The following is a 70,304-nucleotide window of genomic DNA, read 5'->3' as shown; positions in this document are numbered from 1 at the left end:
GTGACTGTTTGCTCTGAAAGATCCTGAGACACCTCCTTTGCCACCCCTTCCCCTCCCTCTTTGCTCACACTGTGGTTGGTGACAATTGAATGGCTGCCATCAGCTTGTCCTAGGCAGACATGGCACCAAAGCCACCAAACTGACAAATATGTATTGGATGCTTTTGTTCAGCACTGTGATTAGCCCAGGGAAATAATAAAGATGCTATTTTTAAAAGTAAACCAGCATTGAGTTTGGTTTTGTTTTTCTGCAAATGTGAATCAGAATCACTGGTTAAGAGGAATAAACAGGCTAAGAACAGGAAGACATGAAATGGAGGGAAACTGGGGGAGAGGGAAGGGGGCTACCACAGTCACTCTACTCCACATGGCAGCACAGTTACGGAACATCGGAACTACGAATATTGTATAAGTCAAATGCCAATGCACATGCTCTAGGAAAATTCACTATTCAGATGGATGCCATTAAGCACAGTATTCTGTAGTGCATATTTATGATAAATCAAGCTTTCTTAATAACAGTTGCTCACATTTTTGAGCACGCTAGGCTGAATGCTTTTTAGGCATTGTCCATTCAATCCTGCAATGCAATAGTCCAGCATAGGTACTATTAATATCCTCACCGGACAGAAAAGAACCCCAGGGCTCAGAAGGGTTAGGCAACTCAGCCAAGATCAACAGCAAGTTAAATGGTACAACTGAGTTTCAAAACTAGACTTTTATTTAACTACAGAGTATACTCTTAGCAACTCTTATTTCCCCAAACATGATCCACTTATACTCAAATCATAAGCAACGATTGTCTAAACCATTCACATCAGAATCTCTAGGTTTGGACCTGGGAATCTATATTTTTACCACACTTATCAGGTGTTCCACAGCATGTCAATGACCGAGAACCTCTGAATTAGTCAGTGGATTCACCATTCTTTTCCAAATGTGGTACATATCTGTCTAAGGTAACAGGTATATTGTACACTATTTCTCTAGAATCTATGCTCCACAAAATAACTGGCTAATGTTAGAGAAGGAAAAGACAGCTAGCCTCTATGTGGAGCAGGAGACTGTTTATATTATAGTTTTACTGTGAAGGGTCAGTTATTTAATAGATGGATTTCTTAAGCTGTAAGTACAAGAAATGTACACTGAGCTAGGGTCATTATGCAGGAAAAAAAAATTCCAAAGACTTGTATGAAAACCAGATATGTATCAATTTTTATGAACCATGACGATTTTATTGTTTAAAATGACCTAATTTTTGTATTCAAAATTGTATAGAATTGTGGAGATCAAAGTCTTTAAAGTGTAATTAAACAACACTGTTCAGCAAATATAAAAATGCACATGCCATTTGATCTACATACAAATGGACCTGACCCATTTCTAGGAATCTATTTTACAGAAACACTACCAAAGGATAGGAACATGTAGACACAAGGATATTCTTTGCATGGTTGGTAAAAAAGCAAACAAATGGAAATAGTCATCAGTCAGGGAGTAAATTAGTAGAGAATTAAGATGCCCATCAATTGAATATTCTGCACTCAGTAAAAAAGGATAACACAGCTATATCTATGGAAAGTGTCCATAACGTTACATGCAAAAGGTATGTCTATTTACATTTAGTACATGCATGTATGCTCTACATATATGCCACAGAAGCATCTGTATAGAATATTTTTATATTTATTTTAAGAAGCTATTTATATATATTTACGTAGGCGGGTATTCAGAAAGATACAAAGCAAATAGCTAACTGTAGTTTCTTAGCAGAAATGAGATTTTATTTTTTTAGGAATAGACATTTTTCCTTTTTATTTTCTGCACTTTAAAAAATTTGATTTACTTTTCAGTGAACTTACATTGCTTACCTCTCTGGTCTCATCTTGCCCTTCCCTTTGGTGGGTGATATTCCATCTGTTGGAACCACTTTCTGGTTGGGATTCTGAATTGACACAGCGGAGACATAGCTCAGCCTGGCTTGCAGAGTTGTGATGCCACGATGGCTTTTGGAGCATGAGGGCAAAGCAACGAACAAGTCCTCTTGACCAAAACACACACACACACACACCCCTACCCCTTTTCCCATGCAACATTTTACAATCCCCTTCCATTACAAAGGGCCCCATTCCCCCACCATTACCACCCACACCCCTGATAAGTATGAAGGTACTACCAGGAAAGAGGGAGTAGCAGCCTTTGTCCCCAGAGAAGCAGTGAAGGTGTTATCATTTCTAATTTATTGGCTTTCAGAAAAAAATCTCGGGACATACAAAATTTGCCTGCAGGCACTGAACTGTTCCTCAAAGTCCAGAAACCCAAAGCTAAGTAAGAAGCTGAACCATGCCCAACATTCCCTAAATCCAAGTGTGAACAGAGTAAATTGAACAAAGACCCCTGTTAGGGAACAGGCAGAATGGAGACTGAATCGCTGGCCAGTTCCTAGGGCCTTTCAGGGTCTGAGACTCGACTGAGACCCTCGCTCAGCCTCTCTGGCAGTTGTCAGCTCTTCTCCTCCCTGGGGGAGCGTCCTCCATGGACACATCTGAGATGGGCAGTGGGGAGGATCTGCGGTGTGGGCTGCTGTCTTCCTGTCTGTGTCAATTAGCCTGGGGTTGCTTTAGGTATTGGGCAATCGATGGCTGTGTGGGGCCAGTCTTGTGGTTTCCTTGGCAATGTAACTCCCCTCTCATGCTTGCAGGCTTCTTTCTGTTTGCTTCTGATCAATTCCCTGGGCTAGGTAACCAGAGGCAGAGAGGTTTTCTAGTCATATATTTTGCATTTTTACTGTGGTTGGGAATGCACATATCCTAACACAGGCCTCCAGCTGTAGTCACCCTTACACATCCCAGACCCCTGTGAGAGGACCCTGCCTCCATCTTGGCCCCTGTGGAGGTGATGAATATTTGACCTTTGGTCCAAAGACACAACCTCCCTGCACCTTCATAAAGAGCTGATTGTCTGCTTTAAGGAAGATAATATTTCATAGAGTGAAGGGGTGAGGGGGGAGCAACATTTGGATCCCAAGTTTATCTCCTGTTAGGTCTCTCACCTCCCCATCTCTGCTCACACTAACTTTATCTTAGAGTCATAAATCCTGCATTTACAGCCCTTTGAGAGTCCAGGTTACTGAGTTCTCCAACCGCAGGCTGGAAAGGCCTTTTTCAGCAAAGCTGAATTTTTTCCTTTTCTGATTTCAGATGGGCCCATTTCAAAGTAGCCTAAACTGTTTCTTAAAGGACCTTACTAAGAAGTAACTACTCAATTCCAACATTCCAAATCTTCCCCATCAAATTCCTTAATGCTGTAGCCTTAGTATTTGGCACAGGGCCTGAGCACCAAACACGACAGATCACAGCTGACCAGCAGCTGCATCTTGCAATGGTGGTTCTCCGACAGTCAGTGCTCACGCCGCACTGTGAACATCTCTTAGGAACATGCTAGAAATGCAACTTCTAAGCTCCTTTCCCCAGCTTTAGGCAGTGGGGCCCAGAAATCTGCACCGAACCTCTGAATAACTCTGATACACACCCAAGTTTAAAAACCACGTCCATGTAACGAGGGCCTCGCCAAATGGCTTCCTGTTTTCAGTTCAGCCAATTCCCCAGGTCAGTCTGGGGCTGTGACAGACCCTGCATCTCGGCACAGACACAGATCTCTGCACATCTCAGGGTGCTGGCAGTTTCGAGAAGGAAAACAAACTAGCTAACCAAACACAAAAAGGCTTAAATAAATGCACCAGGTGGCTCCAAACTGTAGGGTGCTGCGGGGGGCTCTGGCTCCAGGCCAGGCTGGATGCAGCCCCCGTGTGGTATCCCCCCGGGCCCTGTTTGCTTCTCTTTCTGACCTGCTTACCATCCGAGAGGCCCAGGGAGGCTGCCGGCACCTGCTAGTGTTACGTGGATCCTTATTCATTTCCTGCAGAGAAGAGTGAGTCTTGTCCCCAGTGGGGGAAAAAAAGTCACTAGGTTCTTTCGGATTTGACGGACTTAGGAACCCAATTCTTAACCAATCACTGTGGTTATAAGAATGAGTTTCACTGATCTGCACAAGTTAATCAAGGCACACCTTTGAATCTGAGGGTTGGATAAATTGTACATAAAGTCTGAGAACTGTGGGGAAGGGTGGCTTCCCCAAAGGAAATGTGGGTTTCTGGCATTAGGAAGGATGGGGAATAGATGCTAGTCAGGAAAAACGTTCGCACTATAATGTGTTTGCTTTTTTCTGTTGATTTTTTTCGTGATGCATAAAAAGCACTAATACTTCGCACGCGATGAACGTTTCTTCTCGTTTGCTGTCTAGATTAGAAACTGTTCATCTTCCACCTTCCTGAATTACTTAATTTTTTAAGAAAAGTTGCTAACTTGTGTTATTTCCTCTTGCCCTGTAAATGACTATTGCCGAAATCCGAGGCTAAAAAAACATTAAGCTCTTCATGATGTCAAGGTAACCACCAAAAAATGGGGCTACACAGCACTCTAGAGCATGCCAAGAGGGTAGAACTGGCCCTGCCACAAGCCGCCCACCCTCTTTCATATAAGCCGAAGCCCAGGAGCCAGAGGAGGTGGAGGATGAGAGAACTGCTAGAATAATGAGTCATCAATAGGGATTGTCCATATTAGGAAGAAAGGGGAGTCCTTTAATATTGGATAGACAAAGGGGTGGACAAGAGGGGACACCTCATACTTGCAGCTTCTATTTCCTTTCTTTCCTGGAAACAGCACCCACAAAAAAATTTTTTTGACGACATGCCCAGACACTGGATGGGTCCTGATTAAAATGAGCCAATTTGCAACTTGGGTTTTTCAAACTTATCATTATAACATGAGCATTTCTCATGTCACTGCATTTTTTGTGAACACTCCCTAATGACCAATCAAGTGAAGATACCATAGTTTTCTTAGCCATTTCCATATAATGGGTCACTTAAATTTTCAATTGCTGGAAATACGCTGGGGACCAATTGTCCTTATGCTTAGACCTGTTTTCCATATTTGAATTGATTTATATAGGGAATAGATTCCTAGACATGGACTTTCTTGGTCAAAGGCTAAGCACATTTTAAGGTTCTTTATGCTTATCAGCACCCATATCAAACACATCTTTACGTCCTCTGCTTAGTGCACATTGGAGGCTTAACGAGCAGGCATCTGAAATCTGGCTGGGCTCTCACTGCCTGTAGCCCAGGCTTCACCAACACGGCTCTGTCCACCCAGGTATGGTTTAAGTTGGGCCGTGCTGCTCAGGACTCCTGGTATCATTGCATAGGTCACGTCCATGCTGTTAAAACAGCGGTAGAATGACACAGAAGTTTCTGCTCTGCCAGGGGAAACTATGACTGCGGAGTTTCAGTGAGAAGGAACCAAGTGTGGTCCTGGGGTCACACCAAGCTCTCACCTCCTCTGGCTGTAGAAACCACTTCCCTGTAAACAGCCCCAAGTCAAGTGAGCACTTAAAACTATTCTTGCAAATATCACGAGCCCTGTGGTTTCCCAAGACCCCCTTGAGTATGCAAGTCAACAAGATACCATCGTGCTTAAAAACTTCCTCTCTCATCACCCCCAGTTTCCATCTCCCCAGGGCCCAGGGCTTACCTGTTCAGAGAAGGAGACACAGCTTGGACCCCAGAAGGAGGCTGGCGACAGTGAGCACCCAAGGCCTGTCTCTTCTGCCCACACTCTTGGGCTCCCACTGACCTCACTCACAATGGCTCCCTGTTCCTGGGCCTCCGCCCATGAGTCTGTCCTCCGACCTTTTGCTGTTGTTCCCGCACTCTCAGACTAGGGTCAGACCCCGTCACCAAGGTCTTCCAGACAGTGGTAGCCAAGTGAAACAGAGAACTTCCCAAGGGATTTTCAAAATGCCTTTTCAGGGGCCTTTTCTTTCCAAAATAGTTTTAGCTTTCTACCCTATACAGCTCTCAAATTCTATCTTGAAGGCAGGGTGGGGTCTTGTCCTATTTGGGGAATGAGGAAATTGAATAGGTTTTCAACAAGGGGCAGAATCCAGCTACCATTGTTTCTCTGTGGTCAGCGGAGTAATAAAATCATCTCAGTTCCTCCTCATAGATGACTTACAGAGATGGTCTCTAGCTGGAAAAATCTCTTCTTAGACCGTATTAAGTTCTCCCAATAGAGCAGGAACAAGACGTAGATTGTCCAATTAGCGCATTCCCTGCAGTGGGAGATAGAGACCAAACCTAAGAAAAAGAAAAAGAGGGGAAAGAGTGAAACAAAAAATCCCCACCTTCCTTCCAGTTCTCATCCCAAATCCTCACCCCCCCAAACAGGGTTGTCTCCATCTACTTTCTTCTGACTTCAGCCCTGGGCAGAAGGAGCTGCTCCCTTGTCCCCATGAAAAATGACTCAGGCTCGTGCTGCCCCTTCCCTCAGAGTGGCCCAGGCCCTCAAGCATCTGCTGCATTTTCTATGACCCCCAGCAGACCCCTGGCAAAATGGTAGATGACTATGATGAGACCGACAGCCTGTGCCAGGTATAGAAGAGAGGCTGGACGTGTAGGAACAGAGTTCGTGGGACTAGGAGTAGGGAGCAGCCTGCAGGGCACCAGCCAGTGGACGAGGCCTGCCCTGGGGAGCCAAAACCCTTAAGGTCCTAGCGTGGCAGGACACAGGCAAAGGCCACAGAGGTATTTCCTGGCCCAGCCTGGGGCCTGCAGGGAGCCTAGGAATTCCTCTGCTGATTCCTCAATTTTTATAACTCTGCCCCTTTTTGCAGCTTCCAAATGAAGAGGCTGACAGGTCTGTGCCAACCCCACTGGGTTCTGGTGCCAAGTGCATCACTGACCTTGGAGCTGAATCCCTGAGTGCCCTGGAAGCAACAAGAGACCAGTTACATCTGTGGAGAGATTAGGAAGCGGGGCCCTTAGACCCAGGGACTTCCTTCAGCTCCAAACCTACCTCGGCTATGGGCTGGTTGCCAAGCAACCACACTCTGGGACTCTTAACAAATTCTAATCTATTTCAACTATTTAATTTTCGTGACATATTTCCATGTGTTCTTGACTGCTTGCTGGAAGAGATCCCACAACACTCTCTGCACCACTTCCTTAGCCCTCCAATCACACAGTGTTTGACACATATTCAGTGTGTAGGTCATGTTTAGCCTTTTCTAGAGGAAGTTGTTCCAAAACCATAAACCAACAAATATTTATAGAACGTTATTTACCGTTTCTGTGTTCAACTGTGTGAAATAATGAATTTGTTTTGAGTAAATCAGTCTTAAAGTTTTGGTGACTCTATTGGCTTTGTTTTGTGACAAAGTGGCAGAGTGGGAAGAGCAGGGAAATCTGAAAAGGGAAAATTTAAGTTTACTGTTCTCATAAGTCAAGCTTTCTTAAAAATCATTCATTGTCTTCTTTTTTGTTTGTTTTGTTTTTTTTTTTTTTTTTTTTTTTGAGACAGAGTCTCACTTTGTTGCCCAGGCTAGAGTGAGTGCCGTGGCGTAAGCCTAGCTCACAGCAACCTCAGACTCCTGGGCTTAAGCAATCCTACTGCCTCAGCCTCCCGAGTAGCTGGGACTACAGGCATGCGCCACCATGCCCGGCTAATTTTTTCTCTCTATATATATTTAGTTGGCCAGATAATTTTTATTTCTATTTTTAGTAGAGACGGGGTCTCGCTCAGGCTGGTCTCGAACTCCTGACCTCCAGTGATCCACCCACCTCTGCCTCCCAGAGGGCTAGGATTACAGGCGTGAGCCACCGCGCCTGGCCTAAAAATCATTCATTGTCCTTTAAATTCTGACAGTTCACCCAGGGCTAAGCGCTATTAATGTCCCCATTTGATAGGAAAGGAAATGTTGGCTCAGAGAGTTAAACCAAGTTGCCCACGGTCACGCAGCTAATAAACACTAGGCAGTGTTGCTCAAGCATCCCAGAATCACCTGGGATGGTTGTTTAAAGTGTTCACAATAGAATTTCTTGCATTTGGATCTGGGAATCCAGATTTTTAACAAACCCCCAAGTGATTTACATGTAGACTAAACACCAAAAATTACTGAATCAGTCAATAAGAATTTAACCATCTTTTGAATAAGGTACATATGGTAATACACACTTTACCTGGGTATTATTTCCCTAGAAGCCATGCTTTGCAAAATCAGTGGCTAACATTAGAGAAGGAAAAGATAGTTAGGCAATATACGCAGTGAGACTTCCGTTGTGAATGTCAAATTATTTATGAGACTGATTACCTAGATTGAGGTTAAGCAAACCATGGTCCTCAGAGCAAATCCACCACGCTGCCTCTGTTTTTTGTAGTTTTGTGGAAACACAGCCACATCCATTCTTCTGCATACCGTCAAAGGCTGCTTTCCCTTTACAATGGTGGAGTCACATTGTTGCAACAGATACCATAAGGTCAAAGAAGACAAAAATATTTGCTATCTGGCCTTTTATAGAAAAAGTTTGCTGACCCCTGCTCTCCATTATGTTTTCAAATATAAGAAGCTTAGACTGAGCCCAGGGTTTCTGCTATAAAATGCAAGAGGGAGAAATTCCACCTACTTGTGAGAAATGCAAAATGTATTAACTTTTTGGTAAGCAAAACAATCTATTTTTTAGTATCAAGAAGTGAAATTTTGGTAGTCAGGGTTCTTGAAGGGCAATGACACAGTTTCTAGAAAGTTAAAAAATTTGCATGCTCTTCAATTTATCTTATTTCTAGGAATCTGTTTCAAGAAACACTATCTAAAGACACAAAGGTATAGGCACATGGATGTTCTTTGCAGATGTCTTTGTAAAAACAACCAAATAGAAATAAATTCTTCAAAAGATAAATAGTTTAAAACATCCTGGTATAGCCACGTAATCAACAAGAAATCACTGCAAAGAATGAAGTACATGTACATACTAAAATGAAAGGTATTTATGATATCAATATAAAACTATATATATTCATTCCATATGTATTTCTCTACACAAATATCTATATTACCACATATCTATTAAAGAACTACATATAATATTTTGCTTTGGTAAAACCTGTATATATTTACATAAACATAAGAAGAACATTTGATGTGCTATATCCTAACCTGTTAAGTATGATTTCCTCTGGAAAATATGATTTTTAAGAAATGGAGAGCTCCACTTTTCATTTTCCATTCTTTTTTCATTGGTTTTCATAAATATAAGTATGTGATTTTTCTTGTCATTTTTAACTCAAAAGATACAATTTTAAAAATTGGGGGCTTTCCCTAAAAACTGGTTTCTTCTTGGTTCTCTTTGTTTTCACCTCATCCCCCTACAACTGACTCCCAACTATGATGCGTGATGTTGCAGATATTTTGAGCCACTTGCTCTGCATCCATCCCCCATTGAGGGCATGAGCCTTTTAGATTTCAGTCTGGCTCAGAGAACATCAGGAATGTTTACTGAAGTCATGTTGCCCACTGTATCAAGGGATCAGGGCAACAAACATATCCTGTAGAGCTCCAAAGGGTAGACGTTCGACTCAGGATTCTTTCTCTTTCACCACACCCACCCACACACATCTGCACACAGGGCTTCCCCCAAGCAACATTTTATAATCCCTTTCCATTTTGAGACATTCCCCCTCCTGCCCAGCACCATAGCACACCTGCCAGGACAAGTGTGGGGCATTATCAGGAGTCAGACAGCAGCAGCAACCTCTGCCTTGATGAAGCCAAAGAGTCTCATCCTTTCTTCTTCTAAGGGGTCCTCAACATCTGATGACTTATGCCATTGACCCATGAGCTTCAAAATGTTTCCAATAGCTCTAGGGTTCAGTTCACATCTTAACAGCATGAATATTGCATGAATCCTTCATATGTAAGATGAATACTAAACTGGCAGCCTATAATCAGGTGGAAAGGAAAAGCAAAAGATTCCAGTAGACTGCTAGTTCACATTGGGTGGGACTCTTTCATTGGTTAACTTCTTTTTTAAGAGTAAGTTAGCAGAGAAGTTAGTGGTCCCTAAATGGTCCACATGTTCCCCTTCACTGCAGTTGCATTGGGCTCATGTGGCCAATTCTGGCCAATAAACTGTAAGATTAAGTGAAGTGTGTCACTTCTGGACCACGACAGTTAAGAGCAGTATGCCTTTTCTGTCTTCTCATTCCAGATTCTATAGCTACAAGATGGAAGCAGCCTGAATTCCTGAGTCACCACTTGGAGGAGCGCTGCTCTGGGGTTAGTACTACTGAAAGTATAGTTCATGAGCCAGTAACATCATCATTACCAGAGAACTTGTTAGAAAAGTAGAACCTCTACTCATACCCTAGACCTGTAGAATCAGAGTCTATTAGGCGGGGCCCAGGAATCTATGTTTAAGCAAGCCCACCAGGGGATTCTGATATAACTAAATTTTGTGAACCAATAACTTAACCCACATCAGAATTTGTGTGAATGGAAAACATTTATTTTGGTAATCTACTGGGGGCTTGTTACCTAGGTATGACCTGTCCTATCCTGTCCTATTATAGAGTATAAACATAAAATGCTTTTCTCTCATCATCAGCTCCACCTTAATGTCTTGGGCAGATCCCATCACTTTCTGGTCACTTCCAGTCATGAGAATTCTTTCAGTTCAAAACTCCAATCTCAGGCCCTGGTTGTGGTAGTTCATGTCTGTAATCCTAGCACTCTGGGAAGCCAAGGGGGGAGGACCACTTGAGCTCAGGAGTTCAAGACCAGCCTGAGCAAGAGTGAGACCCCTGTCTCTAAAAAAAAAAAAAAAAAAAAAATAGAGAAATTAGCCAGGTATGGTGATACGTGCCTATAGTCCCAGCTACTCGAGGAAGCTGAGGCAGGAAGATCTCTTGAGCCCAGGAGTTTGAGGTTGCTGTGAGCTATGACGACATCACGGCACTCTAACCCAGGCAACAGAGTGAGACTCTGTCTCAAAAAAAAAAAAAAGAAAAGGAAAAGAAAAGAAAAGAATAAAAGAAAAAGAAAAAAACAGTCCAGATTGAACCCCCAAATTTGGGGAAGAAAATGTATGGTGTGATAAAAGTCATAGGCAAGTGGTTAGAGGTCTCCACATACATAGACAAAATGAATGTAAGAAAGTTAGATGCACTTGGTAGATACTTGTTTGGTCCTCGTGTATTTCTTTCTTTCTTTTTTGTCCTTAACTGATCCTTTGGAAAAAACATCCCCTCTTGTAGTTCATGTGGTTCTGACTCCATCAACATTGCCTTTTATAGACACTGATCAATTCAAACAAATCAGTAAATCCATTGCCCTAGCCACAAAGATTGGTTAAGAGAGAGGTTGGCAAATTTGCTCCATAAAGGGCCAAATAGTAACTGTTTTAGGTTTTGTGGGCCATATAGTCTCTGTCACAACTACTCAACTCTGCTGTTGTAGTGTGAAAATAGCCTTAGATCACACATAAACAAATGAGCCTGGCTGTGTTCCAATAAAACTTTTTTATGGACACCAAAATTTGAATTCCATACAATTTCATGGGTCTCAAAATATTTTGTTTTCAAGACCAATATCTCTTATGAATATAGATACAAAAATTCTCAACAAAATCCTAGCAAACCGCATCCAGGTGTTTATCAAGAAAATAATCCATCATGACAAAGTGGACCTCATCCCAGAGATGCAGGGATGGTTCAACATATGCAAATCTATAAATGTAATTAACCACATAAATAGAAGCAAAACCAAAGACCATATGATCCTATCAATAGATGCAGAAAAAGTATTTGACAAAATTCAACACCATTTTATGATAAGAACGCTTAACAAAATAAGCATAGATGGGGCTTACCTAAAAATGATATAAGCCATATATGACAAACCCACAGCCAACATCATACTGAATGGGGAAAAACTGAAAGCATTCTCACTTAGAACTGGAACCAGACAAGGTTGCCGACTATCTCTACTTCTAATTAAACATAGTGCTGGGAGTCCTTGCGAGAGCAATTAGACATGAGGGCAGAATTAAGGGTGTCCAAATGGGGCAGAAGAGATCAAATTCTCACCGTTTGCTGATGATATGATATCATATCTAAAAGACCCCAAGGATTCAACCAAGAGACTCTTGGAATTGGTAAACAAATTCAGCAAAGTCTCAGGTTACAAAATCAATGTACACAAATCAGTAGCATTCATATACACCAACAACAGTCAAACTGAGAACCAAATTAAAGACTCAATATCCTTTCACAATAGCAACAAAGAAAATAAAATACCTAGGAATATATTTAACTAAGGAGGTAAAAGACCTCTACAGGGAGAACTATGAAACACTGAGGAAGGAAATAGCAAAGGATGTAAACAGGTGGAAAACCATACCATGCTTGTGGGTTGGCAGGATCAACATTGTTAAAATGTCTGTAGTACCCAAAGTGATCTACAAATACAATGCAATCCCTGTTAAAATACCAACGTCATTTTTCACAGATGTAGAAAAAATAATTTTACGCTTTGTATGGAACCAGAGAAGACTCTGTTTAGCAAAAGTAATCCTAGGCAATAAGAACAAAATGGGAGGTATCAATTTACTAGACTTCAAACTATACTACAAGGCTATAGTAATTAAAACAGCATGGTACTGGCACAAGAACAGGGACATTGACCAGTGGAACAGAACTGAGAACCCATATATAAAACCATCCTCATATAGCCATCTAATCTTTAACAAAGCAGACAAAAATGTACACTGGGGAAAAGAATCCTTATTTAATAAATGGTGCTGGGAAAATTGGATAGCCACATGTAGAAGACTGAAACAGGATCCGCACCTCTCACAAAAATCAACTCACGGTGGGTAACAGACTTAAACCTAAGGTGTGAAACTATTATAATTCTAGAAGAAAATGTTGGAAAAACTCTTACAGACATTGTCCTAGGCAAAGAATTTATGAAGATCCCCAAAGGCAATCACAGCAACAACAAAAATAAATGGGACTTGATCAAATTAAAAAGCTTCTGCACAGCCAAAGAAGCTGTCATGAGAGCAAACAGACAACCTCCAGAATGGGAGAAAATTTTCGCATGCTACGCATCTGATAAAGGGCTGATAACTGGAAGCTATTTAAAACTCAGGAAAATCAGCAAGAAAAAAATCAAACAACCCTATCAAAAAGTGGGCAAAGGACATGAACAGAAACTTTTCAAAAGAAGACAGAACAATGGCCAACAAACATATGAAAAAGTGCTCAACATCTCTAATCATCAGGGAAATACAAATCAAAACCACAATGAGATATCACTTATCTTCCAGTGAGAATGGCCTTTATCAAAAGGTCTCAAAACAATAAATGTTGGCGTGGATGTGGAGACATAGGAACACTCATACACTGCTGGTGGGACTGCAAACTAGTGCAACCTCTGTGGAAAGCAATATGGAGATACCTCAAAGAGCTACAAGTAGATCTACCATTTGATCCAGCAATCCCACTACTGGGCATCTACCCAAAGGAAAAAAAGACATTCTATAAAAAAGACATCTGCACTCGAATGTTTATAGCAGCACAATTCACAATTGCAAAGATGTGGAAACAACCCAAGTGCCCATCAATACATGAGTGGATTAATAAAAATGTGGTATATGTATACCATGGAGCACTACTCAGCTATAAGAAACAATGGTGATATATCACCTTTTGTATTTTCTTGGATAGAGCTGGAACTCATTCTACTAAATGAAGTATCCCAAGAATGGAAAAATAAGCACCACACGTACTCACCATCAAATTGGTTTCACTAATCAAACACCGAAGTGCACATATAGGAATAACATTAATTGGGTGTCAGGCAGACAGGAGGGGGGAAGAGGGGATGGGTATATATATACATAATGAGTGCAAAGTGCACTGTCTGGGGGATGGACACACTTGAAGCTCTGACTGGGGTGGGGGAAGGGGGGCAAGGGCAATATGTGTAACCTAAACATTTGTAGCCCCATAATATACTGAAATAAAAAAATATTTTGTTTTCCATCACTTAAACATGTAAAACTTCTTAGCTTACATACAAAAACAGGCATAGGTCACATTTAGGCCATAGGCCATCGTTTGCTGATGCCTGGGTTAAGAGACGGGCTCCCAACCTAAGTCAGACCAGTAAAAATGGACCTCACCCTGTTGGCTCAAGATAAAAGGATACAGACGTTCTCTTGTCAGCTCCACATTGCTTCTGGAAGTTTCTGTCAGCTAGCTTGCCAATAGAGTAACTAGTCCCAGGATGAAGCTCTTAAATCAGTGGGAGATCAGAAATTCAAGAAGAAACAGGGTCTATGGTGACACTTAAGGACCACTAGATTGAGTTTTGCCCGAAGCTAACTCTACTTCTTGAATCTTCAGTTATGTGAGCTAACAAGTTCCCTTTATCATTTAAGCCAGATTCAATTTTCTGATAGGATGACTTAAAACATCCCTAACTGATACAGATTGCAATATTGTAACAAACCGCAAAGTAGAACTGGCTGAGGGCAGCAGCTAAGGTCAATGAAGACATCTCTAGTTAGCAAAACAACTGGTTACACCCATGGCCTGTTTTATGTTCTAAAGCCTTCTGCCTACCAAGGTTTCATCAAAAACGAAAATTCAATATACTGGAGACTGACTACTTCCGGCATCAGGCCCATTAAGAGATTAACTTACTTTGAAACTGACTCATCTGATAGGAGATTAGGGGAAAAAAAAGTTTTCTTGAGAGGCCCTTTCTGCTTGCTGCCTGCAACCCCAGCTGAGTGAAAACCTAGTGATCTGGAGCTCACAGGACTAGATGAGCAGAGTTCTCCACTCCCAGCTGATGTTAGTACCAGCAGAAACGAGAAGGCAGGAGGCTAGGCAGGACATGAAAGTTGGGTCTAGAAGCAGCCTGAACCACCTCCTTCTTCTCAGATCCCGCCTTTTAAATATTTATCTTGTTGATAAAATGAATGTATTAGTCAGGGTTCTCCAGAGAAACAGACCGATAGGCTCTCTGTATAGATATGAACATTGATGTAGATACAGATACAGAGATAGAGATATTATCCGAAATTGGCTCACAGTTACAGAAACCAGGAAGCCCTGCCACCTGCAAGCCAGAGAACGAGGAAAGTTGGTGGCATGATTCAATCCAAAGTCAAGTCCAAATGCCTGAGAACCAGGACAGCTATTCTTGTAAGTCCTAGTCCAAGTCCAAAGGCCTGAGAAGAGGGGAGGAGAAGTGATGCTGCAAGTCTGAAGGCCTGAGAACCAGGAGCATCGACATCCAAAGGCAGGAGAAGATGGATGTTGCAGCTCAGAGAGAGTGGACTTGCCCTTCCTCCAGCTTTTGTTCTGTTTGGGCCCTCAGTAAATTGGATGATGCCCACCTGCATTGGTGGAGGCAGATCTTTGCTTAGCCTTCTGATTCAAATGCTAATCCCTTCCAGAAACACCTCACAGACACACTCAGAACTGATGTTTTGCCAGCCATCTGGGCATCCCTTAGCATAGTCAAGTTGACACATAATATTAACCATCAAAATGAGCAACAATGCCGTTCTTTATGAAGGTGCAGCTGGATGTGTGGGAGGCAGGGAGCTAATTACGGTGGCCTCCACGCCTGCGACACGGTTTCACCAGCAGAGGGCAATGCAGGGACAGAAGTCAATGATCGGGGTGGGGGTGTGATGGTAGAAGGTTGTGCTGGGACAGATGTTCCAAAACCCAATTCTAGCAGTAACATTGTATTTGATAGATTTTCTGCTGATTAACTGTTGCAGCTGCTTTTTCACTCCTGAGCTGTGTAGGGAAGGCATGAATAATTACTAGAAACACATATTTAGATGGGGAGAGGCCAAAGTCTGAAGGAGAAAATGGCCTCCTCAGCTAAGTTCCTCCCCTATGTATTTCCAAGGACACGTGCAAATTTCTTTAGAACTCTGGGAGCGAGTAGGGAAGTTTAAGATGAATTTTGGGCAGGGGTTCCTGTGCCCCTTTCTGTGTTAACTACATGGAGCCTGGTATGAACAGCGCTAATTCCCTTACACGGTTCTACAGGTTTTAATTCGTTGGAACCCTCTCTGCCGGCGCAGCCTGCTGATTTCTTTAACAACTTCCATACAGGTCAGCTGTTTTCAGCCGACCTTTGCACACAGCAAGCAGGCAGCTTCGGGCAGGCGTTTTCACCTGACCCTTCATTCACCTTGCTCACGCTCTTTCCATCCATCCATCCTTTCTTCTAGGCCCAACCCCCACACATCCCCCTTTTTGTATATTTAAAATTAGAGACAGTGTTTGAGTAGGAGAAAGATGTAAGCTTCAGCCAGTGTCTTTTCATAATGGCGTTGGGAGGTCATCACTTGGCAGATCCATCCTGGAAAGTAAAAGTCACAAGACCAAGCACAACTGGCTGATAATGCATTTTTGGATGGTCATGGGAATGCACCATGTTGTCTCATGTAATTTGGTAAAACCTGCAGGAGGATTGTAGAAATGATAAATTGACTGATATTAAGCCAGTCTGTTCCATTTCTCTACCAGGAATGTGGAGGCAATGGTATTCCCCCAGCCAATGTGGAGTCGTTGGTAGACAGAGAGATCTCCAAGTCCCACCATGTTAGGGGCTTAAACACAGGCGGGTTTAAGATGTGAGCCCAGTAAACTGTGGCTGTACTGTCTGGGAGAAATAGAAGAAAAAGGTTGCAAAGCAGCCCTTGGGGTACCTGACTACTATTACAGGCAATAGCCAAATACACCAGAAGAGTGTTCCCTGGGGCAGGAGGAGCCCCCAGTTGTGTTATCATAGCTGAGGCCTGTGTCTCTAGTTGTCTCCATTGGCCCCACATGATGCTGGGTGCTGTCATGGTGTTATGTATCTGTTGCAGCGGGATTCCCATCAGCAGGGGCTGGAGGGACAGATTTCATTTGTGAAATCCAGCTCATGATGTAGGTGAACCTGTCTGGAAGGGAACCACTCAGGACCTGTAGAAGTTTGAACACAAACATATTCTCTTCCCCACGTTAACACACCAAAAGGGCCGTCCTGCGTTCCCAAGGAGTCCCATCACGGCACCCACATTGTGTTGGGGCTTAGGCTGGGATCCGGAAAGGGAGGAGGTGTAATGAAGGACCGCGGTGGAGGGCAGCTGGAAACTGGACAAAAATCAAGAAATTAGGAGTGTATGGTGCTTTTGCTACTCTTTGTTTTGGAGGGGAAGAGTACTCCCCCTTTTGTTTTTCCAAGTAATTTTTTAAGGTTCAGTTGGTCCGCTCAACAACTGCCTGTCCAGTAGGGTTATGTGGAGTGCCAGTGATGTGGAGAATGTTCCGGTCCTGTAAAGTAGTCTGAAAGGCAAGTGCATGTAACAGGGTCCATCATCAGCCTTTACAACATAAGGAAGCCCTAGATAAACAATGGAGTTTAACAAACAAGTGATGAATGGGAGACACGCTCACCCAATAATGGAGTGGGGTGGATCATTCCCAAGCATCAACAGTTACATGTAGATAGAGAAGGTGCCCGAAGGCAAGGAAATGAGTAACGTCCACTTGCCAGAGTGAGTTAGGAGTTAAGCCGCAAGGTTTAACCCCAGGTGATAAAGGCACACCCTGTACACACTGACAAGCTGAGCAGGCAGGTATTACGTGAGGAGCTTGTTTCTGGGTAGTGGGAAACTGTTTAGTGAGCGTTTGAGTGTTTTGGTGAAAGAACTGGTGGGATGTTATGGTATTTTTAGAGGCATTAGTGCAATATACATGGTAGGAAATGAAATGATCTACGGCATTACTTCCTTCTGTCAGAGGTTCAGGCAAAGGGGTATAAGCATGAATATGAGAAAATAAAGAGGGAGTATTGCCAGATATCTAATAAGCACTGTAGAACAAGGAGTTGAAGTTTGATTAGGTGTATCCTTAATGATAGCATTTTCAATATGGAGAATAGAAATACATAATGGGAGTCAGTGATGTTTAAGGGTTCTAACCATGGAAATGTTTTTAAAGCTAATATAAGTGTTCCTAATTCTTCTCATTGAGTGGAGGGAAAACCAGAGATGGATATTTCCAATCACTGTCTTTCCATGCAATTCCTGCTTTAGATGATCGTCCTGAGCCATCTATGAACACTATCCGGGTGGTGGGATAGAGTGGAGAGAAGCTTGTCGGAGGGGTAATGGAAGGAAAGAGAACCTGCATAACTTGCAAGGGCCAATTGCCAAAGTAAGGCATTATGTAAAGTTGCCTCGAAGCAGTTTTTAGGAATAGGGAGATATATGTGGCATGTGGATCTAATCCAAGTAATTGTTGTGTAGGACAGCATCGCTTAATAATCAAAGGGGCAAAGAGATCTAGAAGGGGAGAAAAAGTCTTGGGGTCAGTGCCAGATGAAAGTAACCATTCCAAAGGAATGATGCAAGGTGTTAATTGGCCTATAAGAGCAGTTGGAGATAGGAGGTCATTTAACATTCCTTGCAGAAGGACTTTCCAGTGATACCTGTGGACCAGATGGGATAATAAGTGGGAACGAAAAATGCAAATCTTTCCCGGTCTTGTTTCACTAGAGGAATTGTGAAAAAACAATCTTTTAAAGCAATTACAATCAAAGGCCAATCTCTTGGAATTAACGACAGCTGGGGAAGACCGGGTTGTAGAGGTCCCATCGGGACTATAATAGCATTAAGAGCTCTTTGTCCTGTAGTAAACGCTACTTGTTCTTTTTAGGTATGATGAATACAAGAGTGTTCCATAGTTTCAGGGAAGGTTCTATATGTCCTGCTTTAAGTTGGTCCTGGACAAGAGATTTTAAATGTTTTAATTTATCCTGCTTAACGGGCCACTGCTCCATCCAGATGAGTGAATTAGTCCACTGTAAAGGTGTGGGCTGTATTGGATGCACCTGAGCAGTGGCCCCTAATGAAAAGGCTGGGTAGTTAGAAGATTCCATTGTTCTAGCAAATCTCATCCCCATGGAGATTGACCCTCCCATAGGCAATGTTGTAAAGCGGATGGTTTACCAGGGGAGTAAGAGAGATCTCCTTTGAGAGGCGGAGAAGAAAGAAGCTGCTCCTCCTGTCGAGTCACAGAAGGCGATGGTGGAGAGCATGGCTCTGGATTCAGGAATTTTATGGCAGGGGCCAGAGAAGGAGGTTCCAATGGATTAGAACCCGTAGGAACATCTAAGGGAATCAGTGCTGTTCACACCAGGCTCCGTGTAGTTGACATGGCAAGGAGCACAAGAATTCCCTGCCCAAAATTCTTAGAAAACTTCCCTACTCTCTCCCAGAGTTCTAAGTCTAACATGCCCTCATTTGGGAACCTGGGGCAATGTTACCTTATTGCACGTAAGAGCTGCTGTAAGGCTTTTGGTTCAACAGAACACTGAGCAGCTTTTAAGGGCTGTTGCAAAGTGCGCAGATAGGTCCGCTAATCTTTCATCAGCTCTTGCCCCATGTTAGAAGTGCCCTTCTGAAACTACAGGCGTCCGTCCCTTTCCCAAAGCAGTGGGCAGGACTGTCCCTTACCGGGTTGATTCCCCTCTTAGTCCGGTCAGGCAACAAAAATGCTCACCGCTCACGGGAGGCGCGGATTCCTGAATCACATCGGGTCACCACTTGTTTCTCTTGCTTATTGCTCCTGAGCTTGGTAACGATGGAATGAATAACTACTCGAAACGCAGAGTGTTTAGAGAGAAGAGCAGAGGCTAAAGTCTGATGGAGAAAATGGCCTCCTCAGCCAAGTTCCTCCTGTATTTATTTCCAAGGACACGTGCAAAGGGTCAGGGCCACTTGCTAATTTCCTTAACTTCCTTAACAACTTCCATACAGGTCAGCTGTTTTCAGCTGACCTTTGCACTCAGCAAACAAGCAGCTTTGGGCAGGTGTTTTCACCTGACCCTTCATTCACCTTGCTCACGTTCTTTCCATCCATCCATCCATCCTTCCTTCCTTTCTTCTAGGCCCAGTCCCCGCAATTAACCATCCAATGGAATTAACCAAAAACAACTAGATCAAAAGCCTTCAAAAATCAGAAGGGAGTTGCATTGCCTCTGAAACCACATGGCTAGCCCAGAACAGCCCGTGATTGCACCCCAATAGTGGTTCTCAAACCTAGCTGTGCATTAACATCACCTGGGGAGTTTTAAAATTACCGATGCCAGGCCCCACCTATATCCAATTAAATTCGTACCTTTGGTGGTAAGGCCCTTTGAAAGCTCCCGCAAATGATTCTAATGTGAATTCAAGGTTGACAAACACTGCTCCACACTTAAGCCAATCCTTAGGCTCCCAACTCCAATAGGAAGTAGACACCTCTATAAGAGGTATTCATTCCTAGCAGGGTGGCCAGATACAATACAGGATGCCCAGTTGTGTTTCAGAGCAACAAATCATTTTCTTTGTATAAGTATGTCCCAAATATTGCATAGAATATACTTATCCTACAAATGTTATTCATTCAGTATTTGTATTTGCCAACTCTGGCCACCCTAGCCCCCAGGCCTCCCCTCAGAGATAGCCACGGAGAACATTTTCCCCAAATGCAGAGCAGAGAACAACAGAGAATCTGACCAAGGCTTTTAGCCAACTGCCAGGTGAGGAGTCCGTGCTAGACTGTGGGCAGGGTTTGCTAGACTGTGGGCAGGGTTTGCTAGACTGTGGGCAGGGTTTGCTAGACTGTCACTAATACGAGCACTTAGCACAGAGCCTGGCACTTGGTAAACCCTCTCGGCAAACATTAGTCATCATGCTGAGGAAAGCTTCATTTAGGAAAATGAACTTACGTGCATAAATAGGCACCACAATAGGCATCACCTTGGTATTCATTTAAGCAGAAAATCTTTCTGTACCACATCAACCATGATCTGCTTTATAAAATAATGATGTCAGTTTCAACTTTCCAGGAAAGTATCTCCAGGAAAACATCTGGTGTGACTGTAGAACTGTCCTGTCCCTTTCTTGTGGTTTCTGCCCCTTTTCATGTTTCTCCCAGTATCCTTGTCAGTCTGGGATTCTGATTAGTTGGGAAAACAAAACCAGTAGAGTCAGTCATCACAAGGAAAATGCTGGTTTACCTTTTATGTAAGAACCATCAATATTTTCAAATGCAGTGCTGGGCAAAAACATTTAATAAGCATTTGTCACTTGACATATATGGTACAGTTTCTGCTGAGAGAGCTAATCACACTCATCGATCCACGTGTTGAAGGGAAAGGGGAGGAAAGGTTAAGAGATTATCCTAAGATGTCCGAGAAAATACTCAGTACATAACACAATGCAACAATAGAGATCAATTACAAAAATTAAATACAATACACAAACTGAAACTAAAGTTAAGGAGTGCCCCAGCATGTGGCTGGGTGTGGCAGGTGGGGACCCGCAGGAGAGGTGGCTGCCAGGGTTGTAAGATCATGGCCGGCCTCAGGCCCCTGCTCCCCACCGGGCCCACCGAGGTCACTGGGTTCCTGGCTGCTCCCAGGCCGCTCAGGCATTCAGCTCGAGGTTGGTGACATATTCCTGGACCCAGGCCTCACTGGGGTCAGCACAGACCTGCCGGCCTCTCTTGGTGAGGAAGCTGTGGAGAAGGGTGAGAAGATTAAGCACCGAGGAGCCCAGCCAGGAAATCCTGTGTCTCCTCCATCCTTCTCTGCCCCAGACATCTCAGGGTCTGTTCACGTGCTCATAAAATCTCCCCTTGACCTTGGGGTTCACAGACCTTCCCCAAGTGCCTCACATGGCAGTTTTCCCAGGGCAGGTCTTTCATGACTCTGAAGGATCCCCCAGACAGATCAGAAAATACTTTGGGGGCCTCCCCTGGAGTCCTGCACCCTAAGAAAGGGGAGCAATCTGAGGGGGCCTCACCCCAGACCTCCCAGCCTGCCTCCCCGGGAGCGAGCAGGAAGACTGGCCCTTACATGACAGCTGGCTTGGAGCATTGGCTGCTGGTCTCAGAATAGTCGTCCACAAATTTGAGTGGAAGCTGCCGGGAGATATAGGAGAAACAGCAGGCGGTCGGGGTGCCGGCTCCAACTGTAAGAGACAGAACAGAAAGATCTTAAGTCACTGCTCAGAAGAAAGGGCAAGATTTTCTTCTCTCTTTTGGTGTTTTGCATTCTCTGTCTTGGTTCTGAATCTCTATGTCTCCCTATAGGAAAGTTATTTTTCTGAACAAACTATTTCTTGTCCTCCCTCTCCTTGGGGAGTTCCATCTGGAATTCACAAGGAGAGGCCACATCACTGGGAACCAGTTGGACCCAGATTCTATCTCTTGCCAAAATCCCAGGTGGCCTCTATTTTCTCACCCATAGAATGGGACTCACTCTCCCTCTGTCTCCCAGAGCGAGAGAAGAGAATTACTGGAACCCCTTAGGAAGAAAAATTCTTCCCAAAATTCTTCTCTACTTGTCAGGCACAGACTTTGGCACCGTGGTCCAAGCATGGCCAGAGAGTAGGCGCATAAGGGCAGAAGACAGACTCACATGAGGCAGAGCAGGTGTGGGGGGAGAGGGCCTCCGTGAAGAACAGGATGGCAAGGGCGGCCACGGGCACCTGCATGGTGCTGGGCAGAGTGTGAGCCCAACGGGGGCCTCATAGAGTCGAACTCGAGGACTTGCAGCTGCTGCCTCCTCTGGGGTCTCAACTCTCTCTCCTCTTTATAGGGAGCCTTGGCGCATTAGAAGATGTAAACTGGGGGAGCCTGAGGGGGAAATTTTTAATCACTGTGTTGGTGTCATGCTGTGTGTTGCACAAACCCGGAGAACTTTACGTCACCACGAAGGTTCAGGCTATTTGCAAGAATGGTTCAGTTGCTTACTTGATGGGGAAATGGTTTCCACGGTGAGAGGAGGTGAGATGCTGGTGTCACCCCAAGACCGGGTTAGCTGGTGCCTCCGCACAAGAGCAGATCTGTAGATAAAACATTTCTCACACAGAGTTGAACCTTCTGATATCTTCCCCAGCTGTTCCAACGGCGTAGATGTATCATTGATGATAAAGCCAGAGAGTCGTGAGAAGTGCAACCCAAGATAAAACCATACCCTGGATGGAGACAGAAGTTTGGGGGAGCCTCAGCTACAGGAGGGCCAGGGTTGAGGTGGGCCTTTCAGACACTGGCTCATTCATCAAACATTCACTGAACCTCTACGATACGCCAGTCCCCCGGTTAGCTGGGTTAGCTGAGAGCTAACATGAATGATGAGCCTTAAAGTGTTATTACCCTTTGATCAGCAAAATACTCTGCCAGGGATCTAGGCTGTGGCTATAAACACAAAGGTGAAGAAAGTGTTTGTCCCAGCTTATTTGTAACAAAAGGTGACCTACAATTGAATAAACTATGGTATATTCACCTCTTATAATAATAATTAGCACTTAAAACTGAGAAGGTAATAAGAAATTTAAAAAGGAAGTTTTCATTTCTCAAAATTCCTGGAACATCTCCTGTTTCCTTATTGTAAAGTCAAGATGACCATTCCCAGAGTTTGTCTGGCAGCTCAGTGATGTTATCCAGAACTCAGGCTTCTTAAAACATCTCCTTTTTCCCCATTATTTGGCTGGCTTTTCTTCTTTGGGCTTGCCACCTCATGGTCACAAGACGGCTGCTGCTTCTCAGTCATCGCATCTTCAAAACATTGCATAGGAGGGGGTCTTACAGACATACAGAAAGAACAATGTTACTAGTGTTTATTATTCAAATTACTTTTACATGACTTAAAATGCGAAATATAGATTACACCCAAAAGTAGCAAAAGCTAATTTTAAAATATGAAATACAGAAAAGAATAAAAACTAATTTTTATATATAAGACTATACAAAAAACTAACGTTATATATAAAAGGTGGGTAGGCAGCAGGGCAAACGGAGGTAAGGATGTGGGGGTTTTCCTCTACATACTTACTTTCCTATTGGGGCATACATGAGTTCTGAGGCATAATCTGAGTAAAAATTTTTTTCCTTGAAGGTAGGAAAAATTCTATTACCCAAAACTTACTACTATTAATAGTTTAGTTTATTTAAGTGTAGTTTTTTTCTAGGCTTATGATAGTTCTGTTTGCTTACTTGCTTTTTTCCTTCTTTTTACTGTGTGTCAGCGGGGGGACTGTTGTTATGATGATGTAGAGGTAATTTTGTATTTCTCTTATTTATACAGTTGTGTGTTGCTTAACATCTGGGATATATCTGAGAAATGGGTCATTAGACAATTTTGTCTCTCATTGTTGTGCAAATATCATGGAGTGCACTTAGGCAAACCCAGATAGTTTAGCCTACTACACACCTAGGGTGTACCACGTAGCTTATTGCTCCTAGGCTACAAACCTGTACAGCATGTCACTGTACTGAATACTTTTGGCAACTGCAACGTAATGGGAAGTGTTTGTGTATCTAAGCATATCCAAATATAGAAAAGGTACAGTAACAATATGGTATTATAATCTTATGGGACCACTGTCACATATGCAGTGTCATTGACCGAAACATCACTATGCAGCACACGATAGTACAAATGTTAGAAGACTTTTCCAAATTATTTCAGTATTTTTAAGAACTGCCTAATTTGCTCACCCCTCAGCTTAGTGAATTCATGCAGTACTGTAGTACATTTGGACTGGTTCCAATTTTTGATTGTTATAAACTGTACCAAACATCTTTTATGCCTAAAACTTTCTCCATGAGGTTATTTCTATAGGATATTTTCCTAGCTGTAGGCTTCCTGGGTCAAAAAAAATAAAGACATTTAAGGATCCTGGTGTATACAGACACACTTATCTAATGCATATTCCGGTCTGTTACCCAGTGTCAATCCCAAATGTGGCATATTGTAGGGACCTGTGAATGTTTGATGAATCAAAGAGTGATTAAAATGATTCTTATCATTCCTGAAGCCCAGACCTTCCCTATTCCGTTCTGTTCATTTGGGTCTGGATCAAACACAGCTTGGGTTACTTAAGATTCTGCAGCAGCATCATATACGTCCCATCTGTGCAGCCAAAACACCCGTGAAGAACACTGGACGTGTCTGCTCCATGGGAGGAATGAGAATGGTGCTATTCATGGCTGGATCTGTTCCTGGTAGAAGGCGCCAGCTAAGCTGAGCCTCTTGGTGACACCAGATCTTGACTTCACCCTCACTGGTTAACCATTTCTTAAGAACACTCCAGTCAACATGATGTCATGGTCCTTTTCACCCAAAGTGTGGTTTGACTGTGACTTGCTGCCCAGGATGCTGTGGCATCCCAATATATGTCACCCCATGTGGTCAGAAGAGCTGTAGCACAGCATCAGAGATGTGTTCTGTGGCGGAGTCAGATCTGTAGGTCTCTCCATGTACTTATGGTTCTAACAGTAACATCTCACCTCCTCTCACTGTCAAAAACATTTCCACACAGTCAGCCCCAAAAAGGAGCAATTGAGCTCTTCCTGTACATCCTGAACCCTTGTGGGACCCCAGCATGAGCAACTCAGAGCCTGACACCATGCAATGCACATCTTCCCCTCTGGTCATCCCCAGCCTCCAGCTCCTCATGGTCTAGAGTTGCCTAGAAAGGGCCAGGGACGTGGCTTGGGCCCCAGAAGGATATAGCAGCAGTGAGTACCCAGTCCTGTCTTGGCTTTGTCCACACTCCTCCGCCTGCCCAGCACTGAACAGGTCCCCATGACTGCCCTTGTCAACCATCTCCTCACCACAGCCCTCGCCTGACAAGTCTTATCCATCCCACGAGATCCTCTCAACCCTTGTCCTTTCTTCATTTTAGAGTTTTTTCCCAATGCTCTTGACAGACATCTAAACCATATCTCTTAATTCCTGTGGCTGAAGACTCTTTAAGTCAAAGCAAAGAACTTCACAAAAGGTTTCAAAATGTTCTGAGCTATTTTCCATGGACTTTTGTCTAATCTGGTTTCTGGATCTGAAAGGCAAGGGAGGGCTGGGACCCACTTTTAGTCGGGAAAACTAAGGCTTAACTCAGCCATTAACAAGATGCAAACTCCGGATCTCGTTGGTCCCTAGGGTGAGCAAATGGCAGATAACCCTCAGTTTCACTCTTAGGGTGATTTACAGAAGTTGGTCTCTTGCTGGGAAATGTCTCCATAGACTGGATGAAGTTCCCCAAAAAGAAATGGAACAAAGGACAGCTGTTCCAATAGCTATGTTCCCTGAAGAGAGCGCTAAGAACTGAGAGTAAGACAAAGGCCGAGATTTAAAATAAAAACTCAAGGTAGAGAAGAAATGCCTGGCTTCGTTGGTTCCTTCTGTGCCCTACTCCACAACCCTGAGCAGTGACGTCTCTGTCAACTTCTTGCTGGCCCCTTCAGAGGGTGGAAGACGTTGACTTGGCTTTTCTCAGGCTCTGAATTCCCAGTCCCTCACTGCTAGGGCAGACACCCCACTGCCTGCTGCCTTTCTTATATTTCTCCAGATCTATTGCAAATTTGTTGATGATCATTGTGACTCCAGCAGCCAGTGCTCTACCATGGTGTCACATTGGGACCATTCCTTCTGTCTGTGGATAGGCAGGGCGCATGGAGGAGACAACCCATGGGACAGGGGCAGAGAGCAGGTAGGCAGAGGTGGGAAGGTGGGAGCTAATATAGACTTCGTTACCCAGTGAAAATGTCCTTCAAAAGTAAGGTAAGATGAAGACACTTCTAGGAAAACAAAAACGGGAGACTTTATCATCAGAAGACCCACAATAAAGAAAATAATAAAGAGATTCCTCAGGCAGAAGAAAAATGATTCCAGATGAAGCTCAGAGAGACAGAAGGATTAAGAGACTAGGAAGAGCAAAGATGTAGTGAAAACTAAATGAACGCTAACTGCATAAAGTAATTAGAATATGTTATAGCACAGTGGTCCCCAAACTTTTTAACACCAGGGACCATTTTCATGGAAGACAATTTTTCCACAGACTGGAGTTGTGGGTGGGGATGCTTTCAGAATGATTCAAGCACATTACATTTATTGTGCAATCCAACCTGTCTGCTAACAATAATCTGTATTTGCAGCTGCTCCCCAGTGCTAGCATCACCACCTCAGATCCACCTCAGATCATCAGGCATTAGATTCTCATAAGGAGCTGGAACCTAGATCCCTCGCATGCGCAGTTTAGGATAGGGCACGTGCTCCTATGAGAATCTAATGCTGCCGCTGATCTGACTGGAGGTGGAGCTTATGCAATGACACAGGTGATGAGGAGCAGCTGTAAATACAGATGAAGTTTCACTCACTCACCCACCGCTCACCTCCTGCTGTGTGGCCCAGTTCCTAACAGGCCACTGACCAGTATCAATCCACAGCCCAGGAGCTAGGGACCACAGGACTACACTGTCAGCTCTTCTGGGTCTCTCCCTTGCCAATTCACCCTGCAGATTTTGGGACTTGTCAGCTTTCATAATCATGCGAACCAATTCCCCCAACTTCCTTTTTCTTTTCTTTTTTCTTTTTTTTTTTTTTGAGACAGGGTCTCACTCTGTGGCCTGGGCTAGAGTGCAGTGGTATCATCATAGTTCACTGCAACCTCAAACTTCTGGGCTCAAGCAATCCTCCTGCCTCAGCCTCCTGAGTAGCTGGGACTACAGGCATACATCACCACGCTCAGCTAATTTTTCTATTTTTTTGTAAAAACAGGGTCTTGCTCTTGCTCAGGCTGGTCTCAAACTCCTGAGCTCAATCCTCCTGCCTCAGCCTCCCAAAGTGCTGGGATTACAGATGTGAGCCACTGTGCCCAGCCCAATTTCTTATTTCTCACACACACACACACACGCAATTGGTCCTGTTTCTCTGGAGAACCCTGACTAATACAATGGTCCTTCCAATAAAAGGTGCTAGGTCCACTGGATATCCACATGGCAAAAAATAAATCTTGAGCCCTTCTTCACATCAAACATAAAAATCAACTTCAGATGGATTGTAAATTTAAATATCAATGCCAAAACAATAAAGTTTCCAGAAGTTAACCTAGGAGGATATCTGTATTGCCTTAGGATAGGTGAAGATTTCTCATCAGATCACAAAAGCTCTCACCATAAATAAAACATTGATGTGTTTGGCCACATTAAAATTAATAACAACTGTCCGGGCATGGTGGCTCATGCCTGTAATCCTAGCACTCTGGGAGGCCGAGGCAGGAGGATCATTTCAGCTCAGGAGTTCAAGACCAGCCTGAGCAAGAGCAAGACCTCGTCTCTACTAAAGAAATAGAAAGAAATTAGCTGGACAACTAAAAATACAGGTGGAAAAAATTAGCCTGGCATGGTGGCACATGCCTGTAGTCCCAGCTACTCGGGAGGCTGAGGCAGGAGGATTGCTTGAGCCCAGGAGTTTGAGGTTGCTGTGAACTAGGCTGATGCCATGGCACTCACTCTAGCCTGGGCAACAGAGTGAGACTCTGTCTCAAAAAAATAAAATTAAATTAATAACAACTGTGGAAGCCCCTCCCAGCATTCTGCTCTGTCGAAGGAGGGTGTGAGCACTCGCTTCAGAGAGAGATCTGTCATGTGAAAAGGAAACAGCTAAGCAAAATCCCTGGGTGCTGCCAATTCCTGGTCACCCATTTGGAGACACAAGTTCCCCACTAACAACCCAGTCACACTAGCCACTGAGCCACTCGTGTGTGTTTACCCTAAACCTTTCCAGTAACCACAGGCAACCCTGGGTTGTACCGCTCACATGACACCACTATACTTAAAATTGCTTCCATAGGCACTTCCAATATCTGTGTTCCCATGGTCCAGGGCAGCCTATAAAAAGGAAGGAAGACGGCTCAGCTCCCAGAAGGAGGCCAGCGCTAGCGAGTTCCCAGCCTTCTCACTCTGCTCACACTTGGCTGCCTGACCAGCGTCATGAGGGGCCTCGCAGCTGCTCTCCTCGTCCTCCTCTGCACCATGGCCCTCTGCTCCTGTGCCCAGGGTGAGTCTGTCGTCCGTGTGCCTTTGACGGTTGCTCCCTGGCCAGAAGTCAGACCACATCTCCCAGTGCCGTGGCCTGAGAACCCCCATGTGAAATGAGGGAACCTCGAACGGGGTTTCAAACTGACATCATTGTTTTCTTTAGAGGATTCAAAAGGAGCCTCTTGATCTAGGCTGCAGGATGGAGTCGGGAGAGATTTTACCCTACTTTTGATTATCGAAGTCTAATCCATTGGGTTATTAGCACGAGGTAGAATTCCAGTCTGTTTAGTTCCCACTGGTGCTGGTAAGTTTTAGAATTATCTCAGTGGTCTCCCAGAGTTCAACCCCTTGGGTGACTTATAAGAGATGGCCTTACTTTTCTCAGCTATCTTATGATTTAATAGATGAGGGAAAAAATCTCCCCAAAGAGAGTTAGGAGAAGGGAGTAGACTATTCAGAGAGTTTGGTTCCCTGTAGAGTAAGATAAAGACCAAAATGCTGAGACAAAACCAAAGACAAGACTAGGGAAATGAATGCGAAATAAACCAACAAACAAAACCAACAAGCCAAGTTATTTCCAGTTATCTTTTCCCCCAAGACTCAACTATGAGCTATGCTGTCTCTCTCCGCTCCTTCTGACCCTTTCAGACTTGCCTGTTCTTAGCAACTCTTTGTCCTGTTCCTTCAGACAGCGTCAGCGCAGCCACCTGCTGCTTCTCTTTCACTTCTCGGCAGATACCCCGCAAATCTGTGGTCGCCTATCATAAGACCAGTGACAAGTGCCCCACACCTGGCATCATGTAAGTATCAATCTCCTGACCATCCCAAGAGACACAAGACTCATGTGGCTGGGGGAGGCGGGGGGTCACTGCCTGCAGGAATCAGATCTGGGAGAAGCTTGCAAGTGCACCAGCTGGCGGACAAGGACCCATCCCAGGAGGGCTCAGCCCTCTGCGGTCCTATGTACGTGCAGGGCACTGAGAGAGGCCACTGGGCTGTCCCCTGACATGGGCTGTGGCCTGCAGGGAGTGAGGGAGGACCTGCCGAGGCGTAGAGGGAAGAGAGGAGAGAAAGAGATAGCAGAAAGGGGAAGTGGCCCAAGGGAGTCCTTGTAACTCACTCAGAGAAGGACTGAGGGCCCCTGAGATTTGGGGGATGATTTATTGATAAAGTGGACTAGCTTGAGCTGCCCACAGGAATGAAGATGCGGGGCCCACAGGTGGTCAAGAATGTCCTTACTCATTCTCTGTGCAATGTGTCTGTCCTCTGCACAGCTTTGTCACAAAAAGGGGCCTGCAAATCTGTGCCAATCCCAGCAATGCCTGGGTCCGGGACTACATCAGGGACCTGGAGCAGAACTCCTGAGTGGTCAAGAAGAAACCAGTTGAAGGTGTGGGCAGATTGGGAAACGTCCCTGCAACCCCAGAAATCCTTTCTCCTCTGGGTACCTCCCCTCCCCACTAACCACATGCTGAAATCTTTCTTAACTTTAACTTAGTGAAGCTACTTAAATATTGTAAATCACTTTACCCACTTGATGTTTCCTCTGAGAAATCATGTGACATCCTCTTGTCCCTAACCCCCTTCCCACCCGATCATACAGTGGTGGACTCGAGTTCAGGTGCTGGTGAATGATTGTGCTCCTCTCTCTAGGTAGAGTTCTGACCAAATCCACCAACAGATGCTTACTGAGTTTTTATGAGCCCCTTACTCTGTTAATAAAGTCAGAATAATAAAGATTCTTTTTGCTTTCTAAAGTAAACCTTGGATTTCTGGCTATTCTTTTGTTTTTGTTTTCCTGACAAACCACATCCATTGGTTGGAGGGAATGTTTAGGGGCATCCAAATAGGAAGGGAAAGCAAGAGAGAGGATAAATGTCATTAAAGTGACACCAGACTTTGCACCAGGGACACATTCCTCATGGTCTGATAAAGAAGCAAAGTACTAAAAACAAACACACATTTATATGCACCAAGGAAATCTACCACTTGAATGAACACCAAAGCAAGACATTCTTTCATGCACATTTATGCATTTTCATAAATTTAGCTTTCTTAAGAATAAAGACTAGAAGTTTTTGAAGACTTACTATGAACCACAGCCTACCCTAAAAGATTTATATGCATTGTCCAGTCTTCAAAATATCAGTGTTGTATATACTCTGAGGATCCCCATTTGCCATATGAGGAAACAGAGTTTCAGAGCATTTAGGAAACTTGCTTAGGATCAGACATTTAGTAATGCTGGAATCAAACCTACAGAGCAGAGCAAGTCCACACTCTTAATCAGCCATGAGGAGAGCATCTCTTAATGTGTCATGTCCCACAGGAAACAGATTTTGCAGAAATACACAATTTCCTGATAAGAGAGAGCCTCCTCTGAGCAAACAAGAGCCAACCTCTAAGCAATGGCAAGATGGCTCAGGCTTCCAATACCTTCCGGCACAGGACTTGATTCACAGGAAATCCATTCTTCCTTGGCAAGCCAGTGTGACAAAGGCTCTCTACTCAGCCACTTATCTCCAACTGTTTTCTCCCCTTTGCCAGTAGGCTGGCAGCATGTCAACATGTCTGCTACCTAAGTAGAAATCCCAACTTGAGAATGAATAGGAAAGTCTTCTTTGTCTCTTTGCAGACAAATTATTATACGTGATTCTTTATCCAAAATAAAGCCCCTCTCTTGGCTCCATGGGATGGAGGAGAGACAGCAGTTTATACTAGGGTCAATTGTTCTCTCCCTCCCACACCTCCTAATCATTGCTTATAAAGACTGGAGTAATTGAGAGGTCAAGAGTAGGGAAGCTGGGATGTGTCCTACTCTCTCCAAGGACTATTCACCCTGGAAAATGTATCTACTCCCAATTGTTAGAATAATTGCAACATGAAAAGACCTCTCAACATCTTACATTACTATACAGAGAATTTCAGGAAGATAGAGGGCAATTTTAGTGCCAAATTCTCAAGAGAAAAGGGGAAGAAATATGTATTGATGAAGTTTTAACTCCAGAATAGTGTCACTTAAATAAGGACCCCAGAATAGCTCCACTTCATTCCCCACAATTTTGGGGAAAAAAATTATTGGCAGAAGAGGAATATCCTTCATATATAAATAAGAAACAAATGAGGAAAATACAAACACATACTAAACACTTATGGATATTAAGCAAACATTGCACATTTACAAGAAATTAAAATGTTCTCTTTCCCTATACTCCTTCTATGAAAAAGAAAAATAAATTTCACCTGGACTAAATCAGGTAGCCTTTAGAATAAAAATGGCAGGTAATCTGGCACTTTGGTCTGTACTAACTGGGATGGGTACATGGAAAAACGAAAGAAAGGAAATGTGATTGCAGTAAGAGTACCGTTCCTGGTAATGTCAAACCAAGTAATTTGGACAAAATTGAAGACAGCTAAAGAAGCAAACTAAACATTTTTTTTTATTTCAGAATTTTACAGGGGTACACAAGATTTGGTTATATAATTTGCTTTTCTACAGTTTGAGTCAAAGTTGTAAGTGTGCCCATCAGGTGTGAATTTAGCCATCTCCTACTCCCCACTCCCATCCACTTGATTTCCCTTTAGTTTTATTTCCATATGTGCACATAAGAGTTGATCAGTTAGTTCCAATTTAACATCAAGTACATGTGGTGTTTGTTTTTCCATTCTTGTGATACTTCATTTAGAAGAACGGTCTCCAGTTCCATCCAGATTGTTACATAAGAAACTAGATCACCAGTTTTTTAATGGCTGAGTAGTGCTCCATGGTATACATATACCACATTTTATTAATCCACTCATGAATTGATGGCCACTTGGGTTGTTTCCACATCTTTGCAATTGTGAATTGTGCTGCCGTAAACATTCGAATGCAAGTATCATTTTTATAGAATGTTTTTTTTCCTTTGGGTAAATACCCAATAGTAGGATTGCTGGATCTAATGGTAGTTCTACTTTTAGTTCTTTGAGGAATCTCTATACATTCCACAGAGGTTGTACTAGTTTGCAGTCCCACCAGCAGTGTATAAGTGTACCTTTCTCTCCACATCCTCACTAGCACCTGTTGTTTTGGGACTTTTTGATAAAAGCCATCTCACTGGAGATAAATAATATCTCACTGTGGTTTTGACTTGCATTTCCCTGATGATAAGAGATGTTGAACACTTTTTTCATATGTTTTTTTGGCCATTAGTCTATCTTCTTTTGAAAAGTTTCTGTTCATGTCTTTTGCCCACTTTTTAATGGCAGTTGTTTGATTTTTTTTCTTGGTGATTTGCTTGAGTTCTTTGTAGATTCTGGTTATTAGCTCTTTATTGGATGTATAGCATGCAAATATTTTCTCCCATTCTGTAGGTTGTCTATTTGCTCTATTGATTATGTCCTTGGTTGTGCAGAAGCTTTTTAATTTGATCAGGTCCCATTTATTTATTTTTGTTGTTTCTGTGATCGCTTTGAGGGTCTTCTGGATAAATTCTTTGCCTAGACTGATGTCTATAAGAGTTTTTCCGACATTTGCTTCTAGAATTTTTATGGTTTCATGCCTTAGATTTAAGTCTGTTATCAAGGTTGCACACTATCACCATTTCTATTCAACATAGTGCTGGAAGTCCTAGCCAGAGCAATCAGACAAGAGAAGGAAATCAAAGGCATCCAAATGGGGGCAGAAGAAGTCAAACTACCACTCTTCACTGATAATATGGTCTTATATCTGGATTCTGCCAAGAGGCTACTGGAATTGATAAATAAATTCAGCAAAATCTCAGGTCACAAAATCAGCGTACATAAATATAGTAGCATTAATATATGCCAACAACAGTCAAACTGTGAACCAAATCAAAGACTCAATACCCTTCACAACAGTAACAAGGAAAATAAAATACCTGCCAATATATTTAACTTAGAAGGTGAAAGACCTCTACAGGGAGAACTATGAAACACTGAGGAAGGAAATAGCAGAGAACATAAACAGATGGAAAGCATATCATGCTCATGGATTGGCAGAATCAACATTGTTAAAATGTCTGTAGTGCCCAAAGTGATCTACAGATTCAATGCAGTCCCTGTTAAAATACCAAAATCATTTTTTGCAGATCTAGAAAAAATAATTCTATGTTTCATATGGAACCAAAGAAGACTCCATATAACCAGAGCAACCTTAAGCAAAAAGAACAAATTGGGAGGCATCAATTTACTAGACTTCAAGCTATACTACAAGGCTATAGTCACCAAAACAGCATGGTACTGGCACAAGAATAGAAACAGACACCAATGGATCAGAACAGAGAACCCAGATATAAAACCATCCTCATATAGCCATCTGATCTTTGATAAAGCAGACAAAAACATACACTGGGGAAAAGAATCCCTATTCAATAAGTGGTGCTGGGAAAATTGGATAGCCACATGTATTAACAGAAGACTGAAACAGGATCCACACCTCTCACAACTCACAAAGAATGTCATTCTAAATGACCTGTGGGACAAAGATGAAATCACAGAGGAAATTACAAAATATTTTTAACTGAATGATGAAAACATGTCATATAAAACACTGTGGCATTTTGAAGATAAAGCAGCACTCAGAAGAGAATTTATAGTTTCCAATTCTTGTATTTGAAAAGAAGAAAGGTGTGAAATGAATAAAGCTTCAAACTTAAGAGGCTAGGAAAGGTGAGCAAGTCAAACTCAAAGGAAGTAGAAGGAAGAAAATAGTAAGACTGGTAATCGATGAAGCAGAAAACAGACCAAAAAAAGAGAAAATCAGCAAAGTCAAAAATTGGTCATCTGTGAAGACTGATAAAATTGATAAACCCTTGCTGATTTCCCAGGAGATCCTTCAGAAATTTGCTATTAGAGACCAGCAGCTAATGCTCTCAGCCTGGTGCATGGACATGTGGCCCTCCTGGGGAAAGAAAGAGACATGGAACAGAGCACATCCCACAGGCACAGACAGGTGGGTGGGGGCAACCTGGGAGGCCCAGTCCCCTGGGCCCCCATCAGGTGTGCAGGACACAGGGATAGGTCCCTGGGATGTTTTTCCGTATAGACCTAGAGCCCACAGGAAGCAGAGGAAGAGCTACCTCCGTGCAGAAGAGAGGAAAGGAAAGGCTAGCAGAGGGAAGTGGACCTGAAAAGGACCCCATGAGCCATTAAAAAAAAACTAGGTTTTGGAATTTAGGGGAATATTACTGGGTCTGAAAATAGACTGACTCTGAGATCTGAGCAGAGAGAGACCAGAGAGGCTACAGACATTCTGCTGCCAAATAATATATTTCTCCCTCTTGCCATTGCTTCTTCCACCACGTAAGAGACAGGAAAGGTCCGTGCCACCCCCAGTAAGATGTGGGTCCAGGAATATATCAGCAACTGGAATTGAACCCCTGAGTGGTCTGGACTCAGCAAGGAAAGTGCTAGGGATGTGAGCAGATTGGGCACAGGGACCCGAAACAGGCAACAGTCCCTGTGACCTCAGAAACTGCTTCCAGACATACTCTGGGCTCTCTTTATTTTAAATGTATGTATGCTATCTCATTGTGGGAATTCCTTGTTGATTGTTAACTGTGTCACTTAGTAAGTGTTCTGAGGAGCCACGTGGCCTTTTGCCACCCCCCACCCTTTTCCCTTCAGTGGCAGAGACTGACTCATTTCTGGGGCTGCGTGAGCTGGTTCTAAGGCAGATGGTGTAAGAAATTAATCAAACCAGCACATATTACCCAGTTCTGGGTTCTGGCTTTGAAAATAATACAGTTTTCATTGTTTCCTTCCTTCCTCCCTTCCTTGCTCCCTCTCTGTCTCCCTGTATCCCTGTCTACCTCCAAATTTAATTAATATGAAATTTGAGAAGTATTAATACGAGAGAGGATGTGGAGCAACTGATATGCACACACTGCTGCAGGGAGTGTGAATTTGTCCTCCTGTTTTGGAAAATCCTGTTGCCATCTTGTGTGGCAAAGGTGTGCCTGGCCAGGGACCGGGTGCTCCCACTGCTAGGTGCAGCCCACAGCCACTCTTGCGGGCACACACTAGGAAACGTGCGCAAGGAGCCTCAGCAACAGTGTCGGCATTAACACAAATAAAAGGGAGCAAATGGAAACTAAATCATGGCATATTCACCCACTGAAATATTACCAGGAATAAAAGCAAAGCACATACACTACAGTGACACATAGTAATATGGCTGAATCTCAGGAGCATGATGTTGCAAGAGGAAAAAAGCTTAGGAGAATATATATAATGATTTCATTTATATAAAGTTCAAAAAATATACAAAGCTGAAAATATATTAAGATTCAAATATATGTGGTGAAACTATATGAAAAGCAAGAGTGTAGTATTAACACAAACAATATTCAGGACAGAGACCACTCTAAGGAAGACGGGACCACACGGGGTGGTGGGTACGGGGATGCCTGCAGTATTGTTACCCTTTATTCTTAATCCATATTTTATGTCTACTATCAAATCAAAATAATTATAAAACTATAAAAACCGGGTTCTAGAAAAGAACATTAATATGGCCCCAATCCTTGTTTAGTTGTATGTGTATAATACACACAATGATTATGTATACAAACATGACTGGAAAATTATACATCAAAATATTAATGGTAAGAAGTCAGACTTTTTTCTCTTCTTTAATGTTCTTAAAAATTCTGTTAAAAGTCATGCATTATTTTTGTTAGAAATTATTTTAAATTACATATGAGAATTTTATAATGAGATGAAGCTGTTCACAATATGTCGAACCATGGGATATGAAATTATTATGTTTTTGGTATAATCCAAGCTAGAAGAATGTATAGAGAAAAATGATGATGATACATCTAAATATGTTATCATGGGATGACAGGGGATTTTTGATGATGTCTTTTTGCTTAAGTATTTTCTAAATTTCTTCAGTGTTGCTTTCCAAGTAATGAATGATGGTGAAAGCACTGGTTTGGTTTGAGGAAGTGCCAAAGGCCTACTGTTTGCTTAAACTCAGAGGAGACCCTGTGCATCTCGTTCATGGCTGGATCTCCAGTCTTCAATTCATAGTGCATATTCCATAAATATTTTCAGAATAAAAGAATGTGTAAATGAGTGAATTCATGAATGAAAAATGAGTGTCAACCGAACAGGTAGGAGAGAGAGAGCAGAACACTTGGTCTCCAATTTTTATTTGTTCCTTCTCTGTCCACTACAGGCTAGAGAGGGCACAATGTCCACAGATAGGAAGAAATCAAAGGCCAAGATGGGTGACATTTCAGTCCCTTGGCTTGGATGAAGTCCTTGCTAGCAGCTGAGACAATGCACCGTAGAGACTGACGATTGTTGCAGATTCTTGGGAAGCAGAGAAGCTGTGGAATATTGAAGACTGAGCAAACAGCAACCAGCTTCCCAAACAGAGATGGGGAAAGAAGGTAGATTCTGTGAACTTCAGAGTGGCCAGTGTAGGGGGAGATAACCTTGGCTTGATCTTTTCTGCCAAAGTGTCAGGAAGTAACACACTTCCACATACCTTACTGTGCTTGACTAACTTTAAACATTTATTATACTAAGAGCCCCCTACCCTCTCTTCCTTTGTGTCTTCACAACACCCCTTAGCCAGTCGGGTAAGAACAAGATCGTGGGGTCGAAATCCCGGCCAATAGGATGAGACACAGCGGTAGCTCTGTGTTAGGGATAAAAAGTGAGAAAGCCCCTGTAGCGCGCTGGCTGCTCTGACTGCCGCAGGGCGCCCTTCTGATCCGGAGTAAAGGTTTTGCCTTGCCCAATTTGCAGTGTCTGACTACTTTCTTAACAACACCGCGGGTCATTTCTAACACTAGTACCCTGTGTTCTGGGCAAGATGTTACATATACCTATGCAATTCTTATTTTTTTTTTTTAAAAAAAAAACCCTTTGTTGGCACTTTAAAAAGGAAGTGGTCACTGCAAGTCAGCATGGGCGCAAGTCAGGGTGACTCAAGCTGGACCAATCCCACTTCCTTCTCTGGAAGCCAGGGACATCTGGGGAAGGGTGGGATGGAGAGAGCTGTCGATGAAGGGTCTGAATTTCAGTGTTTAACAAAAATGCTCTGAGATCAGCCATGGAAACAGAACTCAGAGCACTAATATACAATGCATCGTGCCACTGTTGTACGTGCCAGTGTGCAAAAATGAAAATGACTTTGCTGAACCTTTGTGCCTTAGTCCTCCCCTGCCCCCTCGCCCGCTCCAGCCCTTCTCCTCTGAATAGAGGAAGCAGGGCAGTCAACAAGGCTGCAGCTCTGGGAGGAGGGCCCGTGTTGCTGACCGAAGCACGGGAGACAAGACTCGGTGCCATCGGTGACTTAGACTTGGGAGCCCAGGACTTGGCATAGAGACCCAAGTGATCATTCGATTCAGCTTCTTCCATCCTCCTGCCCATGCGGGGCCCCCACAGCCCCCACATTGGATTTTCTGACCAAGGAGACAGAGGCCCCTGTGTGCCACCCTCCCTATCCTGCGCACGGCCAGCAAGCCCGCAGCCAGCAGGAGAACGACAGCCACCAGGCGGCGTCTCTGAGCTCATGAGGAAGGAGGAGAGACACCGCTCCCCACTCATGCCCTTGATTTGCAGGAGAAAGCAGGCAGCAGCTGGCACCCTCTCCGTCCACCTCTAGTGGGGACAGTGAAGTCCAAGTGGGGAGGAATCCACGGTCTTCTCTTTCTTGCTTCCCCTGACGCAACTGACAATGTTCCTGTCACACCCACCCACCTGCTGTCCAGGGGGCAGCAGCGCAGGGCCCCCCAGGAGCACGAGCCCCACCCGCCTTGTCACCACCTGCAGTCCTACGAGGATGGGACGGTGGCGGGACGGGGGCCAGCTGTGAAGGGCCAGACACAAAGCGCCTGGACAGCGGACCTCATCTGCGGTGGCTCAGCGACCCTGCAGTCGCCTGTTCTGTCCCGCCCTCAGGGAACCAAGCCCAGTCCCCCGTCAGCATCTTTGTCCTTGCTGTTCCCTCTCCTCCAACACACCTCCCCCGACCTGTGCAAGTCCTTCCTAACACGCACCCCAGCTGAAACGACATCTCCCCAGATGGGCTCCCCCGACCACCATAGCAGGCCACGCCCCCACGCGGTCACCTGGCCCATTCTCCTCCTGGCCTCCGCCTCAACCTCCCGCCCGGTTTGCCGACTCCCCGCTGGAACCTGAGCACAAGCAGGGGCCTCAGCTGCCTTGTCTGCCTCGGTGTCGCCAGGGCCTAGAGAGCACCTGGCACAGAGTAGCAGCTCAATGACCATGTACTGAACGAATCCGCCCAGCCTCGAGGAAGGCCTGGATACACACACATAGGGAAGCCATTTATTTAAATGGCTCCATTTATTTAAATCGTTTGTGTTACACATTCCTCTCAGTAACCGTATGAAGCTTTAAAAGCTTAATTAATGTCTCAAAGGTTCCCATAGCTTGTAAGTGGTAGATTCCAGGACTAGAAACCACCACTCTGACTAGATTAAAAGCTCCTGCTCTTTCCATTTGAAGAGGTTTTTTTAAAAAAAAAAAAAAAAAAAAAATTGAGCAGAACATTTTCTTTGCAAACTTTACTTGGAACCCCATTATATAAACCTGATAAAAACAGAGGTGCTTCAATCAAAACCACAATGAGATATCACCGCATACCCATTAGGAAGGCTACTATGCCAAAACCAGAAACTAACAAGTGCTGGCGAGGATGTGGAAAAATTGGAACCCTTATGCACTGTTGTGGGAATGTAGAATGGCGCAGCCCCTGTGGAAAACAATATGGTGGTTCCTCAAAAAATTAAACATTGAATTACCATATGATCCAGCAATTTCACTTCTGGCTATATAAGTCAAAGAATTGAAAACAGGGTCTTAAAGAGATATTTGTACCTTCATGTTCACAGCAGCCAAGAGGTAGAAGCAACCCACATATTCCTTGATGGAGGAAGAGACAAACAAAATGTGGTGTAAAATGGAATGTTATTCAGCCTTAAAGAGGAAGGAAATCCTGACACATGCTACAACATGAATGAACCCTGCAGACATTATGCTACATGAAATAAGCCAGTCAGAAAAAAATAAATACCATATGATTCCACTTATATGAAATACCTAAAGTAGTCAAAATCATGGAAACAGAAAGTAGAATGATGGGGGTAGATGTAGGGCAGCCACGTCTGCCCAACCTCACCATGGGGCGACTGACTCACCCCTGTTAGTTCTGAAGGTCTCACATCCCAGGAAACCCCTGGGTCCCAGGAAACCCAGGATAGTTGGTCTCCCTGCCTCCCAGCACCAAAGCTTTGTGGGGTCCCTGTGCAGGGACCCTGTGGCACAAATTCAAAGGTGACAAGATACAATTGTATTCTTGGGAATTGTGTTCTGGAGCCCAGACCCTCTCATGGCTCTGTGACTGATGCCCTGTAGGGGTTGTGCCAGTGGGCACTGCCTCTGAGTCAGCTTCAGGGAAGGGAGTGGATGACGACACCTGTAGACTGGCCTAGCCACCACCCTGTGACTCTTTAGGCTTTATGGCCCTCAAAGCCTAAAATATTTACCCTCTAGGACAAAGAGTGCCTATGCTGGTATGCAAATGTCCCTGGGCAACTGATATCTAAACTCTAGATTTTTCTCTACCCAGCAAGGCCAATCCAAAAAACTCCCATTAGTACTTGACCAGTGCTTCTCCCCAACTACTCCCCAATTTCCTGTGAATTTGTAAAGCAACTTAGGAGCACAATATCTCTCCTGGAGCACTCTCCGTGGTGCATGCAGGGGTCCCTGGCCCAGGAGTGCCTCCCCATGGGATGAGGTGAGCTTGGGGAACCGCTATAAGTTTCTCCTCCATAAACCTAGCTTTGTGCCTGCATAGTGTGTTGCTGGGGGTATGTTTTCCCACCCTGTCACTCAACAATAAAGGAGGAAGAAAGAAATGAGTAAGTGGATAAATGACCTGCAGGTGGCTCTAGTCCTTCACCAGCGAGTCATCAAATGGGAACAAATTTGGAATTTTATTGAAGGTTTTAGACTACTTTCTGCTTTATGGAAGCTTTTAATAAATCTATATTATTTGGGGAAAGTAGTACAAACTAAAATTTTTATTATTATTTTCTTTTGATATTATTTTATTGCATTACTTATAGGGGTAGGTAACTGTTTGCTTTTTCTGATATTTTGACAGGCTCTTATTAACCGTCCAGGAATTTGTATTCAAAGATCTTTTTGCAAAGAGAAAGAATGCTGGGGTCGGGTTGGAAATTAATGGCATGTTCAGTTCAGGATGGCAGATGGAACTCCCATATGTCGCTCTCTTCCTGTCCAACCCCTATTAAAATATAATGAAAAAGAACTAAAGGCAAGGAGTGCATGGCAGGGGGCAAAATCTGCCCTCTAGAGTTTCCATCATATTTCTGGAAGATGGAAAACGAATGGAGTGCTATGAACAGACCGAACTGCACTGGACAGTTAAGCAATTGTAGGGTAATCAGAAATTGACATTTCCTAATTGTAGGGCAGATTAAGGAATTTATATTTCTATCCTAAATGTAATGGTATGCAATTGAATTGTTTTAAACCAGGGATCACTCAGCAGAGAAAGAACTATTAATTGCCAATATAATTTCAAAATTGCCTTTTGTTCATCTTGATATTTTGATTCAAAATTTCTATATTAATAAAGTTCCAATAAAAATATGGGAAAGATCAATTCCCCTTTCCTACTTGGTATTGAGAAAAAATTATTTTAGAAAGGTCAAAGAAAATACACCATGCATTGCTTCATCCATATACTTCAGATTGAACCATTTCTAGAAAGCAAACATTAGTGTAAGGCCCAAACAGAACCTGCATTTGTTCAGAACATAGTCTCCAGTGATGTTGCAGAGGGAATGATGAGGTGGCCTCTTCATCATCTGGGGATTGCTTTATTGAATCACTGATTCACCAACTCCCAGCTATTCAGGCATTCAACTGTTATTTACTGAGAACCTACAAAGCTCCTGATACAGCACCCAGGAATGTGGGGGTAGGGAGGGAGAAAGAGAGGGAGAGTGTGAGATTATGTGTGTGTGTGCATGTGCACTACACAGTATCTTCACTCAGGGAGTCTTCCTTGCCTGTTTAACTTTGGTGCAATTTTTTACTTTCACAGCTGCAAGTCCCCATGGTGGGATTGGGTAGGACAAAGGCATCTGCTGATAGTTGCTTTCAGGTGGATCTTCATAACTCCTGTGCACTTGTCACTTGCTATCCTTGCCTGCCTCTGGAGCCCAGAGCCATCACTGCTGCTTCCTCCCATTCATGTCCTTCCCAGGACAATTTCTAATTGTCCTACAATTCCTTAATCTGTCCAGGGCAGTGTGGCCCCAGACTTTCTCTCCTGCCCTTTCTTGCACCATGCACACTTTCCAACCAACCAGTTTTCAGTTCCCAAAATTCACCAGACTTTTTCTTGTCTCAGAGCCTTCCAACAAGCTGTTTCCTATTAAAGGATGATTGTTTTTAAACGGTTAAAATCAGGCCAAGTGTGGCCACTCATTCCTGTAATCCCAGCACTTTGGGAGACTGAGGCGGTAAGATCACTTGAGGCCAAGAATTTGAGACCAACCTGGACAACATAGAGAGACCCCCATCTCTACAAAAGTGTGTGTGGCATGCACCTGTAGTTCCAGCTACTCAGGAGGCTGAGGAGGGAGGATCACTTGAGCTCAGGAGTTTGAGGTTGCAGTGAGCTATGACTGTGCCTCTGTACTCCAGCCTGGGTGACAGAGTGAGACCCCGTCTCTAAAAAAAAAAAAGTTAAAATTATGATTCTTATATGAATATTTAAAAATATGTGTCAAAGACTTTAACTCATTTAATTAACGAGATAAACAGTAAGATGTTACAACAAGTTCAGAGGTGAATTCAGCAAAATATAATATTGTTTATAGACAATCCAAAGGATTCCACTAAAAAACAACTAGAACAGATAAATGGATTCAGCAAGGATATAGGATCAATATGCAAAAATCAATTGTATTTCTACACAATAGCAATGAACACTCTAAAATGAAATTAAGAAAACAATTGCACATGTAATAGCATCAAAGAGAATAAATACTTAGGAATAAATTTAACAAAAGAAACACAATACTTGTTCACTGAAAACTATAAAACATCATTGAAACAAATTGAAGAACTAGATAAATGAAAGATATCCCATGTTGATGAATTAGAAGACAATATTAAGATGGCAGTACTCCCTCAATTGATCTACAGATTCAACGCAATTGCTATTAAAATCCCAGTGAGCTTTTATTGCAGAAATTGACAAGAGCAGATCATAAAATTCATACAGAAATGCAAGAGACCAAGAAGAACAGAAAAAAAAAAACCTTAAGAAAGAAGAACAAAGTTGGAACATTTATATTTCTTGATTTCACAACTTAGTACCAAGCTACAGCAATCAAGATATTATGATAGGGGCATAAGGATAAACACATTGATCAATAGAACAGAATTGAAAACCCAGAAATAAGCACTTACACTTATTTATAGCCAGTGATTTTTAACAAGGATGCCAAGACAATTCAATGGGGGAGGAATATGCTTCTTAGCAAATGGTGCTGGAACAACTGGATACCCATTTGCGAAAGAATGAAGCTAAACCCATCTTTACACCATACACAAAAATTAACTCAATGGAGACTTCAAACAACACACGTTTATTAGTAATCAGGAAAGCTGAAATAAGTTTATGAACAGATGAAAATTTGGTCAATATCCACAAGGCAATAATTAATTGTATCCCACCAGACAAAATTCCCTTGCATTTCTACAGATAAGAATTATTTGCACTGTTATAAGTTTTCTATAATTCACAAGGTCCTAAAATAATACAAGGATGATGAAAGGCACAAGCTCTTTTATAATCAGATAATCCAGAAGGGTGCCTTAGAATGGACACCAGTGATCTTATTTTTTTGGTGGGGGTGGAGAGAGTTCATTTCAAAATCTTTCACAATTTTTCTCAACATTCCTCTTGGAGGGCTCTCCCCCTACTCGGTCCCTAGCAAACCTCACTCTGCAGACCTCAGTTGAAATGGCCGTTCCTAAGGGAGGCCTTCCCTGCCTCCCAAACCCAATTTAGGATTTCCTGTTGTTATTTTACAGGCCATCCTGGGCGTTTCCTTCAGATCACTTATTACAGTTTGTAATTTGAGATTTGTTTGTGTGGTTATTTCTCTACTACCTAGCTATCATGGGAACACATCTCCATTTTGCTCACCATTTATATTTCCATTGTCTTGCCCTGGGCTTTAGTAGGCACTCAATAACTATGTATCAATTTCATCAATCAATCCACCCACAAATCAACAAACTGATGATGAATTCTACCCCAGCACCTGGTGGCCGGCATCATCTGTGAATCACAATTTGAGGGGAGAAAGTCAGTTTTCAGTTTGGGCTTCACCCTAAATTTTATCTTATGGACAGTTTAATATCTGATTCATAAAAGAAGAGCTTATATACTTTTCTTAAAGATTTTAAATTTGATATGTTTAATTTTATTATTAATAGAGAAGGGAAGTTCGATTCTCCTGATATTTTGATTGGATCTTTTTCTCCATAGGGAATTTCAGGTCAAGTTATTTATATGGGGGAAGAAAAGGCTATTGATGCAACTAAAATTAGCCTTTTTCTTTTATTTTTTTTTAATAATTTTTTTTTACCTAGAGCCACACCCAAGAAGCCTGGAGCAAGTAGACTCCTAAAATTAGTCTTAAAAACAAAGGAAACTGTATACAAATATTCATTGCAACTTTACTTGTAATAGTCCAAAACTGGAAACAATCCAATCATCCTCAGTGGGTGAATGCTTAAATAGACTCTGGTATATCCATACTATGGAATACTACTCAGCCCTAAAAAAAATAACAAGCTATTCATACACACAACAACTTGGGTGGATCCCAAGGGCTTAATGCTGAGTGAATAAAAGCCAGTATGAAAGATCACATATCATATGATTCCATTTATGTATTAGTATAAAAATGTAGGAGAAGATATGGTGGAGTTGTATTCTGATTATGGTGGTGGCTGCACAGATCCACACATGTGACAAAACTCATAGAGCTATACAGCCAAAATAAATGCATGTAAAAACTGGTAAAATTTTAACAAGGCCTGTTTTGTTAATAATATTGTACTACTGTCAATTTCCTAGTTTTGGTTATTGTACTAAAGTTTTATAAGATGTTATCATTGGGGGAAGTTGGGTGAAATTTGCACACAAACTATACTATTTTTCAATTTGTATGTGAATCTAAAGTTATTTTAAAATAAATAATTAAAGTAAAAAACAAAAGATTATTTTATTTTATTTTTAATTTACTAGCATGATTTTTCTTTTCGAGACAGGATCTCACTCTATCACCCAGGCTAGAGTGCAATAGTGGCATCATCATAGCTCTCACTGCAACCTCAATCTCCTGGGCTCAAGCAATCCTACCTCAGCCTCCCGAGTTGCTGGGACTAGAAGCATGCATCACCACGCCCACCTAATTTTTCTTACTTTTCCTCGAGACAGGGTCTCACTAAGTTTCCCAGGCTGGTCTCGAACTCCTGGCCTCAAGCAATCCTCCCACCTCCCCTCTCAAAGCACCACAATTACAGGCATGAGCCACTGCACCTGGCCAAATTTTATTTTGAAAAATTCTTTTCATATATTCATGGGGTCCAAGTATCATTCTGCTACATTGATGTATTGTGGTGAAGTCAGGGCAAAAGATTCTTCGTGCTCTGAAAAAATTATTTCTCTCATCACTCTTGTAAGTTAAACTGTTTTATGGTCTTCAAAATCAACAGTTGGAGTAATAAAGTTGTATACTTTAATATCAGACAATTTCTAAGCATTAACTCTTTATGTAAGATTCTTGAGGGTGCCCTGAGACCAGGATAGAAGCAGTGATCAAAGTGGAACCACCTGTGGGCTGTCAGAGACAGAACGGGCTAGTATTTGGGCTCCTCTGTCCTTGGAAACCCAAGGAGAGAAGCTCTCAAGGAAGGACAAAGGGGCTTGCTACATAGGAAATAATAATCTTAAAAACAATAGCTATCATTTGTTCTCCTCTGCGGCTTTGGCAAATTACCTAACTTCTCTAGACCTTGGTTTGCTTATCTGTAAAATGGAGATAACACCTACCTCACAGGTTTGTTTTGAGGATTAAATTAGTTACTACATATATTTATACTCTAACAACACTCCCTGGCACGTAATAAATGCTAATGAAAATGTTATCCTTTCCAAGTACTGTGTTTGGTGCTTTACATACATCACTTCTAATCATCACAACTACCTTCCCAGGGAGAAATCATCAACCTCCTTTTTACAGGTGTGCAAACTCATTCAGAGGTTAAATGACACCTGCAGCTAAATGAGTTAGTAATGTTAGTGCAGAAGGTAAGTTTTGGGCTTTGGCATTGACATCCTGGTTACTGATTCTGTCTTTAATTTTTTTATATTTGGTTCATTGTGAATTGTGGGGGCAGGAATTTTGATTTAATATTTCATTAAAATATTATTTATCTTGATTACTGAGTTTCTTGGTGTCCCCTTAAGTTTTATACCCAAGGCTAGTGCCTCACATATCACAGCCTGGTCCCAACCTGCCCATGTTTAGGACTTATGGTCACTATTGTGAAAATAATTACTGTTGTATCAAGAAGAACAAGATGTAAAGGACAATCACAGGCTTTAGAGTCAGGCAAACTTGGGTTCCAGCCACTGACCTCAAGGGGTGAAAAAAAAAACAAGCAAGGCCTGGCAAGGAGGGGAAGGGCTGGTATTTTCCAGGGAAGGGGCAGACTTCTGAGTACCTGCCAGGTGTGCAGACAGAGGGGCTGGCACATTCTGGCCTGGGCTGAGCCTGAAGGGAGATGGGGCAGCTGGTTCCAGTGGGCAGAGAGGGGCCAAGTCTGGGGGAGAAAAGAAGGAGGGGAGCGCTCCCTGAAAGGATCACATGACTCACCGAGGAGTATGCTGGCTCAGGCGTGTCTGGGTCCTGGTGGATAGGGAGCAACCCCTCAGAAAGATGACTTCCGCTATACCAGAAGCTTCCAGGATTCTGCAAGGAAGGTAGGAACCTGAATGGAGGTTCAACTCCTAATCCTCAGCGTCATCATGCAAAGGGTGAAACACACCTGTGTCACCTCCACAGTGCCTGGATCCACGGTGATGCGTTGACCTGGAGCAGGACTCAGTGCAAATCAATGCACAGGGCCCCTTGTGCAAAAATCGTTAATTTCAAAACAATGACAGCAGAGCATGAAAGCAAGAGCAGGGCCCCGTGTGACTGCAGAGGTCACATGCTCATGCCGCCAACCCCGATCTGGAGCTCAAGGCACAGTAACCACACTGCAGCAGGGGCATCCCTGTTCAGGATGCAGGGAGAGCCGGAGCCCCAGGCTCCTACCGCATCCCCTCACCTCTGCTAGGCCCTGGAATTTCCCCGCCCTGAATTTAACCCCAGGCCCACTTTCTCTCAGCTGTCACTCATTGTGCTGAATTCTGGTCTTTTCCGAAGCTTTGCCCGGCCTCCCAGCGCTCTGGGGGCCCGAGGAGGCCATGGTGCTCCAGGCCTCAGTGTAGATTTGCTATAAGAGCCTTGGAGGAAACACAGGGGTCTGTTCCATGGAAACTACACTGGGCATATCAGCAACTTGAGTGGCTTCTTTGGGTCCCTGACAGTCAGGATCTCAGACAGGAAGGAGGCAAGAATCAGAACCCCGAGCAGGTAACAAGAAAGAGTCTAGGAGTGGGGAATGGAAGATCCTTTGAGTCTCAAGTGACAGAAACCTCCCTCGAAATGCCCTAGAGAAAACCAAACATAGTTTCTAGACTCACATATGCAGAGAGAATGGCAGGGGCGCAGCGCAGGGAAAACCAGTCCCAGGGCAAGCAACTCCACGGGATTATCACGTCAGCTTCATTTGCTCTTGGCAGGTGGACCAAGACACAGCTGCCCTCACAGAGCCTTCGCCTCCTGAGGGAACTGCTGCTCTTCCCTTCATTATAATCTGAAAAGTCCTGCGGACAGACCCCGATTATCTGACTAGGGGTTGGGTTCCTACCTATGGCCAAAGGGCAGACACTGTGATTGGCAAGACTCCCCTGTCCCCCACAGAACCTGATAGCTACATGGGCAGAGCAGTCCCGTCTGAGAAGGGACCATCTTTCCAGAAGAAAGGAGAGTGCTGGAAAAAGCAAACACATGCCCCCTACTTAAAAAAAAAAAAAAAAGCCTCTTGATCAGGCATTGTTCTAAAGTACTGATAACCATGCTCAATGTTAATTGCACTCTTGAGCATTTACCCTAGAGAAAGGCAGACTTACATTCACACAAAAAGCAGTTCATGAATGCTAATGGCAGCTTTATTTGTAACAGCCCAAAACTGGAAACACCCTGATGTTCTTCAGTGGATAAATGATTAAGCAAACTGTGGTACATCAACACCATGGAACACTACGCAGCAACAAAAAGAATCAACTATTGATAAAAACCTGAATGAATCTCCAGAGGATTATACTGAGTGGAAAAAAGCCAGTCCTAAAAAGCGACATACTATATGACTCCATTTATATGACATTCTTGTAATGACAAAATTATAGAAATGGAAAACAGATTAGTGGTTGCCAGGAATTGAGGAAGGGGTGCCGTAGGAGGGTGGTGGCTGTGGCTAGAAAAGGGTTACAGGAGGAGTCCTTGGGGTGAAGGAACTGTTCTGTATCCTAATTATAGCAATGTCAATGTCCTCTACTATACCCTACTGTAGTTTTGCAAGATGTTACCATTGGGAAAAACTGGTGTCAAAGTCAAAATATACAGGCAAATTTAGAGAAATTTCAAATGTTTTATTTGGGAAGCAAGAATTGCAATCTGGGTCATACACACTGGTCTTCAGTGTGTCCAAAGAACAAAGAGAAGGTTAAAGGTTTTCTTAAAAAGAGAAATATTAGGTATTGCTCTTTGAGAAAGTTCACTGGCACTAGTACAGTCTTGGGGAACTGGCAAGTTCTGAGTGGTGAGTGGCGGCCATGGGTAAAAGTAGCCTTAGAGTTGCAGCAGGTTGTTTCAGTAGCTATTAGATAAACCTGGGGTCAGGTTTCAGCAGCCGGGCTTGCAGAGAGTTACATTCTTGAAGCAATGTTACATACTCTCCATGCGTTTTTCTTCTGGCCTCTCAGCTCTGTTTTAGTTGGGTATGATAAGAACCACCCAACTGAATGATCAATTCAACTTTTATACTGAGTAAAGGGTACACTGCATGGGATCTCTCTGTAATAATTTCTTACAATTGCATGTGAATTTGTAAACGGCTCCATAAGCAAGAAAATGGTTTTTTTTAAATAGCATTTTTAGTTCCCTTACGTTTCAAATGAGTTTTCAGTGTTCACACTGTGCTAGAGCTGGCTGCTCTAAGTGGCTTTGAATTGGTGATACTGTAGACAGTGAGTTTTGTCTCAGCACCGGTCACTTAGCAACAGCAGTTTCAAAGTAGGCAGAAAAGAAAATAGCTCTGGGTAAGATCTGATGACCAAAACTTTGTAACTTCCTGCTGTACGGATGCATTTCTTTTCAGTTTCTTTCCTAGAAATCGCAGAATCTCCTTGTACCCACAAGATAACTACAATGCCTCACACCACTTGTTGTCCAGAGAAGACAAGATAAGCGACACCCCACCAGACACCATGCCAAGGACCCACTGAGCGGCTTATTCCCCACATCCCACCTGCACACGAGGCTGAAAGAATGATCAATATTAACCCCTAGCTCATTATACTACTAAAATCCCCACCCTGGGAGGGACTTATCCACCATTTTTTTATCACGGGATGTATGTACTAGCATGATTTCTTACTGCCCTTGGATGCATCCCAACATGTAATGATACTCACTCCCCTCATGCATTATTCATTTCACCTGCAGAAAAAACCCCTGACCCTGTTGTTCAGGGAGGCAGAATTGAGGCTGTCCATACCTCCCACCTCCCAGTCCATGCATCTTCTGCAATAAATTCTTTCTTCTTTGACAATCCTCGTCTCAGTGACTGGCTTTTGTGCAATGAGCAACAGTGAACCCCCCTTGTGGGGTCGTTAACAAATCTACAATTACCTCAAAATAAAAAATTTAATTTAAAAATGTTAATGACCATGCTTATCTACACATTATTTGTCCACTATAGACATACCCAAAATATGCATCAAATTTTATCATTTCCATGACTGTGTCTTAAATGGTGACCTCTAGTATCAGACAGATCTTGGTTCGAATCCCAGCTCTGCCCTCTACTAAGCTGTGTGGGCACACAGCAAATACTAGCAAATTCCTTCGCTGCTCTATGTCTCCATAGCCTCATCTGGAAAAAGAGTTGATGATTGTGTCTCTTTCACAGGACTGTAGTTAGGACTTACTTATAAAATACTTGTAAAACTCATAAAACAGTAAGTAGCCCATGTCTCACTACAACTATTTACTATTCCTATTATTTGCACCTGCATGTGACTGGAATCGTCTTCATCTTTTCTCTGCCTTTTGAAGCAGTGTACAGTCTCTGTCCAATTTCGAAGACCGAGGTCAAAGGCTATCCTTTCCATAAATTTTTCTCATCATCCCAATCCAAAGGGATCTATCTTGTCCTCCTCTAAAATCCTCACTGGACACAAAGGCTCCACAGCTCTGGGTGGCAGAACTTCCTCAGTCCTCTATCTCTACGCTAAGTACAACAAAGCATCTTTACTACTATTTACGTTGTCCTTCTGTAACAAATACCTAGTTTAATTAAAGGCAACAAGCCTCTTCTTGTATTAGGAACTATTGCTTTTGCTTTCAGCAAACTTAAAAAGAAAATAAATCCATCCTCATGGCCCAAAGAGAGGATTATCAGTTAGCTTTTGCTGCATAACAAATCACCCCAAAACTCAGTGGCTTAAAACAGCAAACCTCTATTATTCTCACAATTCTGTGGGCTGGATGGATAGTTCTCATCTGAGCCAGCTCAGCTAGGGTTTGATGGTCTAGGATGACCTCTCAGCTGGGGCAGCTTTCTCTCCGTGTGGTCTCTCCTCCTTTGGGAGGTTAGCCTGGGCTGGCACACATGGTGGTACAAAGGTTTCCAGCAGCAAAATAGTGCAAGTCTCAAGGCACCAGCACTTTTCAAGTCTCTCTTTTCATCACATTTTTAATTGTCTCACTGGCCAAGGAGAGTCACGTAGCCAAGACCAGACTCAGTAGGGGAAGGGACTTCCCAAGGGCATGCACAGTGGTTGGTAGGAATTATTGCACCCATTTTTGCAAACAATCTACTAAAGAAGAGGATAAGTTAAAGAATTAAACCAAGACCTAATTTCAAATAGTTAGTTTGAGTTAGGAGAAATGTTTGGTGCAAAATTGAAACCTCTTTGACTTGGTATCACCAAAGACAAATATAGTGGCTGGCATACAGGAACTGTCAGAACATATTTAAGGGACCCCATCTCTTTGCAACCCCAGAGTGGTTTCAATTGCATGGCATAGAATAGACTTTTCCCATGGGCTCCTTTAAGGGGATAGTGTTTGGATTTGTTTTGTTTCTCTAAGGAGGGTCTGGGTCCAGTCTTACAGATATCAGGCAAAACAAGAAGATGAGTTGGCAGGCTCTGTTATTGCTTGTATTATTTAAGAGGAAAGATTCTCTCATGCAATAGACCCTTTAAGATTATGCACAGGGAAGAAGTGCGCATGATTACTGCCAATCACAGATATGTATGGAAAGGACTGATAAGGACATACGGGAGATGGTGTAGCCCAGGGACTCTCCTCACCAGCCACACTGTCTCTTTGGGTCATGGTCAGGCTTGCCCCTAGCATTTACAGGGCCCAAGGCAAGTGTCCAAAAGGATGCTCCCATGTCAGGTGTGCCAATATTTTAAACTTATAAATGAAGCTAACAAATTTAAGAGTAAAATGAATTGCTCAATATTGCAACCATGTGCCACTATTGTATATACAGTGCTCCCCCCTTATCCATGGGGATACATTTTGAGACCCCCAGTAGATGCCTGAAACCTCAGATAATACTGAACCCTGTACTAACATGAATTTCTTTTTGTTTTCCTCCTTCCTTCCTTCTTCCTTTCTTTCCTTCCTTCCTTCCTTCCTTCCTTCCTTCCTTCCTTCCTTCCTTCCTTCCTTTCCTTCCTTTCCTTCCTTTCCTTCCTCTCTTTTTCTTTTTTTTGACAGGGTCTCACTCTGTTGCCAGGGCTGGAGTGCAGTACTGGCATCATCACAGCTCACTGCAACCTCAAGCCATCCTCTTGCCTCAGCCTCCTGAGTAGCTGGGACTACGGGTGTGCACCACCATACTGGGCTAATTTTTCTATTCTTTGTAGAGATGGGGTCTCAATGTGTTGCTCAGGCTGGTCTTGAACTCCTGGGCTCAAGCAATCCTCCCACCTCAGTTTCCCAGAGTGCTAGGATTACAGGTGTGAGTCACTGTGACTGGTTTCTTATTTATTCTGTACAATTCCATGGATAGAAGATTTTTTTCTTACGATAGATCTTAGCAACTTCAGTGTACAATTTTTCTTCTTTCCTTATGAAGTTGAGAACTTTCACCTTTTCACTCAAAGGAAGCACTTTCCAGTTCTCTTTGGGTTATCCAAATTGATGGCATCACTACTCTTGCACTTTGGGGCTATTATTAAGGGGAAAAAAAAAGAGTTACTACAATATAAGCACAGTCCACGTGATAACCAAGACAGTTACTAAGTGACTAACAGGTGGGTAGCATGTACAGGGTGGATATGCTGGACAAAGGTTCCAGGTGGGTTGCGGATGGTGTGAGATTTCATCATGCCACGCAGAACAGGGCACAATTTAAAACGTGAACTGTTTATTTCTGAAATTTTCCATTTAATATTTTGGGGCTGTGGTTGACTTCGGGCAAGGGAAACCACGGAAAGGGGAACTGCAGATAATGGGGGACTCCCATGTTGCAATCATGCTATCTGAGAGGAAGAACTGGCAAGTTAATCGGCTTATCTTTCCAAGCTTCTAAACATTTCTGTTGCCCAACTCCTCCCCGCAGCCCAGAGGAGAGTCTGTCCCCAGTGGCAGCAGTGGCAGCCCCCGCAGACCCACAGCATCGGCACTCAGGTGTGTTTCACTCAGAGGACACAGGGCAGAAGAGGTGGAGAAGCATTTTTCCTTAGGGCAGGAAGAGTGTTCATCACAGCAGCGGATGTGCACAACAAGGAGCCGTGCTGGGCCAGCCCTGAGCGGCACATGCCCAGAGACATGGGTACCTTTGTGCTCCTGACACACTTGTTTTGTGTGTGTTTGTATTATGAAGAGTCCTCTAAGGCCTGGGGCTGGGACAGGGTCACTCCTTGCCTGGGTCTTAAAATAGTACCAGTCCTGGTGCTTTGAAAATGGCGATGTGTCAAGCAAGTGACACCAGTTATCTACCACCAGGAGCAGCAGCACCAGGATGTCGACCCACTACGCGGTTTTCAGGTGTTGGGGTCACCGAGAAAGACAGGACTTACACAGGCACTGGATAAAACAGCACTTTACTCATGCAGAGAAGTGACAGAGCAGTGTCAGCTTCAGTTGGCATATGGTACCCTGTGGCCTGCTGGTCCCACCCACAGCTGGCAGAGGGCAATGGTTTGTATGCACCGCTCTTGTGCTGCAGGCAAAGGACCCCCTTCCCTCCCCACCCATAATGGATGCAGTAGTGGGATCCGCCAGGGGCCATACAGCGCACACGCTTGAGCAGAACAAAGGAGCACACGTTGAGTCTAGCATGGAGAAAGACAAGCTGTGAGTGCTCTTTCTCTCTTGCTCAGGAAGTGTTCCAGGCCCAGGGCACTCTCGTGCCGCCGTGCAAGGGTCGGATACTGACTGCCTTCCCCAACAGGATGTGCAGCTGGCCCGAGAGAGAGAGCTAGAACACTCCCTCACCTTTGTTTGGGACAACCATCTGAGCTCAAGGGACCCTCTTAGCTCACTTTGCATTTTACTTCACAGCTAAAACAGTGTCATGGAGCTGCTTTGAGGCTATGTTGTATGTGCAATGCTTGGTGGGAAGAGTTCCTGCTGAGACAGCTCAGAGACCGCTGGCTTGGCTCACGCCCTGCCCTCCCTGCACAGGCGACAGGCTTGTGTACAATCCTTGGTCCATCAGATGAGGTCAAACACCTGCGATGGTTTCACTTGGAAACTCAAGGAAGAGCACCCTATGCAGGGAAGAGCCACAACTTGAGGCCCCTTTCCTCTGCAGGGAGCTGTACTTGGGGCAGCCCTTCTCAGGCTTCACGACCAGTCAGGGATGCAGACACTAGATGCCTTGAACCAGTGAGAAAGGAGTGAGAGATGAAGTTGAAATTAACAGCAGAAAATTTCCATAGACTGAATGCAGGACTGAGAAAGAAGGCAGGCTACCCCAGTGCGGGGACATTTTAGCTCAAATGTGCTGACCCTCGCCCTACACTCCCTCTATAGGGTAGCAGAGCACACACTAGACAAACATGCTGCACAAGTGCAAATCATGGGATGTGGTAAGAGGTGTGTTCACAAAGATGACAGGATATTTGGTATTTCTGCAAGAGAAGTTGTTGTGGAGCATGCTAGGCAATATTGTGAAATAATTACAGTAACTCCCTATAGGATAGTTGTGAAATGATGCCAGCGTGGCCCAAGGCCCATGAACATGGAAAGTGCTTGGTGGGCATCAGCTGTTGTTTATACCAGCCTCCTAGGACCTCTGCGGTTGGAGCAGCCTTGTGGAGCAGCACAGCCTTCTCCCTTGGTTGTGCCAAGCTAAGTCCCAAGTAGAGCTCATCTGATTCTTAAATGTCACCAAGGATGCTTGGTGGTGGGGGACAGGGGCAACAAAAAACTCAGGAGGCATGCAAAAACCACTCTCAAAATATTTTCTATATTGGAGAGGTCAAGAAATGGCAACATGTTGTGAAATCAACACATTGGTTGATGAATATTATGCAATTTGTTTCTTCATTTTCTTTTCTTTCACTGAACGAATGTGCATTTAATATTGTGTCAGACACACTGTACATCACTGCACCCTATCAGCCCCATCTCTTATTCTAGCAGGCGCTACAGCACCCGGCCGTGCACAGGCCTCGCCCAGCCTCACGGGGGCATAATGTGACCTCACCTCACCTTGGCCAGCATGCACACCCCTCTTTTCCTGCATTGGGGATTCTCTGATGCTGAGGTGGGAGATGCCTACAGGACCCTCAGACATGTGCAACCTGGAAGTACTGGACAAGTACTTCTGACCACACCTGAGTAGCATCAGTTACTGTAATATTAGTTAATGAGGTGACTTTTGGAAAGTTCTAAGGATGAGGGCTGGTTTCCAGGGGAGCCAACCATTAGAGGATTGGGACGTCAGTCCTACCCTCTAAACTCCAGGGAGGGGAAGAGTGGCTAGAGATTGACTCAATCACCAATGGCCAATGATTTCATCAATCATGCTTATGTAATTAAGCCTCCATAAACACCCAAAAAGATGGGGTTCAGAGAGCTTCCAGGTTGGTGAGCACGTGGCGGTAGGTGCTGAGAGGTAGGTGCCTCTTCCACCTGGAGAGGGTGTGGAAGTTCTGTGCCCCTCCCCTACACCTCGCCCCATGCAGCTCTTTGATCTGGCCATTCCCGAGTTGTGTCCTTTATAATAAAGCCATAATCTAGCAAGTAAATTGCTTTTCTCAGTGCTGTGAAATATTCTAGCAAATGAAAGAACCTGAGGAGGGGGTCACGGTAATAACCTCTGGTAGCCAAGTTGGACAGAAGTTGTGGGTCATCTGGGGACTCACTATTTGCAACTGGCACCTGAAGTGGAGGCAGTCTCATGGGGACTGAGCCCTTAGCCTGTGGGGTCTGTGCTAGCCCTAGGAAGGGGTATCAGAAGTGAAGTATTGAGAACAGTAGTAGAGAAGAAAGAGGAGTTTTCCTCTCAAGGAATAAATAATACGATTCTGGTTATATTTTTGGATGTAGCGTCAAAGTACTTGTTAATGAATTAGACGTGGGGTAGGAGACAAAAAGAATCAAAGGTATCTCCAGACACTATGCAAGGAATCGCACAGCCAGGTCTACAAGTTAGAGTGTTCTCGCTGGGGGTCCCCACGTTTATAGGCTATTTGGGCACCTGAAAGTGGTTAACTCCTGAGGGGAAAAACTCCTCTGATTTAGAGCATTCATGAATCTCCTAGAGGGAAGGAGCCTTCTTAAAATATTTACTCTTTTGGCTGGGTGCAGTGGCTCACACCTGTAACCCTAGCGCGCTGGGAGGCTTAGGTGGGAGGATTGTGTGAGTTCAGGAGTTCGAGACCAGCCTGAGCAAAAGCGAGACCCCGTCTTCACTAAAAATAGAAAAAAATTAGCTGACCATAATGGCATGCACCTGTAGAGTCCCAGCTACTTGGGAGGCTGAGGCAAGAGGATCCCTTGAGCCCAGGAGTCTGAGGCTGCTGTGAGCCATGATGACGCCACTGCACTCTACCTGGGGTGACAGTAGGAGACTCTGTCTCAGGAAAAAAATTTTTTTTTACTTTGTTTGCCTGTACTCATCGGGACAGTTCCAACAGTCTATAGGGACACCCACAACATCCTTGCCTTCTACTTCCTGCTGCATTTTCAGCCTTGTTCTCCTTTTTAGAAATAGCATGTTAACTATTACGTTGCCAAAGAACGGCATTCTGACTTCTGCCCTGTGACTTCCTGGTCCTCCAGGTCTTATAAATACAAGGGCAGAGCTGGGGTCCTGTGAGCCCAGGAGTCCTCAGGCCAGCTCTGACTGCCCACCGGGAGGATGAAGGTCTCCGGGGCTGCCCTTGCCTTCCTCATCCTCGCTGCTGCCCTTGGATCCCAGGCCCGCGTCATACATGGTGAGTCCAGTGAACCTTCTCACCGGTGGCCCGGTCCATGGTACCTCACGGTCTGGGGAGGACATGCAGAGGGACACCCCTGCCTTCCTGTGACTACTGTCTGTCCCAGACATGATTATGGCACTGGCTGAAAAGCAGCAGCAGGCTCTTTCTGCAGCCTTTGGTCCCTGGGGGAAAATCTTCCCATTTGGGGCCAATTATTTCTCTTTTCATGGCTAAAATTATTTGATACCTTCCCTTAGTTGACATAGGACTGTTAAGTGCAAGATCAAAAGAACTGTAGCAAAATTGTAAACTTGTAGAAAGAAGCATAGAATTCTATGACGTTAGAACTGTTATATGCTGTCTAGTAGCATCTATATCATTTTGGAGAGGAAACGGAACCAGCCAGGCAAGTGACTCAGCCAAGGTAACCTAACCATCTTATTTTTATTTAACAAACACATATTTGGTACCTCCTATGTATGGGGCAGGCACTGTTCTAACTCTCTTACAGGTATTAACACCTTGAGGCCTCCTAACAACCCTGTTGGGGTAGTATTAGGTTGAACAATGAATTTATCATTTTTGTAGGGGGAAAAACCAGAAAATCAGTAATTTTATATAGTTTTACATATTATTACTATTCACATTTTACAAATGAAAAAACTGAGGCATAGAAACCTTAGATAACTTGCTGAAGACCACAGCTGGTAAGTGGTGGAATTAGGATATGGGCTAGTTAGGAAGTAGTTATGGAAAGACAAGGCCATTTAAGATCTTTTTTAATTTTGCAAGCCCTACCCAAATCATCTTGAGTATATTAACGTATACTCACGAGCCTCATTAAATATGATTTATATATTTATATCCAATTATATAAAAAATAAGTTGAAAACAATGGAAAGCAATTATTGGACTGAGTTAACAGCTGAATCCTTATTGCCAAAATCTTTGTTTCACTATGAAAAGTAAACATTGATTTTTAAATCTAGCTCTATTCTGTGATAATATTCAATTGTGGAAACAAACTAACTTTAAAAATTAAAAAAAAAAAACAGAAAGAAAAAAAGCTAAATTTAGTTTCATTTGCCCAATTAGCATAGTGCAGGACCCCAATTCCATATTCAAAACCTTTGGTGCTGATAAATTTTGGAATGCAGAATTTTTCCAGAATTAAAAGTGAATATGGTATGACCCAGCAATTCCATTTCTGAGTATATAACCAAAAGAATTCAGAGCAGGTACATCCAGAGATTTTAGTTCATAGCAGCATTATTGACAATAGCCAAAAGGTAGAAGTAATACAAATGCCCAAGAGATGAATGAATAAACAAAATGTGGTTCATACATGCAATAGAATATTATATATCCTTAAAAAGGAAGGAAATTCTGACATATGCTACAACATGGCTGGACATCAAAGACATTATGCTAAGTGAAAGAAGCCAGTCACAAAAGGACAAATACTGTATGATTCTAATCATATGAGGTCTTTAGAGTAGGCAAATTATCATAGAGATACAAAGTAGAACAGTGGTTTCCAGGGACTGGGGCAGGAGGGGGAATGGGGAGTTAATGTTTGATGGGTATAGAGTTCCAGTTTTGCAAGATGAAAAAGGTTCTATGAATGGATGGTGTTGATAGTGGCACAGTAATTTCAATGTATTTAATGCTACTGAACTGTATACTTACAAATGGTTAGAATGGCAAATTTTATGTTACATATATTTGAACATAACTTTAAAAAATAATTTTTTGGCCAAGCGCAGTGGCTCACACATGTAATACCAGCACTTTGGGAGGCCAAACTGGGAGGATTTCTTGAGGCCAGAAGTTCAAGACCAGCCTGGGCAGTGAGATCCTATCTCTACAAAAAATTTAAAAATTAACTGGGCATAGTGGCATTCACCAGTAGTTCCAGATCCCTGGGAGGCTAAGCCAAGAGGATTGCTTGAGCCCAGGAGTTCAAGGTTACTGTGAGCCATGATTGCTCCACTGCACACCAGCCTAGGAGACCCTATCTCTAAAAGAGTAATAGGCTTGGCAAGATGGCTCACACCTGTAATCCTAGCATTTTGGGAAGCTGAGGTGGGAGGATCGCTTGATGCCAGGAGTTTGAGGCCAGCCTGGGCAAGAATGAGACCCCAACTCTACAACAAATAGAAAAATTAACTGAGCATGATGGTATGTGCCTGTAGTCCCAGCTACTCAGGAGGCTGAGGCAGGAGAATCGCTGGAGCCTAGGAGTTTGAGGTTGTAGTGAGCTATGATGACACCACTGCACTCTAGCCCAGGAGAGAAAGAGAAAGACCCTGTCTCAAAAAATAATAATGATGACAATAAAAAACAATTTTTTAAAGAGGTACTACATACGTCTGTTTTATTAATGGTTTAAAAAATGACTTCTAAAAGGGAAATACATACCTGGATGGTACTTACCCTTGGTGGGGTCTCAGAAGCATACTTTAATCAAACACAGCAATATTTCTACAGCACACATATGCAAATATTTATACCAAATTGGATAAATAAAGACTGTAAATAGTCTCACTTCTCATGACATTGTACCACCAAGTGAGTTGAAGAAAAACTGCTTCCAGAGCCCTGTGGATTCCAGAAATGTGTAGAAAGAATTGTGGACTTTATCACATTATGTGGACATAACCATGTTAGATGTACAGCTTGCTGTTATTATTGCAAAGTTAATAGACCATCTCCATGTCTTAAGGATCTCAGGGCCCTAATGGAACAAATGGGCCAGGAAACAGGGCTAGAACCCGGGCAGGTGGCACTGGTCCCGCATCAGAGCCTCTGCCTCGGGATGGGGGTGACGAGTGGGGTGGGTGTAGACACTGAGACTATGCTGCCTTCCAGTGATTTCTCTCCCAGCCCTGTCTGTTTCTTCCAGATACAGAGACAAGAGAACTCATGACGGAAATGCATGTGCTGAACCCTCCAATAATCTACCATGGTAAATGATCAGATATGGCATACATTTAAAAAGCAGCAAGGAGGTACAGATCTGCCCTACGGCTTCCAGCCAGCCCATTTACAGGACGGGGGAAGAACGGGAGGGTTCTGAAGGTGGTGAATGTCTCCAAGGAAGACTAAGATGGCCATGGGGACCTCCTTCACAGTTGCCTTCTCTATTCCCCCCTGGCTGCCCCAGCAGTCTGCTCCCTTGGGCAGAGGGTGCTCTCTGACACCTGCAGGTGTCTGCAGATGCCTTCCCCTTCTGGGGGGGATGCTTCTGGCCCTGTTGTGGCCCACCCTGGCTGTCCTCAGACACACAGCTCAACCCGGGGGAGGGTGTGAAGCAAGGGCTGGCCAAGGAGGAGGCATCATCTCTTCTGAGTCCTGCACCTTCTTACCCTGCACGGTACTCTTGAGGAAAAAGACTAGGACGTTAAGTGGCCTTTTCTGTTGCTGCAGGCTTTGCACTTCCTGCTGACTGCTGCTTCTCCTACACCTCAAGAAGCATCCGGTGTTCAGTCATGAGAGATTATTTTGTAACCAGCAGTGCGTGCTCCCTGCCGGGAGTCATGTAAGTGCCAAGTTCACCGACCATGTGTTGGGGACAGGGAGGCTGCAGGGTCTTGCAGGGAGGACCTGATGGGTGGGTGTCCAGAAAAGTCCCACCCTCTGCATCCTGCCAGGTGAGGGGCAGCTTGTGTGCTTACTAGGAACCTGCGAGGTATCAGGGATGAGATGCCCCCAGCGGAGAGAGGGGTAGGGAAGGAAGGAGACAGCAGGCACAACACACCCATGAGTCACTGGAGGGTCTCACAGGCTGAGGGAGGGCCTCATGGGCACACTGGCTGTGAGCTGCCACCAGCAGAGAGTGGGAAGGACAGGCTGTTTCAAATGGGGAATCCAAGGGGCAGGGAGGATGGGGCTCCCCCTCTTTATTTGCTGAACACACCCGTGTGTGATTTTTCTCCTTCTTGTCCCCAGCTTCCACACCAAGAGGGGGAAACGTGTCTGTGCCGACCCCAGCAACAGTCAAGTTCAGAACTGCATGACAAACCTGAAGCTGAACTGAAATATCAAGGACCTAGGAATAATGACACTTGCTGGCAAGATGGGACACTAGTTACCAGACAACCACCTCCAGCTCTCTTGCCCCAACTCCCTTATGAGCATCTCTTGGCCTGAATTATTTTTTAAAAAATAACATTTATTCTTCTGTTCTGGTTTTAAAGCAATACATCCAATAAAGAATATCTAATTTGCTTTGCTTGAATTTTAAGAGGAAAAAGAAATGCAAAAGAATTATTGAACTTTGGATAAGTGTTGTCTTCAAAACAAGAGACATAGTGTAATTTCTTAAAAACCAAAAAGACAACTCATTCAAATTTAGATTGACTATGTGTCAAAGACGTATTTAACCCATTAGTGAGGGAACCATTAAAATAATTCTAAGGTCTTTTGAGAAACAGACATTTGTACAGTTAATTGGCAGCGACATTCTGAAATAAGTTTGCTAAATTAGAGCTCACATTAATAACCTGTGTATACGGCAATAATAAAATTGTAACCTTTTGGGTTAATCTTTTCTAGTGAACAGAAATCATTTGCATCTGTGCTAGATAAAAATTTACAAGTTAACATGTAATTTCATAATGTCTGGGGCCTAATCAATAGTAAATAGAACATCAATCAAAAGCACATTCCCCTACAGATTTAAGGAATCCTGGTGTGGTCCTATTAGACAATATTCCAATATGACATTGAAAAGCATGCAGTCACCCTTTTGCCTACTTCTAATTTTTAGGTGTTTTTCTTAATAGGTATAAGTTTCTAAGCAATTTTTCCCTAAAGTTAAAGGACATTAATAAAAACATTTAAAGATAGAGTTAATATCAATTTTATATACACCTCTATTAAATCATGTAAGTTTATATTTATAATTAGTATATCTTGGTCAAGTGTCTGATAAAATTCAAAAGACAGCACTTAATTCTAAACAATAACAAAATATTATTTATTTGGAAAAAAAGTTTAAAACCTATGCTTACTTTTAGGGTGATTTGCCTACGAAATCAAAGGGAGAAAACTGATCGATAATCAAATAACCTTTATAAGGCTAAATCACTACTGTGGTAGAAAAAAGTCCTGAGATAATGAGAAAAGCTGGGAATTATTATAACCCTAAAGAGATTAAATGCAAATTCACATTATTTCTCATCTTCTGCTCCCTACTAAAATAGCTAATCTTTGAAGGTTTGACTACAGTTTAGAAAACAGCATCTTTTACCATTGTCAACAGAAGAGAACCTAAACTCTGTAAAATGATTTAAAGAGGTTTCTTCTGAGCCAAATATGTGTGACCATTGCCTGGAGAGCCATGCTCAAGAAGCCTTGAGCAAGTGATCTCACAGTGGTTGGTTTACAATTTGGTTTTATACATTTCAAGGAGCCAGGAATTACACATAAAATCATAAGTCAACACATGGAAGGTGTGCATCGGTTTGGCCCCGAAAAGGCAGGACATCTCAAAGTGGGGAATTACAAGTTATAGGTGAGTTTAAAGAGTCTTTGATTTATAATTGGTTAAAGAAATGAAGCTTTGTGGAGACTGTCTCACACCTTTTGTAGCAAAAAAAAAAAGGAAAAGAAATGAAGCTTTGTCTAAAGCCCTGGCATGTTTTAAGTTAAGGACGTCTGTTAATCAGAGACAAGTACACCAGACATAGACTCATGTGATCTGTCAATTGATAACCTACAGGTGTGGTTTGAGCCCTGCACCTGTTAATGAGTTACAAAGGGTATCTCCAAGAAGAGGGGGGGCATGACGAGGCTTGTCTGGCCTCCCTTCTCCTGGCCAGCAACTCAGCTTTAGGGTATTATCTGGGGTCCCCCTGGCCGAGAGGGGGTCCATTCGGCCGGCCGGGGAGCTTAAGATTTCATTTTAGTTCACACCATTATTTCCTCAAAGGACACAGTTTCATTTACTTAATGTTTAACCCATGATAATCTCATGTTGATTCTTATTTTCCAGCAATTCTTAATTGACTTTTTTTATTGACCAAAAGAGAAATACATGTCTTCCTTTCATTATTATCTGCATTTGTACTTACAGACTCACACCATGCGTTTTATGGAAACTATCTCATTCTTGGAGACATTCTTCAAGGCTGCACACGGGGAATTTTGTTAAGAAGGTAGATCTCAGGTTATGTGTTGTTCTTGTTGTTGTTTTTAACTACACACACACACACACACACACGCACACATACTTGTTATATTGGTCGGGGGTGGGGAGCCATTAAATACATAAGCATTTAAAATAGAGTGTGACAGGTGCTATAGTAGCTTTATTAATAAGTATCAGACACTACAGAAGCACTTGGGAGGGAGGGACACTTGGCCCAGCCTAGAGGGCAGGAGAGACAAGCAGTCTGTCTGACAGAGGTGACTGCTGAGCAGAGTCTGTGGGTTAGTAGGAATTAACATAGCACGGGACCAATTTATCCACCAAGCACCTAGGGGGGGGCCTTGAAAAAATTTATTCACTCTAAAAGGCAAAAAGTATAAAATCTAAATTAATGAATGCATCATTAAGTGTTAAATTTAAAATGTATTAAAATGTCCCTATATTGAAAAACACAGGAGCTGTGTATGCACAGAGAACCTATTCGGGAGGGCCTGCTACACTCATACGGAAACATAGGAGTTGACCCCAAGTCCGTGAGCAGCCACTGGCAGAGTCTGTCTGTGGAATCGCACGGCCAAGGATCCAAGGATTACAGGTTAGAGAATTGCTTCTGGTGGTCACCCCGATTATAGGCTTTTGGGGCACTTGAAGGTCCAGGACAGAGTAGTTAGGACTTGGGGTCATCAGTGCCTGGGAACATCTCCCAGCCCCTAATCTGAAGACATTCCAGCTCTCCATTTGGGTGGCCACTTGGCTAGCTCTTACCTTTCCAGTTCCTTCTGGTCAGGTCTCCAGGAACAGAACTGGAAATGGACACGGAGCGGTGTCCACCAAGTTCACCGAGTTGGGGAGTGACAGATATTCCCCCACTCCCATCCTGGGCTCACATTTAGAGGATTAAATGAATCTGCCGGAGGGAAGAGTCTTCCTTGAAATATTTACTCTCTCCGCCTGTACCCATTGGGACAGTTCCAAAGGTCCATAAGGACAGTCACGTCATCTTTGCCCTTTACTTCCTGCTTCATTCTTAGCCTTGTTCTCCTTTTTAGAAATAGCTTGTTAACTATTATATAGCCGAAGAACAGCATTCTGACCTCTCCCCTGTGACTTCCTGGTCTTATAAATACAAGGGCAGAGCTGGGGTCCTGTGAGCCCAGGAGTCCTCAGGCCAGCTCTGACTGCCCACCGGGAGGATGAAGGTTTCCGGGGCTGCCCTTGCCTTCCTCATCCTCGCTGCTGCCCTTGGATCCCAGGCCCGCGTCATACATGGTGAGTCCAGTGAACCTTCTCACCGGTGGCCCGGTCCACGGTACCTCACGGTCTGGGGAGGACATGCAGAGGGACACCCCTGCCTTCCTGTGACTACTGTCTGTCCCAGACGTGATTATGGCACTGGCTGAAAAGCAGCAGCAGGGTATAGACCTGTCTCTGTCTGCAGCCTTTGGTCCCTGGAAAAAAAATGTACACAATTGACGGGTCCCATTTGGAACCAAAATTATCTGATACCTTCTCTTATCTCTCATTTTAGCTAAATCAAAAGAACCATAATTAAATTGCAACTTTGTGGAAAGAAGCGTATAATTCTATGATGTTAGAACTGTTATATACCATCTAGCATAAAACCATCATTTTGGAAAGGAAGAGGGAACAGGCAGGCAAGTGATCAAGTGATTCACCCAAAGTCACTGTCTCATTTGTACCTGTGGAATTTTAATTTATGGAGGTGATTGAGTATCAACACAGAGGCCAATGCCATTGAAAAAAAGAATTCATTACTTACATTTCCCAAGAGAAGGAGGTACACCATGGCACAGGGGCCCCAAGGAGGGCGTCAGGTTTTGGTCAGGAGGCACGAGCGGGAGGGAGGGAAAAACCTATGCCAGAGGCCAGGAGCCTTAATCCTAGCACTCTGGGAGGCCGAATTGGGAGGACTGCTTAAAGTCAGGAGCTTGAGACCAGCCGGAGCAAGAGGGAGACCCCGTCTCTACTAAAAATAGAAAAAAAATTAGCCGGGCGTGGTGGCACATGCCTGTAGTCTCAGCTACTTGGGAGGCTGAGGCAGGAGGATCACTTGAGCCCAGGAGTTTGAGGTTGCTGTGAGCTACCATGGCACTCTCAGGGGCAACAGAGTGAGACTCTGTTTCAAAAAAAAATACAAAAAAAAAAAAAAAAGAACATATGCGAGAACCTTCGTTGGGTTTCTGGGGAAAGGCAGGGCAAAACAGAGCATGCAGTTTAGGATCGGCTAGTCTGAGTAAGTCCAGCAGGCTTTGGGACCCAGGGATGGTCTCTGGTTATCTGGTACCTGGCCTTGGCATGATTTAGGGCAGGGAAAATATTGGCTTGGTGTGTGAGAGTTAAATAAAGGAGGCGGTTGGACATATGAGCTCCGTATGAGTTGATTTGTATATGAAAGATCTGAGCTCCTTGCTACGTCTATGAATTGGCTCACCCTGGGAGGGGCAGTCTCTCCCCAGCTGTCAAGATTTTTAAGATGTCAGAACACCATAAGATACAGAAAATAAAAAACAGGATTAATACAGTTCATCTGGCCATTCTATTTTGTTATTTAACAAACACATATCTAGTACCTCCTATGTGCCAGGCAGCCACTGTTCTAAATGTCTCAGAGATATTAACACATTGATTCTTCCTAACAACCCGGTGGGGTAGGTATTGGGTTGAACAAATGTAAATTTGCCATTCTTGTAGGAAAAACAAAACAGTAGGACATCAGCAATGTTATATATTTTGCATATTATTATATCACTATTATTATTCACATTTTACAAGTGAGAAAACTGAGGCATAGAAACCTTAGATAACTTACTCAAGATCACACAGCTAGTAAGTGATGAAATTAGGATATGAGCTAGTTAGGAAGTAGTTATGGAAAGACAAGCTATTTAAGATCTTTTTTTTTTTTGGCAAGCCCATCCACAACATATCAAGCAAATCAAAGTGTACCCATGTGCCTTATTAAATATAATTCATATGTAACAGTATAAGAATGACCTAAAAGTTTCATTGCGTTTTCCTAATTAGTACAATACAGGTACATATCCCTTATCTAAAGTCTTTGGGGCTAGACATATTTTGTAATACAAAATTTTTCTGGTTTTAAAAAGGTACTCAACATCCCTGGTGATGTCTGAGAAGCATACTTTGGTCAAACACAGCAATATTTCTGCAGCAAACATATGCAAACATTTATACTACATGGGATTTAAAAAAGACTATGAATAGTCTCACTTCACTGCAGTTGACATCATGCCACCAAGTGGGTTGATGAAAAACTTTCTGTTTCCAGAGCTCTGTAGATTCCAGAAAGGTACAGAAAGAATTATGGATTTTATCACATTATGTAAACATCTGATTAACTTAACCATGTTAGATTTGCAGTTTGCTTTTAGTATTTCAGAATTAATAGAATGTTCACATATATCAAACATTTTCAAAATGTCCCTGAAGAATCTCAGGGCCCTAATGGAACAAATGGGCCAGGAAACAGGGCTAGAACCCGGGCAGGTGGCACTGGTCCCGCATCAGAGTCTCTGTCTTGGGATGAGGGTGAGGAGTGGGGTGGGTGTAGACACTGAGACTATGCTGCCTTCCCGCGATTTCTCTCCCAGCCCTGTCTGTTTCTTCCAGATACAGAGACAAGAGAATTCATGATGGAAAATCTTCAGCTTGAATCTTCAGTAATGAATCATGGTAGGCGATCAGATATGGCATATATTTAAAAGCAGCAAGGAGGTACAGATCTGCCCTATGGCTTCCAGCCAGCCCATTTACAGGACGGGGGAAGAACGGGAGGGTTCTGAAGGTGGTGAATGGCTCCAAGGAAGACTAAGATGGCCATGGGGACCTCCTTCACAGTTGCCTTCTCTATTCCCCCCTGGCTGCCCCCAGCAGTCTGCTCCCTTGGGCAGAGGGTGCTCTCTGACACCTGCAGGTGTCTGCGGATGCCTTCCCCTTCTGGGGGGGATGCTCCTGGCCCTGTTGTGGCCCACCCTGGCTGTCCTCAGACACACAGCTCAACCCGGGGGAGGGTGTGAAGCAAGGGCTGGCCAAGGAGGAGGCATCATCTCTTCTGAGTCCTGCACCTTCTTACCCTGCACGGTACTCTTGAGGAAAAAGACTTGGCCATTAAGTGGCCTTTTCTCTTGCTGCAGGCTTTGCACTTCCTGCTGACTGCTGCTTCTCCTACACCCCAAGAAGCATCCGGTGTTCAGTCATGAGAGATTATTTTGTAACCAGCAGTGCGTGCTCCCAGCCGGGAGTCATGTAAGTGCCAAGCTCACCGAACATGTGTTGGGGACAGGGAGGACCTGATGGGTGGGTGTCCAGAAAAGTCCCACCCTCTGCATCCTGCCAGGTGAGGGGCAGCTTGTGTGCTTACTAGGAACCTGTGGGGTATCAGGGATGAGATGCCCCCAGCGGAGAGAGGGGTAGGGAAGGAAGGAGAGAGCAGGCACAACGCCCCCATGAGTCACTAGAGGATCTCACAGGCTGAGGGAGGGCCTCATGGGCACACTGGCTGTGAGCTGCCACCAGCAGAGAGTGGGAAGGACAGGCTGTTTCAAATGGGGCATCCAAGGGGCAGGGAGGATGGGGCTTCCCCTCTTCATTTGCTGAACACACCTGTGTGTGATCTTTCTCCCCCTTGCTCCCCAGCTTCCACACCAAGAAGGGACAACTTGTCTGTGCCCACCCCAATGGTGGAGGAGTTCAAGATTGCATGAGAAAACTGAAGTCCTACTCTGTGTCCACAGGCCCAGGAATAATGACAGTTTCTTGAGGAAAAGGGACAAAAAGGGCCAGCTACCCCATCTCCAACTCTCTTGCCCCAACACTTCCTGTGAGTTTCTTGGCTTGAATTACTTTAAAAAAGTATTGTTCTGTTTTCATTGTAAAAGTAATACATCTAATAAAGAATATTCAATTTTAAGAGGAATTTGAATTCAAATTTTAAGAAGAAATAAATTGAAATAAAACTGAAAGAACTGCCGAGCCCCAAAGAGATTAAATACAAATTCACATTATAACTCATCTTCCCCTCTCTACTAAAATAGCTCATCTTTGAAGGCTTAGCTACAGTTTCAGGAAACAGTTTCTCTTACTCTATCATTAGCTCAATATTTCATCCATGATGATCTCTTGTCCCATAATTTCCTTTTGATTTTTTTCTGTTAACCAAAAGAGAACTGCTTGTCTTCATTTCATTAGCATTCCATATTAGCACACACATATTCCCAACATTTGTTTCACGGCAACTGCTTCATTCTTGGAGACAATCAAGGACCTTCTAACTTTCTATCCAATTTGGAGAAAAGTTTGTAGCTTTATCCTGGGGCAGACACCACACCTGAGTGTCCTGCAGTGGGGACTGGTAGGGTTGTAGCTATGCACTCAAGCCAGGTTTCTTCTCCCAGCACCCCCTGACTCTGATCTCTGGGTTATCCAGGGTCCTGCTGAGAAAATTCTCCTTTTCAATGATCTCCTTTACCTATACAAGAATACACCTTTTTTTTAGCCTTCTTATGATTTGCCATCAAGCTGACCCATGTCCTTTATAGACAACAGAAATGTATCACCTTATGATAGGCTAATGTCATCTTTTCTGACTCCCTACTGCTACTGTGAACTTATGCTTATATTTCTTCTGTCATTTCAATGGGATTTAAGGAGATAAAAAAAAAGGCAAACAGAGATGCTCAGGGTTCTAGCCCGTATTTTGATCCATTTACGATCTTCCTTGTTGCTCTCATGACTTCACTGAATGCTGTTGAATTCAGAAATTTTGAGTTGAAACCAACCCACTAAGGCCTAAATATATGACTGGGGGATGGTGACCCAGAAGTTTCTGGATTCTCCGTGTGGAGATTTTGTTTCAGAGCCTTTGGGAAAATTTCAAAAGGGTTGTTGGATTAAAACTGTGCTAGACCAAAGGGGAATGTGTGAAGTTTCACTGAGTTCTCTGACAGGTCAAGTTGTTAAGCTCAGAAGAATGAAGGGGGGAGAGAGAGTAGTACGGGTGCCAGAGGGCCACTTAGGAAGGTGTTGGGTCACAACAATGGCAGCTCAACAGAAGTGAGGGATGAAAACCAAGACTGTCCATTCTAAACAAGCATCTGGCCACTCACAGAGCTCTTTGAGGTCTTAGAGGGGACAAAAATATGTTATGGGCAGGTTAGTTGCATAACACTCCCATACTCCATTTTCACAGTTCCTCAAAAACAGTATGTTCTTTTTTGCTTCCTTACTTTATGTGGTGTCCTCTGCCAGAAATGCCTTCCTCTGACCTCTGCCCAGAAAAACTCAACCCAATCTCAAGGGCTCAAATTAAATGCTACCATAAAACCTTCTGCCATCATCCCAGCTAGAAAGACCCATCTCTCTGTCTCTGGAATCTTGTAACAGATATATGCTGTCACTCAAACAGATCATTATTGAGTGGCTACTTTATGTTATGCATTGTGCTAGGAGCCAGGCCTTAGGAAAATCATGAGAACAAAACACTCTAGATTGTTGCCCTTCAAGAATATTTCAGTCTGTAGAGAAGACTGAAAATAAGCATAAGAGATGACACTTGGGTGCAAGAATAACATCTTTTTCATCTCTAAGTCTCCAAATAATTATGCAACCTTGGAGTAAAAAGATGAGGCTCAGCCGGGTGTGGTGGTACACGCCTATAGTCCCAGCTACTTGGGAGGCTGAGGCAGGGGGATCGCTTGAGACCAGGAGTTTGAGGTTGCAGTGAGCTATGATGATGCCATTGCACTCTAGCCTGGGCAACAGAGTGAGACCTTGTCTAAAAAGAAATAATAATAATAGTAAAAGATAAGGCTGTTTATATGAAGGAAACTGGGACTCAAGCCTCCCCATGCCCCACCTGGACTGCCCAGGGACTAAAGATACCACATATTGAGGCAAGCTACGTTGTAGATAAGGGCATCTGAAACTTCAGCATAAGAACCGTCAGGAGGGCTTGTTAAAACAGATTGCTGGCGCCCACCCCTAGAAATCCGGTTCAGTAGCCCTGGGACTAGGACCAAAGAATCAGCATTTCTAACAAGTCTCTAGGTAATGCTGAAGCTGCATAGTAGAGTGGAAATTTGACAGGAACTGTCACTCTTGACTTCATAATTTCAACATTGTATGTAGTATTTATAAAAGGCACCTATTTCTTTAGTAATCAAAAAATAATTTAAATGAGTTGAAAAATGAATCATTGTCTTTTCAATGACACAAAACAAAATGGACAAGTTCTTCATGTGCGCTGAAATTTGATTTTTTATGATGAAGCTTATCAAAGCTGCTTAGTTATAAAAGAAATATATAATTGGAAAAAGTGTTAAACATGGCTAATAAGTCTGACAACCAACTTTGAATTTTTAAAAGTAAAAATCTCAGAGGTCATACCAAATAGCGAGAAAAAAATTGCTTAAAAGTCATTAAAA

The 70,304-nt window shown here is 43.5% G+C and overlaps 5 protein-coding genes across 6 annotated transcripts in view; 4 read left to right on the top strand and 1 right to left on the bottom strand.

The window, feature by feature from the left end:
* The window catches only part of LOC123620358 (C-C motif chemokine 3-like), a 1,921-nt gene extending 1,700 nt beyond the window's left edge, over window positions 1-221 (top strand). The window contains exon 3 of the mRNA XM_045525522.1: window positions 1-221. This exon is cut by the window's left edge and continues 306 nt beyond it. The gene's annotated coding sequence lies outside the window, so the exon portion shown is untranslated.
* Window positions 222-21,113: 20,892 nt separating this feature from the next.
* On the bottom strand, window positions 21,114-22,520 carry LOC123620357 (C-C motif chemokine 3-like). The gene is made up of 3 exons (XM_045525521.1): window positions 22,389-22,520; window positions 21,825-21,939; window positions 21,114-21,484 (listed from the first exon to the last, which is right to left on the bottom strand). The coding sequence occupies exons 1-3, from the start codon at window positions 22,462-22,464 to the stop codon at window positions 21,394-21,396; spliced, it is 282 nt and encodes a 93-aa protein (XP_045381477.1). The 5' UTR covers window positions 22,465-22,520; the 3' UTR covers window positions 21,114-21,393.
* A 6,112-nt stretch (window positions 22,521-28,632) lies between these two features.
* On the top strand, window positions 28,633-30,554 carry LOC123620356 (C-C motif chemokine 18-like). The gene is made up of 3 exons (XM_045525518.1): window positions 28,633-28,811; window positions 29,481-29,592; window positions 30,067-30,554. Exons 1-3 carry the CDS (start codon window positions 28,745-28,747, stop codon window positions 30,155-30,157), a joined length of 270 nt encoding a protein of 89 aa, XP_045381474.1. The 5' UTR covers window positions 28,633-28,744; the 3' UTR covers window positions 30,158-30,554.
* Window positions 30,555-56,527: 25,973 nt separating this feature from the next.
* LOC123620355 (C-C motif chemokine 23-like) lies at window positions 56,528-60,917 on the top strand. The gene is made up of 4 exons (XM_045525517.1): window positions 56,528-56,702; window positions 59,593-59,655; window positions 60,117-60,228; window positions 60,639-60,917. Exons 1-4 carry the CDS (start codon window positions 56,627-56,629, stop codon window positions 60,724-60,726), a joined length of 339 nt encoding a protein of 112 aa, XP_045381473.1. The 5' UTR covers window positions 56,528-56,626; the 3' UTR covers window positions 60,727-60,917.
* Window positions 60,918-63,876: 2,959 nt separating this feature from the next.
* Window positions 63,877-67,818, top strand: LOC123620354 (C-C motif chemokine 15-like). 2 transcript variants are annotated; one of them, XM_045525515.1, is made up of 4 exons: window positions 63,877-64,110; window positions 66,493-66,555; window positions 67,017-67,128; window positions 67,617-67,818. In XM_045525515.1, the coding sequence occupies exons 1-4, from the start codon at window positions 64,035-64,037 to the stop codon at window positions 67,801-67,803; spliced, it is 438 nt and encodes a 145-aa protein (XP_045381471.1). In that variant the 5' UTR covers window positions 63,877-64,034; the 3' UTR covers window positions 67,804-67,818. The 2 variants fall into 2 exon arrangements, with proteins under 2 accessions (XP_045381471.1, XP_045381472.1); XM_045525516.1 differs by having other exon boundaries at window positions 63,890-64,110; window positions 67,519-67,792.
* Window positions 67,819-70,304: the final 2,486 nt, after the last annotated feature.

Source organism: Lemur catta, chromosome 15 (assembly GCF_020740605.2).
Source record: "Lemur catta isolate mLemCat1 chromosome 15, mLemCat1.pri, whole genome shotgun sequence".
NCBI classification, from domain to species: domain Eukaryota; kingdom Metazoa; phylum Chordata; class Mammalia; order Primates; family Lemuridae; genus Lemur; species Lemur catta.
Note: the sequence above shows the minus strand (reverse complement) of the source record. Positions and strands in the feature narration are given on the sequence as shown.

Coding starts and splice junctions, on each gene's coding strand:
- LOC123620357 (XM_045525521.1), bottom strand. CDS start 22,464: ATGCAGGTGCCCGTGGCCGCCCTTGCCATCCTGTTCTTCACGGAGGCC. Junction 21,940..22,388: donor CCACACCTGCTCTGCCTCAT/GTGAGTCTGTCT, acceptor TGTCTCTTACAG/TTGGAGCCGGCACCCCGACC. Junction 21,485..21,824: donor TGCTCCAAGCCAGCTGTCAT/GTAAGGGCCAGT, acceptor CCTTCTCCACAG/CTTCCTCACCAAGAGAGGCC.
- LOC123620356 (XM_045525518.1), top strand. CDS start 28,745: ATGAGGGGCCTCGCAGCTGCTCTCCTCGTCCTCCTCTGCACCATGGCC. Junction 28,812..29,480: donor CCTCTGCTCCTGTGCCCAGG/GTGAGTCTGTCG, acceptor CTGTTCCTTCAG/ACAGCGTCAGCGCAGCCACC. Junction 29,593..30,066: donor TGCCCCACACCTGGCATCAT/GTAAGTATCAAT, acceptor TCCTCTGCACAG/CTTTGTCACAAAAAGGGGCC.
- LOC123620355 (XM_045525517.1), top strand. CDS start 56,627: ATGAAGGTCTCCGGGGCTGCCCTTGCCTTCCTCATCCTCGCTGCTGCC. Junction 59,656..60,116: donor CCCTCCAATAATCTACCATG/GTAAATGATCAG, acceptor CTGTTGCTGCAG/GCTTTGCACTTCCTGCTGAC. Junction 60,229..60,638: donor TGCTCCCTGCCGGGAGTCAT/GTAAGTGCCAAG, acceptor TCTTGTCCCCAG/CTTCCACACCAAGAGGGGGA.
- LOC123620354 (XM_045525515.1), top strand. CDS start 64,035: ATGAAGGTTTCCGGGGCTGCCCTTGCCTTCCTCATCCTCGCTGCTGCC. Junction 64,111..66,492: donor CCAGGCCCGCGTCATACATG/GTGAGTCCAGTG, acceptor TGTTTCTTCCAG/ATACAGAGACAAGAGAATTC. Junction 66,556..67,016: donor ATCTTCAGTAATGAATCATG/GTAGGCGATCAG, acceptor CTCTTGCTGCAG/GCTTTGCACTTCCTGCTGAC.